The 72,089-nt window shown below is 39.8% G+C and overlaps 2 protein-coding genes, 1 long non-coding RNA gene and 3 pseudogenes across 4 annotated transcripts in view; 4 read left to right on the top strand and 2 right to left on the bottom strand.

The window, feature by feature from the left end:
• Positions 1 to 972: 972 nt before the first annotated feature.
• Positions 973 to 4,532, top strand: LOC149023294 (disease resistance protein L6-like). Its single transcript, XM_089142726.1, has 4 exons — positions 973 to 1,454; positions 2,263 to 3,361; positions 3,503 to 3,790; positions 3,888 to 4,532. The coding sequence occupies exons 1-4, from the start codon at positions 973 to 975 to the stop codon at positions 4,530 to 4,532; spliced, it is 2,514 nt and encodes an 837-aa protein (XP_088998852.1).
• Positions 4,533 to 8,741: 4,209 nt separating this feature from the next.
• Positions 8,742 to 9,241, bottom strand: LOC149023293 (4-hydroxy-tetrahydrodipicolinate synthase, chloroplastic pseudogene; annotated as a pseudogene).
• A 3,895-nt stretch (positions 9,242 to 13,136) lies between these two features.
• On the top strand, positions 13,137 to 13,622 carry LOC149023292 (toll/interleukin-1 receptor-like protein pseudogene; annotated as a pseudogene).
• A 13,425-nt stretch (positions 13,623 to 27,047) lies between these two features.
• On the top strand, positions 27,048 to 28,787 carry LOC149023291 (uncharacterized). Its single transcript, XR_016171515.1, has 4 exons — positions 27,048 to 27,158; positions 27,238 to 27,523; positions 28,166 to 28,341; positions 28,472 to 28,787. It is a non-coding gene; the product is annotated as an uncharacterized LOC149023291 (long non-coding RNA).
• Positions 28,788 to 29,298: 511 nt separating this feature from the next.
• LOC149023290 (4-hydroxy-tetrahydrodipicolinate synthase 2, chloroplastic-like) lies at positions 29,299 to 57,944 on the bottom strand (annotated as a pseudogene). The gene is made up of 5 exons (XR_016171514.1): positions 57,787 to 57,944; positions 57,328 to 57,391; positions 56,442 to 56,527; positions 56,148 to 56,231; positions 29,299 to 30,002 (listed from the first exon to the last, which is right to left on the bottom strand). The product of XR_016171514.1 is annotated as a 4-hydroxy-tetrahydrodipicolinate synthase 2, chloroplastic-like (transcript).
• Positions 57,945 to 70,341: 12,397 nt separating this feature from the next.
• LOC149023289 (large ribosomal subunit protein uL4) overlaps positions 70,342 to 72,089 on the top strand; it is a 2,916-nt gene continuing 1,168 nt past the window's right edge. Inside the window, exon 1 of the mRNA XM_089143849.1 lies at positions 70,342 to 71,517. Coding sequence (XP_088999975.1) covers positions 70,414 to 71,517 — 1,104 coding nt within the window. The 5' untranslated portion in view covers positions 70,342 to 70,413. The remainder of the gene's footprint in view (positions 71,518 to 72,089) is intronic.

Genomic DNA, 72,089 nt, shown 5'->3' with positions numbered 1-72,089 from the left:
TTGTTCATTAAGCCAAAAAGTCTAAAAGTTAGTATTCTTCTATAAAGGCTTTAACATGTTGGAAATGGAAGGTTTTATTGGAATCATCTATTACTATTTGAAAAAACCACCCACCATCACCTTCTCTTATAGTTCAAACTGGAATTTTAGGATTTGATAGTTTTGAAGTCTTAGAATTATCAATTTTATAATCCTTCTCCTCAATATACAAATGGAATAAAGTCACCGGAAGAAAAATATGTTTTGATTTATAAGGAAGAAAATTTAGATTTATGGGTATAAGGTGAAATCCAGAGATTTCATCTTTACTATAAAAGTGTTAAATATTTGAACCGTAACTTCATAAATATTTTTTAAGGATGTATCTATAAATTTTATTCCAAAGATTCAGGCTAACCAAACAGTTAAATTTATAAATCATGACTCCATAGATTTGAAATCTCTAGATTTTTGAAATCTTCAGACTCAAGTAACCAAACAGGCCCTAAAAGAAAATTCCATATCAATGACACCCCTTGTCATTTCATTAAAGTGTAAAACGACCGGACAGGTTTACCTAAAAAAAAAAAAAACGACCCGACCTATAGGCTATAGCAGTGCTTTTATTTGTCCATTTCTTTTTTAAGTAGTCAAGATTCTCATCTCATAGAAAATAATTAATTTAATAAAAAGACAAAAGATTCATTTGATCAAAGAGAGAGCATTGGGGAATGCTCAACAAGAAATATAAAGTAAGCATGGGTGCATTATTATGCTCCAGGATTTACGAGCACTAGCTGTTCATCCACTTTTTCCGTTTCAGTGCTTCAGATCAGATCTGAAGTTCAGTGAGTTGTTGTTAGCTTTCCCATTTTCAATTTTGGAGTCTGCATTCACAACTCACTCAACACAACACAAAGACCGTTTAAGCTTGGCTCGTTTCCTTCCAGTTTAACAACATTTGCAAGGAAATCAAGCAATCAATTTCATAGAATGGCTTCGGCTTCTCCACATTACTCTTCTTCTGCTTCGAATTATGAAGTGTTCTTGAGCTTTCATGGCAAAGACGTTCGTACTGGTTTTGCGGATCACCTCTACCACGCTTTAGTTGGGGCTGAAATTCGAACTTTTAGAGATGATGAAGAATTGAAGAAGGGAGAAGAGATTGCTCCTAATCTTCTTGCTGCTATCCGGCAATCAAGAATCTCCATTCCCATTCTTTCGATGAATTACGCATCCAGCAAGTGGTGCCTCAATGAGCTTAAGGAGATATCTGAATGCCAAAAAACAAGGAACCAGACCGTATTGCCCGTTTTCTACAAAATTGAACCCACAAATGTGCGAAACCAGACTGGGGAATATGAGAAAGCTTTTGGTGAGCACTCAAAGCACTTTGACCAGGAAACTGTGGAGAAGTGGCAAGATGCTTTGAAAGAGATAGGAAAACTGGATGGATGGCATCTCAAGGAGGACATGTAAGTGCAACACATACTTTCCGTTTCAAATCATATATATATATATAAATACATATAGGAGAGGCAGGCAGGGGTGCATCAATGAAGAATAATTTAGGATTAGAGGTACCCAAGAAATATTTGTGACTTATAACTAAGGCTCTTTTTGGTATCAATTATCATTGTCAATTATGAAAAATTTTCATTATTTTAAATTGTTTGGCATCTATTCTGAATTTTATTTTTATTTAAAATAATAGAAAAACCTCCAAAATTCATAATGAACTTTTTGTCCATTATGGATTGTGATGAGAATTTCATTATCTTCATTTGTGTAAGTTTACTTAAAGTTCTATAAGTAAAATGAGGGTAAAATAGTCAATACACATTCTTTTATATCAACCATACTTTTTCCTTCTTTTCTCACTTGTTTACTATCATTTTTAACAATTTTTTATCTTGACACCAAACTTATTTTCCATTTCATAATTTATTTTCGATAAAATTCACCAAACTATTTTTCATTCTTGACCAATAATGAATTCTTGTACTTATTTATTTTAAATAGGCATAATAGAGAATGAGAATTGATACCAAAAAGAGCCTAAAACTATCCGAGATATTGTTTTTCATTTTTTTTCACCGTATATGCTCTTTGTGAAAGATTTTGATGAAGAAATAAGATAAGGAAAGGTTCACATGGTAAAACTTGAATAATATGATAATTCACTTGTAGGCTTCTTTTATGTTGAAGATTTCTTTCTATTCCTTTCTTTGGGTACGTTATTCAACACCATATGTATAATTTTTTTTTTTTGGAATCATATAGGCACGAAGGGAAGATGGTAAAAGAAATTATGAAATTAGTTTCGAGTACACTGAACAAGAGTCTCGTGCATTTCCCTAGCAACCTAGTTGGAATGGAATCTCATACGGAAAACATGTTGGAACTACTAGATATTAAATCTAAGGTTACGAAAATTGTGGGGATCCATGGCTTCGGAGGCATCGGAAAGACAACAATTGCTAGGGTTGTTTGCAATACAATCCTTAATGAATTTGATGAATATGCATATGCATTCATTGAAAATGTTCGACAGGATGCTGGGAAACATGGGATTCCCTATTTACAAAACAAACTTCTTAAAGGTATTCTAAAAGATGGAATTCCACATATTATTGATATGGGCACTGGAATCGAAGTGATCAAGCAAAGGTTAAGTGGAAAGAAAGTTCTCGTTGTTCTTGATGATGTCAATGAAGATATTCAAGTAGAGTCTTTAATTGGAGATGGAAGTTGGTTTGGTATTGGAAGCAAGATCATTATCACGGGCAGGGATAAGGATATTTCCATTTCTCTTAAATCCACGATCTATGAACCTTCTCTAATGAATTCAAATCACTCTCTTGAGCTTTTTAGCCGGCATGCATTTAAGATGGATCAACCTCAAGAAGATTATTTGGATCTCTCACAAGAGGTGGTAGAAGTTCTTGGAGGACTTCCGCTGGCTCTTGAAGTTATAGGTTCATTACTATCAAAAAAAAAGAAAAAATCAATATGGGTAAGCATGTTGAAGATGTTGCAAACATTTCCCAACAATGAAGTCATGGAAAGATTGAAAATAAGTTACGATGATTTAAAAGATACAGAGCAACAAATGTTCCTTGATACAGCTTGTTTTTTTATTGGAATGAAAAAAGATCTTGTTTGTTGTATCTGGGAAGGTTGTGGCTTTTTCCCTGAGATAAGACTTGATATTCTTTGTGCAAGATGTTTGATAACAATTAATGAAGATGATGAGCTAGGAATGCACGATGTTCTTCGAGATCTTGGGAGGGATATTGTTCGTCAAGAGAGTAAAATACTAGGGGAACGTAGTCGAATATGGTATGAAGATGAAGTCTTGGATGTCCTTGTCAAAAAGAAGGTACATACCCACTACCTCTATTGTAATTTTTCATGACAAGTTTTGTCAATTAGTTATATGATGCCCCCTTTTTTTGTGTCGTGCTTGTTAGAACAGTTTGGTTTTCGTATAACATTTAATTGAAAGTCATTTCTTTTGTAGGGTACAAATAAGTGTGTAGGACTCACCATTGACTTGAAAGAAAAAGCAAAGAGCAGATGTTTGATGGGTGAGGGACTTGATGCAATGACTGAACTAAGATTACTCCAACTTGACCATGCACAACTTGAAGGGAACTGTAATAATTCTTTTTCAGAATTGAGATGGCTTTGTTGGAAAGGATGCCTTGAACCATATGTGCTAACCAACTTATGTCCAGAAAAACTGGTCGTTCTTGATCTATCATATAGTGAGTTCACTGAAAACTGGACGGGTTGGAACCATATCAAGGTCTCTCTCTCTCTCCTCCTCTGTGTGTGTTCAATTTGTGATTTTTCAAGCATTTTAAAACATGAATAGATAATTTTCTTTTTAAATTGTTTTGCAGATGGCATCAAATCTTAAATTTCTAAATCTCGCGTATTGTCATCAAATAGGTAGTACCCCCGACCTTTCAGGAAATCGAGTTTTGGAGGTATTGATTCTGAGGGGATGTGATAAGTTGACTAGAATCGACACATCTATTGGTTTTCTTAAGGAATTGGTCGAATTGGATTTGGGGGGCTGCAAGAGTCTAGAGGATCTCCCACTTGAAATTTATGAGTTGGGGGCATCCCTTAAGACACTCAAGCTATCTGAATGTACGTCTCTAAAAACGTTGTCAGAGCATATCTCAGGTTTGACTAACCTGAGGGATTTAGAAATTAAATTCTTGTCGATTGAAAGCATTCCTAATCTCTCAAACTTGAAACAGTTGAGGAAATTGAAAATTCAGAGCCATAAAAACTTATCCAAAATTGGAGGCCTTCACGGATTGGAGGCCTTGCAAGAGTTAGTTATACAACGATGTAAGAATATAGCCGAGATTCATCTAGTGGATGGATCCAAGGAGGCATTGCGGTCTTTGGACAGATTACCACCGAATATTTCAAACTTGAAAAAGTTAAGGAATTTACGTATCACCTTTTGCAACAATTTGTCCAAAATTCTAGGACTTGACACATTAGAGTCCTTGCAATCGTTTTGGTCATAAGTGGTTGCTACATTCTAGCTGAGATTCAATGTCTCGACAGATTGAAAAGCCTAAAGGGTTTGAGAATTAGTTAATTGCAAATCCTTGGAAAAACTACCAGATCTATCAAACTTAAAGGAGTTGTCGAGTATATTTATCGTAGCATGTGACAAATTATCTGAAATTCCTGGCCTCAACGGATTGGAGTCCTTGCAAGAGTTGTCAATATTTGCTTGCGACCATCTAACCAAGATTCACGGTGTTGAAAGATTGAAAAGCCTGAAGACTTTGCGGATTGAGGTATGCTGCTCTTTGGAATCACTAGATCTCTCCAACTTCAAAAACTTGGAGAAGTTGTGTATTAAAGAATGCAAGAATATACCCGATCATGAACGTCCGGAAGGATGGACAGTCTTTCCGGAAAGAAGGATAATTCACTGACCTCTCTTTTAGTGAAAGTGCCCTTCTTCCCCAAAGACACTGTTTGCAGATTAGTTGAAGGTAAACTAATGGACTTTGGTTCATACAGGTTACTTGGATTCAATTCTCTATCTAAGTCCAGTCTTGACAATGTTGTTTGCCTGATATTGTTTTGTTCTTTGGCTAATTATTATGTGTTTGTCAATATCCCCATTTATAGAATTGATTGATGGCAGTAAAAAGGGTGAATAACAATTTTACATTCTTCAGTCATCACCACAAAAAGCAGTCAATATATTGAAATTCATTGCTGAATTATAATAACACTACCTGTACCCAGTCTAATTCTTAGATTGTAATGTCCTATTATTAGATATTAAGTGCCCTAATCATATTTTACTAGTCAGTCTTTTTTTTTTTTTTTTTCGTGTTCTAAAGTTTCCTATCTCTTCATGCTTTTACAGAGTTTCTTTGTGATAATAACTTAGTTCGTTTAATTCAAACTGCCTTGAGGGTGGTGAAGCTGCAAATGATCATCACTCTTTGGTTTGCATGAATACAATGGACATGCTCAAAGCTTTCCTATCAAGGTTATTTTTCATTTTCCTGGTTCCGATTTACAAAATTGGAGATGATTCCATGAAATTTCATGACATATGAATTGTACAGGGAAGAAACGAAGGGACATAATTTGCATAGCTCTTGGTGTTGATTGTTGCAAGGAACAAATAAAATTAGTAATGAAAAGGTTGGGGCAGCTGATATACAATTTGTTTTATTAGTGTAGTTTTTTTTTTTTTTTGTGCCAATGCAAATTACCAGTGGTTCTTCTTGACTAAGCAGAATGTTTCCTCATTATATCAACTTGTTGAGACAGAAACTGGTGAATACGGTGTTGTGCGAAATACAGAAATCTTCTATGAGAGGGAACCTACCAACCGGAGAACGAAGAGTTATTAAATGAGGTTGGTACTTCTCCAAATTTGAGTTGGTTGTTAATTTTCTTTTGGGAGTCTATATAATATGGTCACATAATTTTATTTTATTTTTTTCAATCAAGCTTATTCAACATGTATGCATTTGTTTGAACGTAATTGAAGTGAATATTTTTACAGTGATTCATCAAATCTTCCAGCAAAATTAACTATTGGTTTCAAGTTTCTTGTGTTTCTATCTAGAAAATCTGTGTGTCTGTGATACAGCATTTTGAATTTTGAATCATATTTTCAAAACCAGACCATTCATGAGGCCGATTTAGTTGAAGAAGAGAAATCAAGCCAAAAAGTCGTGGTGTTTTCTGTTGAATAAACGTCTGTTTACTAGACTTCATCAACATTGTCCTTTGAACTAATTCTCAGAATTTTCCAAACAGAGTAGGTGAGTGGTGCTTAGTTTCAAGCAAAATTGCTGGGATTCTAAAAGGAAAAATGGAAGAGATTCCAAGTGACCCTATCTAAGTATGAACCTTGTTTTAGTATAATCCATTACGCTATGGATGATGATTTATACTCAAATGGATTTCATTAAATAAGCTGAGTGATATCACTTGCCTCTGTTTTGCTCATTATTATGTACTATAACCAGCTGTTTTAATTAACTGGATGATCTAGTGAAGCAGTTGTTGGCTCTGTACATCAGCAGAATAATTGGGAATGAAGGATGATTCAATATTGTGGTCTGCCCATAGGCATGGAGAGGAACTCCAACTAAAATCACCTATACTCAATTGTTCAGAATTGATGTCCCAAGATTGATCCCCTTAGGTTTGTGGAGTTCGATCTGTTGGTTCACAGAGGTAATCTTGTTGGCGCCATACGTTTTCCTAAATTAACAAGCTTTCAATTTATTTTCACTCTCTCTAGAAGATCCTCTTCTCTTTGTGCCTTCAATTTTCCTCAATTTCTCTTTATTTGCAGTTGCATATACAGGCCTTCAGAGCACAGTTAGCTGGAAGGGAAGGAACAACTCAGAGTTGACTACAAATAATCCTAGTTCCTCAAGAAATGATTTCAATGTTCTTACTGTTTGCAATGGGTCACAAGTGCACAAGGAGATGACAAGGGCTGACAGGTTGCTTTGGCCATCACCTTTTGTTAGCACGAACTGAATAAGTAAGAAACCATCTTCGAGTTTCCGATCTATTTGATGAAATTTTCAGTTGGATGATGAAAGGATCACTTTCTTTTATCATACAGTTTTGGCTCTGACCGGAATCTGCTCAATTATGTGAGATCTTGTGAATGAGCTTTGCCCACATTTATTTCTTTCTTTCTAAATGTGTACATAGAGAATTCAAAGTCAATCTGTGCCATAACCTTGGGATAAATTTTGTGGAGTTCTGATGTCCATTTCCTCTCCACAAACTTTGTACATTGATGAGTGAGGGACTTGATGCAATGACTGAACTAATATTACTCCAACTTGGTTATGCACAAATCTTGGGGGCAACCTTTGAGACACTTCGGTTATACGAATGTTGTTCTCTGACGACTCATTCTTGAGATTCTCCTGCATCTGGGGTCTTTCATTGTGAAAAGCATTGTTTCTTCTTATTGTTCCAATTCTTTTCTTATTAATGATCTGGTTTTAAAATCAAAACCAGGTATAAGGAAATTGGGCAAACGTTCCGAGTGATCTCATTTCAGAATTGGGCAGCTTTCGTTTTCACTTTTCGTTGAATTAATGAATCTCAGGTGTTTCCAACTTGAAGATGTGAATGTGCTTCTAGCATGTACATTAATGGTGGCAACCTTACAGGTAAGGATGGTAGTAATTTTAAGAATCCAGGTAGTAACTTTAAGAAAGTTTTGGATTCGAGCTTTTGGTCCCTCCAAAAGCATGCAATATCCCATCAATTTCGTTGCACTGAGAAGTGGTGACGATGAAAAAATCTAAAGAGAAGTGGAAACTAGAAAGTAAAGATGAGGTGGTCTTGTAATTCCTACGCAATGAAGGACGCGTGGGATTTGGAGTCGTCTGTGTCACATTTTGCTAGTGGCACATGTCATAACAGAAGACTTTGAAAGTCGGCGGCGGAGATATATTTCAGCACCAATGGTTGAATCCACAACATAATTTACTGAAGGAAGCAACAAAAATTGAGATAACCAAAACCAGACAGCATAACTCTCATTTGAAGTCCTCATAGTTCTGTACAAAAACATTATGAGGCAAGGGTACAAAAATATTGGAGATGACGATTCTTCTTCCTGTTCTTCATCTTCTACTTTTGTTCGATGGTTGATTCTTGTGGTACTTTGAGGCAAAGTGTTTGGCAAAGGAAGGGAATCACTCAGTGGTGTTCTTGAGTGATTCGGTGATGGCTTGGAGTCGTTCTTGATGTTCTGATCTCACTCTGTGTTTGGTTCTTTGAGGCGATACCAGAGGGCTTTTATTCCTCATATGAAGAGGAAGATTCGATGTTGATTTGAGCACCAACTACTGCCGTATACGGTCATTTCTATATCCTTATTTTTCCTTGTTTATCTGTAATGTCTTGGACAAATAGTGGATTGGGTTCAGTCTTGAATCCCGAAGATGTAGGTATCTAATGCTGAACTCCGTCATCAAACCTCTCTCTCTCTCGTGTATGAATTTCTTGTTTAAGTCGGTTACATACAAACTAGGGCACGGTTCTGCGATCACAGGTACTGTATTCACAAATTCCACCCTTCTTGCTCTAGGAAGAGGTAAATAAGGCAGGCGAAACACAGGCCTGGCCACATGCACCAAGTTGGGCCAGAGCAGTGTTCAGGCCAATGGGGTTAGGCTCACAAAACAACCACCTAATCAGAGGCATGAGCTTTGAATTCAACAAAGGGTAGGTCCCATGGGAAGAACGGCCTCAAAATGAGCAACCATACCTTCCATGGATGTCTTGCCATAATAAGGATTGATGTGAAGGGCAGCATAGCATGCATTCCAACTGCAAAACCTTGTTCAGTGGCATATATGGATTGCTTCTCTTGTTGAGTTGCTTCCAGTGTTTCCAGTCACCTTGATCAATCCACCAAAACAATTAACTGTGTGACAATTAGCATGATGTGTTCAATATCCCAACTCATGAATTGCCCTTTACCTGTTGTGCCTCCCACTATATATGACACCATCAGCACCACCTAAAATCTGCATATGCATCAAGGCATCATAAGCTTCAAGTTCAAATCTGCCATCAGGAAGATAAGGAGTCTTAATGGCAGTGATTAATCTAAGTGACTTTAATTATCTCCTCTGCTGATGTCCTGCCTGCAATTAAAAGAAATAATATCTTGAAACAAAAACAGGAGTTGAGCATGCATCAACAAACTCATTGCAACAATAAAAGAAGTAGTGGGTTCCAGGACTGTTAAGGTTCTTAAGCTCCAACATGTAATGAATTTTTACCCTATTCACTTATTTATACTTTTTCTCCATAATGACTTCATCATACCTCTAGCATTCATTTTCTTGTTCATTTTAAATGGATTTGGTTCTTCTATATAGAATATTTATGTATAATAATGCTTTTGAGATGCCAACAAACTGAACAACCAACTAGTCTACTCTTCATATTTACTTTTGAGGGCTTTTAAAAATATATATGAAGACCAAGGAGCAAATATCAGAAAATGTTATGGTCCAGCTGTTATAGGTCTTAGAAAATATAGGCAAGTCTCGAGTATTGCAACTTCTACTTTATTACTGTTATGGGAGGAAATTCCTATGAGGACACAGAACCCTTCAACCCTCTCTAAAAAAGGAGTTATCTGTAAGCATTACCATTATTTTGTGGGAGAAGTAATTGTAGTGAGATACGTTCATGGCTAGATGCCAAGGAACATGTAATAATAATTTATCTTTAAATTTCATTTGTACTTTCTGAAGTTTAGTTTATGTCGTTTTTAGTCCAAGAAAACTAAGACTTTGCATTTGCCTCTCCTGTACTATAAAAAAAATGAATTTAAGGATAAATTATCACTTTTATGACCAATTTACCGTTATTCTTGAAGTGATATATAATAGACTTAAAAGACTTTGCATTTATTAAAAATAAAGGCAAATTGGTCATAGAAACGATAATTTGTCCTTAAATTGACTTTTTCTATAGCACAGGGGAGGCATATGCAAAGTCTCAATTTTTTTGGCCTAAAAGTGACATAGACCAAACCTCAGGGGGTCTATATAAAAATTACCCTTGATTTTATCATGAAAGGGAATATGGGTAATTTTCATTTCAACCCCTGAACTTTGGTCTATGTCATTTTTAGTCCAAAAAAATTGAGACTTTGCATCTACCTCCCATGTGTTATAGAAAGTCAATTTAAGGACAAATTAGCACTTTACTGACCAATTTGCCCTTATTCTTTTTTTAGTTTAATTTTTTTTACACACACACCCACTTACCATGAAACTTGTGATTCCTCTTTTAGTCCAAAAATTACAGAAAAGTCCTAGAATTCAAATAAAATTTTAAAGATGACCAAAATGCCCTTATATGTTAAAATGACTCAAGTACCTCTTAACTTAAACCCTATTTGCAAAGTAGAATCTTAGCGAGATGGATGAAGAGAATCTCCCTTCACCCATCTTCTTCATTAATTGAGTTTAGCAAATGGCAAGTAGTCATGCTGCAAAGTAAGGACAAAGCAATCAAAAAATTCCTTCCTTTTCTTTATGCTATCCATCCACAGTATGTTTCTTGTAAGTTTTTAAAAGAGCTAAAATGGATTTGAAAGAAAGAGGGAAGATGAATCGGGTTTGGGTTTTATTTCGATATTACGACTCACTTGGGATAAAAATGAGAAATTTTATCTTGGTCTTTGGATTAGATTCTCAAACCTAGCTCATTTGACACTCTTTGTGAGAGATTTATTCCAAGGAGAGGAGCCGAGCCCACAAAAGCAAAGAGTTTAAATGATTGTAACGGAAATGCAAGTATATTGATTACAACTTAGTTATATTTCTGCTCATGCTCTTTTTCCCCTTTTTTTGGATGAAAGGAATTCTCCAATGCTCTTTGATCAAACGAATTTTCTGTTTTCTATTGAATTAATTATTTTTATTATTATATTTTAAACATTTAAAATAAGGACAAATTACAATTATAGTATGTGATAATTGTAATTGATTTTTCTTTAGGGATAGTAAATATAATTGATACCAAAATCAAGGATCTATACGTAATTTTTTTTATTTTTTTTTTTGGTAAAGATACGTAATTGGCCTTTAGAATAAATTTATGAGACGAGAATCTTAACTAGTTGCATGCTTCCTACCATTAAAAGACAGAAAAGAATAGACAAATAAAAATATTATTATTTGTTGGTACTTTTTTTTTTTTTTTTTTTTAATGGATATGAGGTTCATCCGGGCCAGCTTGGGCGCACCTTGATTTACATCCTCGAGGGAGCTTTTTTATGTTAATGCCGCTGAGTGGATGTGAACCCAAGTCCTCCCCTAGGGAAGTTCGATCTTTAACCACTTTAACATACCACCTTTGGCAATTTTGTTGGTACTTTTAATAATAGAGAAAGATGTGACTGATGTGGAATTTTATCCAAGATTAGAGTAGTATAGAGGTAAAAATTATTGTAACCTTTATTTCATCATTGGTTTACCCTAAAAAAAATTCATCATTAAATTAGGGCTCTTAATTTTCCTATGAGGGTTGGTTCACCATCCTAAAACTAAATTTTCTTTCTTATAAATCGAAACATAATGATTCAAGAATTTCGTCTAAACATGAAAGAAGAAGATAAAGACAACAGGGGAAAAAAAAGTTGTGAGGGGAATGCAAGCCATTGAGTGAAATTGATTGTTTGGTGTCTATTCAATATATATACTAATTAAGAAGAGACCTGTTAAGCTAGATTGGTCTTGTTTTATTGGGAAGGTGTTGTCGGTGAATATTTTGATATTAAGTAATGAATATAAACCAACTGAAACTCATTAATTAAGATGAGAAGGGGTTTACTAAGTTGGAAGTGGTCTTGTTTTGTCTTAAAGATGTCGTCGAGCAAATGTTTATACATTAAAGAATGAATATAGAACAGCTGTAACTCATTAAGTCTTGGATTTGAATCAAAGAAATATTTAGACATTAAAGAATGAATATGGAACAGCTAGAACTCTTGAATTTGAACCAAATAAATATTTACACATTAAAGAATGAATATGGAGCAGCTGAAACTCTTGAATTTGAACCAAATAAATATTTTACACATTAACATTAAAGAATGAATATGGAACAGCTGGAACTCTAGAATTTGAATCAAATAAATATTTAACGCATTAAAGAATGAATATGAAGCAGCTGGAACTCTTGAATTTGAACCAAATAAATATTTTATACATTAAAGAATGAATATGGAACCGCTGGAACTCTTGGATTTGACTTTAATAAATATTTACACATTAAAATATAAATATAGAACAGCTAGAACTCACAAGGAAAGAAGAAGGTTGGATGGACAGCTCCAATCATAGAAACGCTATTCGAAGCTTTATTGGAATCATCTATTACTATTGAAAAAACCACCCACCATCACCTTCTCTTATAGTTCGAATTGGAATTTTAAGATTTGATAGTTTTGAAGTCCTTGAATTATCAACTTTATAATCCTTTCTCTTCAATATACAAACGGAATAAAATCACTAGAAGAAAATTATGTTTCGATTTTTAATAAGGAAGAAAAATTTAGATTTAGGGATGATAAAGGAATCTTCACAGGAAAATTAAGATTTCTAATAATAATTTTTGCCAAAATCTTTAAAAGAAAATTTCATATCAATGACACCCTTTCCATCAAAGTCTAAAACTACCCGACCTATAGTAATACTTTTACTTGTCCATTTCTTTTTTAACTTGTCCAGATTCTCATCTCATAGAAAATAATTAATTTAATAAAAAAACAAGAGATTCATGTAATGAAAGAGCATTGGAGAATGCTTTACTCACTTTGGGTAGTCAACAAGAAATATTAAGTACGCATGGGTGCTTTATTATGCTCCAGTATTTACGATCACTGGCTGTTCGCCTACTTTTTCCTTTTCAGTGCTTCAGATCAGATCTGAAGAAGTTCAGTGAGTTGTTCTTAGCGTTCCCATTTTAAGTTTTGGAGTCTTCATCTTCAGCTCTCTCAAGACAGCACAAAGACCATTTAAGCTTGGCTCGTCTCCTTCCAGTTAACAACATTTGCAAGGAAATCAAGCAATCAATTTCATAGAATGGCTTCAGCTTCTCAACATGCCTCTTCTTCAGATTCTTATGAAGTGTTCTTGAGCTTTCATGGCAAAGACGTTCGTAGTGGTTTTGCAGACCACCTCTACAACGCTTTAGTTGGGGCTGGAATTCGAACTTTTAGAGATGATGAAGAATTGAATAAGGGAGAAGAGATTGCTCCCAATCTATTTGCTGCTATCCAGCAATCAATTATCTCTATTCCCATTCTCTCGATGAATTACGCATCCAGCAAGTGGTGCCTCAATGAGCTTAAGGAGATATCTGAATGCAAAAAAACAGGGAACCATACTGTATTGCCCGTTTTCTATAAAATTGAACCCACAAATGTGCGAAACCAGACTGGGGAATATGCAAAAGCTTTTGATGAGGAGCACCCAAAGCACTTCGACCAGGAAACAGTGAACAAGTGGCGAGATGTTTTGAAAGAGATAGGAAAACTGGATGGATGGCATCTCAAGGAGGGCATGTAAGTGCAACACATTCTTTCCGCTTCAAATCACACACACACACACACACACACACACACACACACACATAAATACATATAAGAGAGGCAGGCAGGGGTTGCATCAATGAAGAATATTTTAGGATTAGAGGTACCCAAGAATTATTTGTGGCTTAGTAACTGATGCGTCCAAAATCTGCTCAGCCCTTAGATCACGTAAGAATGATCTGCAAAACAATCGTCAGATGTGGCCCGACCGTGGGGGTCGGGAGTCCACCTCCGATGGCTAAGTCAGTTGATGAACTGATTACAAAGGCTATGACTAGATGCGAGCAAAAAGTATGAATACGATAATTGAGAATACGATTCAGATACCTTCTTCGTACATTGGTGACGTCTTATATAGAGCTTATCTTTGAATCCCGTTCGTTGAACTCGTACGTGCCTTCTTCTGGTGACCGTCAAATCTAGACAGTTAGACCCGTTAGTGGGGTAATGGATAACTTCCTCCGATCGCACGATCTTGATGCTATGGTCGTGGCCGTTATCCAAGCTGGCACGATCGTCCATCCTGCGAGTATCGATAACCTTCACTTTGACCGGTTATTTGTCCCGAGAATCTCGGACTCGTGCGTGAGAGCTAATAGTGTTAAGTTTCTTCCTGAACATGCCATCTCTAGACCCGATTCGCTCGAGCCCGGAATCGTCAGTTCGTCCCTGACCGGGGTCAAGGGTTGAACCAAGGCCGGACCCGGTTCAATGATATTTTTCCCGTATCACGAGCCCCCCAGACCAAGCGTTTGGGAACGCCGAGGGTGGAAACCAAACAAGGAATCTGAACCAAGGTTTAAAGTATCGGTATCGAGTATCGTATCGGTAAGGTATTTTAAGAAACGTATCGTCCTATATCTAGTATTGTATCGTTCCGGCTAATGTATTTTAGTGTAATTCAATGAAGAGATGTATCGTATCGGTTGGGTCAAATATGGATACGTATCGACTAGTATCGTATGGTATCGTTGGATACTTTAAACCTTGATTTGAACGATCGCTTGCTATAATAAATGTTAAGTAGCATTTAATGCTAGTGCGTCATCACTCTCCTCGAGTTACGCGTATGTTTTCAGCTTTCATGCGGCAGTTGCCACGTGTCTGTCATAGCCGAAACCATCATTGCCTTTAACTCAAAACGACGGTTCCTCAAAACGTCAACTTCAATTTGATTCATTTACGCCTTTTCGAACTGCCGCCGGATCGCGATCGTCAGACTGAATTGATCTTGATCACACACGTGTCCATAGGCTGGCTTATTTAAAAACCGCCTGTTGCTTTTTCAAATTTCACTCTTATCTGCAACTCGAAAACTCGTCGTCGTCTTCTCTGTGCCCTAGCTGTCTTTCTGCTTCCAAGTTACTTACTCCGGTGAACAAGTAAGTGTAGTAACTTTCTTGCCATCTTTGCTTGCTTTAGCTACTCTTTTCACTTTTGCATTTGTTTCTTTTCTGATTTAAAAGTCACAATCGGACTCTGTGTGTGATGGGAAGTGGTAGAACTTCTGACAAAGGCTCCCCTGAGCGTAATGCCGATTTCTGGTGGCGAGACTACTGTCTCCGCTGCCGCTGAACAATCATACAATGAGGAACAGAAACTAACCGAGGCTTGGCGTGACTTTGACGAAGTGAGCCAAAGGAAAGAGATTGAAGTTCCGACTCTTCCTCTCTATTCCAAACCCTCTAAACCTTTGAAGGCTCCCGCCAAGGCCCCTCGGCAATCCAAAAGATCCGAAGAAAACCTGAGTTTTCATATTTCCAAATATACTGACGTTAAGTTGACTTCGGCATTCCAACACTTTGAATTTCCCTCTGATTACCTTCTTTGACTTCCCAACTCTGATGAGAGGGCCGACTCGAACCTTTCTGGCGAATTCTCGTTGTATCTGGACACTCTAGAGAGTGGAGTATGGTTTCCTTTTTTCTTTTTCTTTTTTTGTAAGGATTGGCCCCCTATGGCCATTTCATAAATATATGAATTGACCATAATTGCTTGTCGTAAAAATTTCGTACTTACTACCACAATTGACTTGTGAGATTTCCCTTTCGGGAATATCTAGATAATAATACCCTGACTCCTCCTGGTCTAACTTGCGTCTCCCTTGGGAGCTTAGTTAAACTTGAGGACTCTCCACGTTCGGGATAAGCCTTGGCCTCGTCGTTCAGGAGTCTCATTCGGTGTAGAACCGATGCTCAGCCTTCAGAAGTCTTATTTGGTTTAGAACTGATGCTTCATTCAGGGACTCATTCGGTTTCCCGATGCCCTGCTTCGAGAAACTTTAGTTTCCATACTATCACGATCAACTCCGTCCTTCGTCATTTGCGAATGCTGCATTGGGCACGATCTTTCTGGAAAAAACCAAACATTTTTTCTCGTAATTATTTCTGGGTTTCCCTTCCCAAGAAATATTTTCCGTTTCATTGCATTTATTGCAAATGGGCGATGGTTCGCTTCTCGAGCTGTGCTACTTCGTAACTGGTGTTTATCTTGCCATGTGGAAACTTGCAGCAAATCAACTTCATTTATTTTGAATTTGAAAAGTCATTAGTTTATAGCCGTTGATCCGAGATCCTGCGATCGGTACTCGAACCGTCACTCTTTTTTGGCCTTTGATTTGCTTGAGTTACATCTCTTTTTATCACTTCAATGGGCTATTTAAACCCCTTCGACGTGCTTTGACATCTTACGAACGTTGTAACGCTAGAACCCTGCAAAAACCTTTCTAACGCTCATAACCCTCGCTCCTCTTGTCTGAAGGTTCGTAGTTTGAAGATTTGCAGCTAGGCTTTTAACGAGTAAGTTCTTCCTTTGCTCGTTCTTTTCTTTCTTTTTGTTCTTCTCTCCTAGATGAACTCCAAAGTAAAAAAATCTGGATTTTTACTTCATAGCCAGCTTTTTGGCATTGGAAACTTCATTTTCGGATGTCATAAAGTATTTCTGATCGTCTTAGGGAGAAGACCAATCACTTTGGTTTGAGTTTATTTCTTGATCACCTTGGATACTTCTAGGGTTTTAGGCTCTGGCATTCGACAAGTGTTCTTGTCCATTCTTTGTAGTGCCTCTAAAGTTTAACCCGAATGCCGTCCGTGCAAGGGCCGCCAAGAAGACTACCTCTGCAAAGAAGAATGCTGTCGAGTCTGAAAAGGTAGACGTTGCTCCTTCTTCTGAAGTTTGGACTCCAATGGCACTAGCCGTAGTCCCGTTAGCATCTCCCTCAGAGAAAATGGTAATTCGACTTGAGGAGGAAAGAGTGACTCCCTCCTCTGGCATCCCAATCCCGGAGGTCACAGCTGTTGCCTTGTTGGCATCTTCCTCCAAGGCTCCCTCGGTCATGGAGGCCCCAACCCCGATGGTGGAGGATCGGGTCGTTTTTTAGGAAGCCGAGGGCGTTGCTTCTAAGAAAAAACGTCCTCGCTTCGATGATGAAATATATAGGCCTGCCTGATCGTTGAAGAGGTCTGACTTTGTGACGGGCAACTTTGACAAGGCGTTGGAATGGTGCACCTTCGCCCAGATACCCGCCAAGAGCAAAGCCTTCAATGTCATTCCCGACGAGGCCTTCGTGAACTCATTAGTAATGTAAGCATTATTTCTCCCCCTGCCTTCCTTTTGGAATGTCTTCATTCTCTGAATAACTCTAATAACGTCGCAGGAGTACTGCTGATAACTTCCACAAACAACTGTAGTCAGCTTTTCGGATCGGGCGATTGCAGTTCGATCTTTTTAAGCTTCGTGAGGAAGTCAAAGTCAAAGATGTTGAGATCAAACGCCTTCAGGACGGGCTCTGGGAAGTAGCCCGAGTGAAGAACACGGAGATCTTGCAGTGTTCCTCTTCATTGAACGTTGCTAACGAGAGTAATCGCAAATTAGAACGTGAAGTTGAAAGGCTCTAGGGAGCACTAAAGGAATCCGAGGTGAGAACCACCAAACCCCAAAGGCAGGCAGCTCTTTCTTTACCCGAACATATCCTTGTTGAGGTCCAGAGGGCTTGCATCTTCAAATACTTGCACAGTAAGCCTTTTGATGATTTGTTGGATATCTTTCATCTACAGGCTTACCAGGAAGGGCAGAATGATGTTTGGAAGTCAATCTTAAAGAGAGATCCAAGCTTTGATATGGCACCTCATCAACAACACTGCCATCCCGAAGTATTTGGAGAATTGAGACTTCCCCCTCCTAATTGGACCGAAGACTTGGAAGATATGCCGACTGAGGATCCGGATATATTGCTATATCTTAATGATTCTCCTCCTTTGACCCCTTTCAGGGACTTGGTCTACGGAGAGGCTGCCCCAAATGTCAACCAAGCTGCAGATCAAGCTTCGGCATTGGTCGAAAAGTGTAAAGAGGGTGAAGCCTAGAGATCGGCATTCCTCATGTTCTTCTTTATACTTGATTTTACTTGGGGGAAGCTAACGGAACTCTTCGCAATCTACCCTGGAAAAGCTAGATGAAGGATATGGGATTGTGGAGTCTTCCTCAAGCTTTTGTAGGTGGGAGCTTTCGGAATTCTTCGCAATTGTCCCCATAAAAGTGTATGGAATTGTGGAATTTCTCCCGACTCTCCTTCGACAAATGCTGCTTTGGTTTTTCTTCTTGACTCTGTGTTGCTTCTGAGAAAGCTACTTTGGTTTTTCTTCCCGACTCTCCTTCGAAAAATGGAAGCTTACGGAACTCTTCGCAATCACCGATGATGATACTTAGAATTCACTGTTTCTCGACCGAATGAAGATTTGACCTCCAACACTTGTTGTCTCATATGTATTTTTTCTGAGAGCTTTTTAGTGTTGTAAAGGTTGGCCCCCTTCTGATCGTTAAAGAAATAAAGAATTGACTTTATCCTTAAATTATGTCGATCATTGAAGATATTTGGGTCTTTCACCAAAGTCTTCTTCTAAGCAATTCCTTAGAATTATTTCTCTTAGTCGGTTAGAACAGAAGCCTTTGCTTCGGAAGGTCTTAGTCGGTCGGAACCAAAGCCTTTTGATTTGGAAGGTCTTAGTCGGTCGGAACCGAAGCCTTTACTTAGAGATTCCTGAGAATTCTTCTAAGCTTTCGGAGGTCCCACTAGGGTTTCAAACCGATGCCTCTTGAAGGTCCCACTCGGGTTTTAAACCGATGCCTTTACTTAGAGAATCCTGAAAATTCTACTACGCTTTCGAAGGTCCCATTTGGGTTTTAAACCGATGCCTCGTTGAAGGTCCCACTTGGGTTTTAAACCGATGCCTCGTTGAAGGTCCCACTCGGGTTTTAAACAGATGCCTTTACTTAGAGAATCCTGAAAATTCTACTAAGCTTTCGGAGGTCCCACTCAAGTTTTAAACCGATGCCTCGTTGTCCCACTCGGGTTTTAAACCGATGCCTTTTGAAGGTCTCACTCGGGTTTTAAACCGAAGCCTTTTGATTCTTCATTCAAGTACTAATATGTAGTAGCTCCCAATCAAAAGATTTGTTGTTTGAAACTTGAAATTGCATTGAATGTGGAAAATACTACATCAGAAACGAAAATGGTAAATCTTTAAGGATAGTACTTCTTCAAGTGCCTTGCATTCCATGATCGGTCAAGTTCCTGCCCGGTGGTCATATTCTTTAGCTTGTATGCTCCCGAACCGAGCAGCTTGACTATCATGTACGGTCCTTCCCAAGAGGGATCCAGCTTCTTTTGATTATGAGGATCTAAAGCCAACGTGTTCTTTAGAACCAAATCTCCCGATCGGTATTGGCGACGTCGAACTCGAGAGTTATAGTGTGATGCTATTCTCCACTGGTACTGCTGAGTTCGGGCAACTGCTTTTGTTCGAACTTCATCCAACGGGTTGAAAAGTTTCTTCTTCTTTGGATCACCGACTTGACCTTTGGGTCTATCCAAAGCTTGTGTTCCGCCACTTGCCAATCTATCCCAGGCATGTCCTCAGCAGACCATGCGAATAAATCTTTATTTTCCCAAAGAAAAATCTTCAATTCTGAATTGAAATCCTCCAGCTGCTCAGATCCAATATGAGTCGTTTTCTTTTCATCCTCAGGATCCAGCTGGATTCATTCCAATTTCTCTACTAGCTCAGGCCTTTGTATCTCTTCTTCATCCCGATCATCACGTATCTCGATTGGTAATGCAATAGCCTTCTTCGGGCCCTCCTTGTCCTTCAAGTAAGCTATGTAACACTGCCGGGAGATTCTTTGATTAGAAGACACCTGACCAAATCCCTTTTCAGTGGGGAACTTGATCTTCATATGCTTTGTCGAAAACACCGCTCCTAGCTTTGTCAAGGATGGTCTGCCGAGCATAACATTATACGCCGGAAGCTCTCAAACCGCCAGGAAATTCACCCGAATAGTAGTTTCCTTAGGGAAATTTCCTACTTAAAGATCCAATTGAATCGATCCTTCCGCCACCGCAGATGATCCAGCAAATCCATACAAATGTGTGGACGATGGCTCCATCAAGTCTTCTTTGATCTTCAATTTCTGATAAGCTTCGTAAGACAGAAGATCTGCGGAAGAGCCGGTATCAACGAGTACTCTGTGCACTTCTCGACGTCCAATCTCCACCTTGATGACTATGGCATCGTTGTGAGGTGTGCAAATACCTCTTTCGTCCTCCTCATCGAAGGTGATCGAACTTTCACCATTCGACCTTTTACGCTTCTGCACCTCTCCAGTTCCAACGAACTTAGATTTGGACTCCAACTTGAGGAGTGACTCCGGTTTGGGTCCCCTAAAAATGATTAGGATAGGAGATCGGCTAGCTCCGACCACTTCCTTTCCCTTCTTTGACTTGGGAGGCACGACCTGGCGCTCTCGGCTTCCCGAACGATCTCTCTTCTCAACCGCGTTTTTTGGCTCTGGCGGTTGTCCTTTAATGAAACTCTAGAGATGTCCTTGAGAGATCAATCTCTCAATGTCGGCCTTCAGGTGTCTACAATCATTAGTATAATGACCATAATCTTTATAAAAACGGTAATACCTTTCCATGTTGCACTCTCCAGGCTTGGACACACCCTTGGGAGGCCACTTCAGTATATCTTGTCTTTTGATAATATTCAGGATCTCCAACCGAGGAGTATTCAATGATGTGTACACCCCCTGGTCGAGAGAACATTGCCTCCACGCCGGACGTGGCCTTCGAGCCCGATCATTGTTGGGCTGCTTAGGCTTCTGTCTCGTTTCAGGAGCCTTCTGTTCTTTGGTGGAAGCCTTTGTATCTCCCTGACGTGAATCCAGAATCTCCGTCACCTCCGCTTGCTTTTGACACCTTTGCACCAATTCAACATAAGTGGTTGGCATGTCTTGAACTAATAACTCTAAGAGTCTTCGATTGGTGAGTCCAGTGAATAGAGCAACTTCAGCTACCTGTTCATCCAGATTCTCAATCTCCATAGTAACTTCGTTGAATCTTTTTAGGTATTCCCGAATTGATTCATTCTTCCCTTGCTTGATAGTAAACAGATTTTCCTCCATCATTTTGATCTGGATTCCACTCTGAAAACGACCAATGAATTTTCACGCCAACTCCTCAAAATCAGCAATTTTTCCCGAAGGATGATTTGAAAACCACTTCTGCGCCGCACCGGTCAAAGATGAACCGAACACCTTGCAAAAGATTTCGTCTGAATTACCGGCCACCATAATGTTTGCTTGATAATAGCTGATATGGGCATAGGATCTACTGAACCATCGAATGAAGAGAAAGTTGGAAGCCGAAAATTGTGAGGAAACACAAATCCACCAATTGCCTCGACAAAAGGGGTCTTCCTGATGACCGAATAAATGTCATCAGCCATCCGCCCTCGGGAGAGCAATCCCAACCTTTGATTAATATCTGCCAGCTCCTGTCCAATGTTGACCGAATGTCCGCCACCAGCCCGATAACTTTCTCTACCCGAACGCTTTGAGGTTGGCGAGTGAGTACGTACTTCCCTACCCAACCTCTTTACTGATCCAGTTCGGCTTGACTGCGGTCGAACGTACCAATCATTTCTTTCGGGTAGCTCTCCCGTCCATTGCTCTCTACCGTGCTCTCGGGAATTCCCCCGCAGGTTCGGGCCATAATTTTGGCCGCCTGCCGGTTGCCTATCTCCATGCGGGGAATGCCCTCGTAGCGCCAGTATAATCGTTTCCGCTTCTCCTGCACGCCTCCTGGCCTCCTGATGATTAGGAGCTTGTGAAGCCACCACTTGCCTGGCCAACGTGCGAAGCGTCTGGTTCATCTCCAAGGATTGAAGCTGCATTTGATCCAATTGCTGTTGGAGAGGATTCCGGGGATGTAATTGATCATTACCCCCTTGTCCTCCATCTTCTCGTACTTCACGAGCTCGACTTCCTTCAGGGATATCTTCTGGATTGTTCCCGCCAGGAAGTTGAATGTTAGCATCTCGCTGAGCCGCCGCAGCCGCTGTTGCTGACCTAGTAACCATGACTTTCTGAAGCGTTTCCCACAGACGGCGCCAACTGATGAGTCCAAAATATGCTCAGCCCTTAGATCACGTAAGAATGACCTGGCAAAACAATCGTCGATGTGGCCCGACCGTGGGGGTTGGGAGTCCACCTCTGATGGCTAAGTCAGTTGATGAACTGATCACAAAGGCTATGACTAGATGCACAGCAAAAGTATGAATACGATAATTGGGAATATGATTCAGATACCTTTTTCGTACGTTGGTGATTTCTTATATAGAGTTTACCTTTGAATCCCGTTAGTTGAACTCGTACGTGCCTTCTTCTGGTGACCGTCAGATCTAGACGGTTAGACCCGTTAGTGGGGTAATGGATAACTTCCTCCGATTGCACGATCTTGATGCTATGGTCGTGGCCGCTATCCAAGCTGGCACGATCGTCCATCCTACGAGTGTTGATAACAGTCACTTTGATTGGTTATTCGTCCCGAGAATCTCGGACTCATGCATGAGAGTTGATAGTGTTAAGTTTCTTCCTAAACACGCCATCTCTGGACCCGGTTCGCTCGAGCCTGAATCGGTCGATTCGTCCCTGACCGGGGTCAAGGGTTGAACCAAGGGCGGACCCGGTTCAACAATATTTTTTCCGTATCAATAACTAAAACTAACCGAGATATTGTTTATCATTTTTCTTTTTTACACTATACTCTCTTTGTGAAAGATTTTGATGAAAAATAATACAAGGAAAGGTTCACATAGTAAAATTTGAATAATATATACATCAGTCATCAGTTGAGATAATTCACTTGTGGATTTTTTCGATGTTGAAGATTGCTTTCTATTCCTTTCCTTATGTACATTATTCGTCACCTTATGGGTTAATCAATTTTTTTTATTTGAATATACAGGTATGAAACGGAGTCAATAAAAGAAATTGTAAAAACAGTTTCGAGTAAATTGAACAAGAGACTCGTGCATGTTCCCGACAACATAGTTGGAATGGAATCTCATATAGAAAAAATGTTGGAACTACTAGATATTAAATCTAAGGTTACGAAAATTGTGGGGATCCATGGCTGCGGAGGCATCGGAAAGACAACAATTGCTAAGGTTGTTTGCAATACAATTCTTAATGAATTTGAAGAATATGCATTCATTGAAAATGTTCGCGAGGATGCTAGGAAACATGGGATTCACTATCTACAAAACAAACTTATTACAGGTATCCTAAAAGATGGATGTCCAGCTATTATTGATGTGGATAGTGGAATTAAAGTGATCCAGAAGAGGTTAAGCCAAAAAAAAATTCTTGTTGTTCTTGATGATGTCGGTAAAGATGATCAAGCAAAGTCTTTAATTGGAGATGGGGAATGGTTTGGTATTGGAAGCAAGATCATTATCACAAGCAGGAATAAGGGTATTTTAATTTTTCAAAAAGCCATGATCTATGAGCCTCGTGTAATGAATTTAGATGACTCTCTTAAGCTTTTTTGCCATTATGCATTTGAGATGCATCAGCCTCATGTAGATTATTTAGATCTCTCAAAAGCAATGGTAGAAGTGACTGGAAGACTTCCATTGGCTCTCAAAGTTATAGGTTCATCGCTATTGTCAAAGGCAAGACCAATATGGGAAAACAAGTTGATGATGTTGCAAAAGGAGCCCGATATTGATGTTATAAAATGTTTGAAAATAAGTTACGATGAACTAGTAGATACAGAGCAACAAATGTTACTTGATACAGCTTGTTTTTTTATAGGAATGAAAAAAAAAAATGTTTGTTTTATCTGGGAAAGCTGTAATTTTTACCCCCAGGTGGGACTTGATGTTCTTTGTGCAAAATCTTGGATAACAATTGATGAAGATGATAAGATAGCAATGCACGATGTTCTTCGGGACTTCGGGAGGGATATTGTTTGTCGAGAGAATATAGAACGAGGGAAACGTAGTCGAATATGGTCTGAAGGCGACGTGTTGGATGTCCTCGGCAAAAAGGAGGTAAATATTCACTACCTCTATTGAAAGTTTTCATGACATGGTTGTCAATTAGTTATCTGATGACTTTTTTTCGTGCTTGTTGGAACAATTTGGTTTTTGTGTAACATTTAATTGAAAGTCATTTCTTTTGCAGGGTACAAATAAGTGTGTAGGACTCACCATTGACTTGAAGGAAAAAACAAAGAGCAGATGTTTGATGGGTGAGGGACTTTATGCAATGACTAAACTAAGGTTACTCCAACTTGACCATGCACAAATTGAAGGGAACTGCAATAATTCTTTTTCGGAATTGAGATGGCTTAGTTGGAAAGGATGTTCAGAATTGAGTTGGCTTAGTTGGATAGGATGTTCAAAATTGAGATGGCTTAGTTGGAAAGTACGTTCAAAATTGAGATGGCTTGGTTGGAAAGGATGCTTTGAACAATATGTGCTAACCAACTTTCATCCAGAAAAATTGGTCGTTCTTGATCTATCATATAGTGAGTTCACTGAATGCTGGTTGGGTTGGGACGATATCAAGGTCTCTCTCTCCTCCTCCTCTTCTTCTTGTATGTCTGTGTTCAATTTGTGATTTTTCAAGCATTTTAAAACATGAAAAGATAATTTTCTTTTTAAATTGTTTTGCAGATGGCATCAAATCTTAAAGTTCTAAATCTCGAGTATTGTCGTCAACTAGGTAGGACACCTGACCTTTCAGGAAATCGAGTTTTGGAGGTATTGATTCTGAGGGGATGTGATAAGTTGACTAGAATCGACACATCTATTGGCTTTCTTAAGGAATTGGTCGAATTGGATTTGGAGGGCTGCGAGAGTCTAGAGGATCTCCCAATTAAAATTTGTGAGTTGGGGGCATCCCTTAAGACACTCAAGCTATCTGGATGTAGGTCTCTGAAAAAGGTATCAGATAAAGTGGAACAGATGACATCCCTGACGACGCTTTCTTTGAGTTGCGATGACGATGTGGTTTGTCTTCCCTCAACTTTGAGTAGCTTAAAGCTTAGTTGGTGCAATTCACTTGAAGAAATCCATAATCTTTCCCCAAGTTTGACTAATTTGTCGGTTGAATCTTGCAATTCACTTAGAAAGATCCAAAATCGTTCCCAAAGTTTGACTAGCCTATTGGTTAAAAAATGCAAGTCGATTCAATACATTTCTGGTCTTCCACCAAGCTTAAATGTGGATTATTCTCTTAAACATTTTGGGGGGGTGGACATATCAGGAAGCTTGAATACAGCATGTGGGGAGAGCCTGAAGGAAAATGCAGGTTTTGACGAAAACTTGGATTCCACAGAGTCTTGTTTCATTGCATTATCGAGTCGCTGGGAAGATCGATCATGGATTGGCTTCTCCATTTTTGTAGGCAAAGGGATGGATTCTCTTGAGTGGTTGCAGATATGGGAGTGCAATTCATATAAGAAAATACCAAAGCTAAGGGATTCGATAAGGCTGAGGAAAGTTCGCATTAATAACTGCCACGATTTAACAGAGATCGAGCACCTTGGAGGCTATGAATCCTTAGAACAATTACACATCACCAGATCATTAGAAACGTTTCCAGAGGATATCTCAGGTTTGATGAACTTGAGGGATTTAAGAATTGAATGCTTGTCAATTGAAAGCTTACCTAATCTCTCAAACTTGAAACAGTTGAGGAAATTGAAAATTTGGAACTGTGAAAACTTATCCGAAATTGGAGGCCTTCACGGATTGGAGGCCTTGCAAGAGTTAGATATATATGCATGCGAGAATATAGCCGAGATTCATCTAGTGGATGGATCCAAGGAGGCGTTGTGGTCTTTGGACATATTACCAAGGAATATTTCAAACTTGAAAAAGTTAAAGAAGTTACATATCTCTTGCACGAAGTTGTCCAAAATTTTAGGACTTGCCGCTTCAGAGTCCTTGCAAGATTTGAAGATAGAATTTTGCGACAATCTAGTCAAGATTCATGGTCTCGATAGATTGAAAAGCCTGAAGAGTTTGAGCCTAGCTGGTTACTCCTTGGAAAAACTACCGGATCTATCAAAGTTGAAGGAGTTGTCGAGTTTAGATATTGCATGTGGCAAATTTTCCAAAATTCCTGGCCTCGAAGGATTGGAGTCCTTGCAACGGTTAGTTATATTTAGATGCCACAATGTAGCCAAGATTTATGGACTCGACAAATTGAAAAGCCTGAAGAGTTTGGTACTCCATGGTTGCCACTCCTTGGAGAAACTGCCAGATCTATCAAACTTAAAGGAGTTGTCGTGTATAGAGATTAATTCATGTCACATATTATCCGAAATTCCTAGCCTCGATGGATTGGAGTCATTGCAAGAGTTTTTTTTAATCAATTGCGACAATCTAACCGAGATTCACGGTGTTGAAAGATTGAAAAGCCTGAATGCTTTGCGGATTCAGAATTGCTGCTCTTTGGAAACATCATCTCTCTCCAACTTGAAAAACTTGGAGGATTTGCGTATTAAAGGATGCAAGAATATACCCGATCATGAACGTCCGCAAAGATGGACAATTCGCTGACCTCTCTTTTAGTGAAAGTGCCCTTCTTCCCCAAAGACTCCCTTTGCAGATTACAGATTAGTTGAAGGTAAACTAATTGACTTTGGTTCATACAAGTTACCTAGATTCAATTCTCTATCTAAATCCAGTCTCGACAATGTTTGCCTGATATTCTTTTGTTTTTTTATGTAACTACTGTGTGTTTTTCAATTTCCCCATTTATAGAATTGATTGATTGATGCCAGTAAAAAGGGTGAATAACAATTTTACTTTCTTCAGTCATCACCACAAAAGCAGCCAATTTTACTTGCTGAATTATTATTACTCTACCTGTACCGAGTCTAATTCTCTGCTTGTAATGTCCTCTAATTTTGCATATTTTACTAGTCAGTTTTTTTTTTTCCATGTTCTCAAGTTTCCTATCTCTTCGTGCTTTTACTGAGTTTCTTTGTGATAATACCTTGGTTCATTTAGTTCAAACGGAAAAATAAGAAGAATTTTTACTGCAGTATTTGAAATGCAACATCTCCAAACTGCTTTGAGGGTGGTGAAGCTGCAAATGATCATAACTCTCTGGTTTGCATGAATACAATGGACATGCTCCAAGCTTTCCTATCAAGGTTTTTTTCCTTTTCTTGGTTCTGATTTACAAAATTGGAGATGCTTCAATGAAAATTCCATGACATCTGAATTGTACAGGGAAGAAACAAAGTGACACAATTTGCATACTTCTTGGTGCTGATCGCTGCAAGGAACAAAAATCAGTAATGGAAAGGTTGGGGCAGCTGACATACAATTTGTTTTATTAGTGTAGTTTTATAGGTGCCAATGCAAATTACCAGTGGTTCTTCTTGACTAAGCAGCATGTTTCCTGATTTGATCAACTTATTGAGATAGAAACTGGTGAATACGGTGTTGTGCGAAATACAGAAATCTTCTATGAGAGGGAACCTACCAACCTGAGAACGAAGAGTTATTAAATGAGGTTGGTACTTCTCCAAATTTGAGTTGGTTGTTAATTTTCTTTTGGGAGTCTATGAAATATGGTCACATAATTTTATTTTTTTTAATCAAGCTTATTCTCAGTACGTGAGATTTCTTCAGCATGTATGCATTTGTTTGAACATAATTGAAATGAATACTGTTACAGTGATTCATCTAATCTTCCAGCAAAATTTACTATTAGTTTCAAGTTTTCTTGTCTTTCTGTCTAGTTTTTATTGTGTGATACAGTATTTTGAATTTTGAATCATATTTTCAAAACCAGACCATTCATGAGGCCGATTTAGTTGAAGAAGAGAAATCAAGCCAAAAAGTTGTGGTGTTTTCTGTTGAATAAACGTCTGTTTACTAGACTTCAACATTGTCCTTTGAACTAATTCTCAGAATTCTCCAAACAGAGTAGGTCAAAATTTCTGGGGTTCTACAAAGGAAAAATGGAAGAGATTTCAAAAGACCCTATCTAAGTATGAAACTTGTTTTAGTATAATCCATCACACTATGGATGATGATTTATACTCAAATGGATTTCATTAAATAAGCTGAGTGATCTCACTTGCCCCTGTTTTGCTCATTATTATGTATTATAACTAGCCGTTTTAATTAACTGGATGATCTAGTGAAGCAGATGTTGGCTCTGTACATCAGCAAAATAATTGGGGATGAAGGATGATTCAATATTTTGGTTTGCCCATAGCCATGGAGAGGACTCCAACTAAAATCAACTATGCTCAATTGTTCAGAATTGATGTTCCAAGATTGATCCCCTTAGATTTGTGGAGTTCTATCCGTTGGTTCACAGAGGTAATCTTGTTGGCTCCATACATTTTGCTAAGTTAACAAACTTTCAATTCATTTCACTCTCTAGAAAATCCTCTTCTCTTTATGCCTTCAATTTTCCTGAATTTCTCTTTATCTGCCTGTGCATACACAGGCCTTCAGGCACACATCACAGTTAGCTGGAAGGGAAGCAACAACTCGGAGTTGATTTCAAATATTGCTAGTTCCTCAAGAAATGATTTCAATGTTCTTACTGTTTGCAATGGGTCACTAGTGCTCAAGGAGATGACAAGGGCTCAGGTTGTTTTGGCCATCACCTTTTTCTAGCACGAACTGAATAAGAAAGAAACCATCTTCGAGTTTTCGATCTACTTGATGAAATTTTCAGTTGGATGATGAAAGGATCACTTTCTTTTATCATACAGTTTTGGCTCTGACCGGAGTCTGCTCAAATATGTGAGATCTTGTGAATGAGCTTTCCCCACATCTATATAGCTTGCTCTTCAGACGCATATACTTCTAGCCAGGATAGCTACTCTCTCTCTCTCTCTCATTGAAAGAACATAAGAAAGCAATGTAATATCCCATAAATTTCGTTGCACGAGAAGTGGTGACAATGAAAAAATCTAAAGAGACGTTGAAACTAGAAAGTAGAGATGAGGTGGTCTCGTAATTCCGATTTGGAGTCGTCTGTGTTACATTTTGCTAGTGGCACATGTCATAACATAAGACTTCGAAAGTCAGCGGAGATATACTTCAGCACTAATGGTTGAATCCACAACATAATTTACTTAAGGAAGCAACAAAAATTGAGATAACCAAAACCAGACAGCATAACTCTCATTTGAGATCCCCATAGTAGAAGAAACATTCTAATGAACCAGCACAAATTCCTCCCAGAACTGGAACCTACATTTCTGATCACACAATTAGTTCCCATGCTAAAAAAGGAGAATGATAGTGCAATGTCACTGTTGGAACTCACCGGAGGACATTCCAGGATTTAACAAATAGCCATGTAAACACTGGGAAGGTCATCTGACCAAGATTAACAGGACCACTTAATACCGATGGACCAGGACAAAATCATTGTCGTTGAGAACTTGTACATCTCTATCTCCAACAAAATTTTCACGACCAAGTTCCTTCACTATATTCACAAATTCCACCCTTTTTGCTCTGGGAAGAGGTAAATAAGGCAGGCGAAACACAGGCCTGGCCACACCAAGCTGGGCTAGAGCTGTGTTCAGGCCAATGGGGTTAGGCTCACAAAACAACCACTTAATCGAAGGCGTGAGCTTTGAATTCAACAAAGGGTTCTTGCCCATCAATTTTGGAACCAAATTGCTGACAACAGATATCACTCCAGTGGCCCCATGACCCCACCTTGCATCATGACACTCATCATCATTGCTTCTCTTGTTGAGTTGCTTCCGGTGTTTCCAATCACCTTGATCAATCCACCAAAACAATTAACTGTTGTGACCAATTAGCATGATGTGTTCAATATCCCAACTCATGAATTGCCCTTCACCTGTTGTGCCACTCACTATATATGACACCATCAGCACCACCTAAAATCTGCATATGCATCAAGGCATCATAAGCCTCAAGGTCAAATCTGCCATCAGGAGTCTTAATGGCAGTGATTAATCTAAGTGACTTTTATCTCCTCTGCTGATGTCCTGCAATTAAAAGAAATAATATCTTGAAACAAAAGCAGGAGTTGAGCATGCATCAACAAACTCATTGCAACAATAAAAGAAGTAGTGGGTTCCAGGACTGTTAAGGTTCTTAAGCTCCAACATGTAATGAATTTTTACCCTATTCAGTTATTTATACTTTTCTCCATAATGACTTTATCATACCTCTAGCATTCATTTTCTTGTTCATTTTAAATGGATTTGGTTCTTCTATATAGAATATTTATGTACAGTAATGCTTTTGAGATGCCAACAAACTGAACAACCAACCAGTCTACTCTTCACATTGCTGATCACACTAGATTTTTTTTATTCTACTTTCAAGGAGGAAATTCAAGCTATGGGACCATCTAAACAAACATTTCACACCAATTATTTCAAATCAGCATCAAGCAATATGACTTGGCAGACTCAACAACAGCAGAACAAATTGATTGCATCAACATCAAGAATCTTTAATATACATTTAAAATGTATATGAAGAATAAGGCGCAAACATCAGAACATGTTATGGTCCAGCTGTTATAGGTCTTAGAAAATATAGGCAAGCCTCAAGTATTACAACTTCTACTTTATTTTACCAAGTATACCCAGCACTTTTGACTCAGGCTGAAGCTATTGAGGGAGACATGATGCTAATCAAGGGAGTTTCCAGCACAAATATTCACACCACATCAGGCCCAAAGCATAGTCTAATGGGTTAATATGGAGTGTAAGGGCATGTGCTCGTAGCATTTTGTGTTTTCTATTGTAAGGGGCATATTTGGAAACCCATGTATGAGGTATAAATGATATAAGTGACCCTTAAGAATTTAACTAGTTAATTGTATCTTGTCATATGAGATGGCAGGGACGCCAATAGGTTGTTTTCATTGTTTGCTATGAAAGACCTTGAAAATTAATATTACGTGCCTTGATGTCAGACCTTTGAAACGTACATGCCATTAATTATAGGAGGGAATTCCTATGAGGACCCAGAACCCCTTCAACCCTCTCTATAAAAGGAGTTATCTGTAAGCACTACCATTATTTTGTGGGAGAAGGAATTGTAGTGAGATACGTTCATGGCAAGATGCCTAGGTGATTAGTGAGATACTAACCTAGGCTTGCAGTAAGATTATTCAAGTAATACCCTTTTCTTCTATCATAGTTTCACTACTTTTCACATGCAGGTTTGAGTATATTCAATTTGTTTCAATTTAGTTACTGATGTTCCTATGCATACTCTAAGGAAACCAATTGCTAATCATTTTAGTATAACAAAACCTGAATACCGATTCACTGCAGTCAAAGCAAACCCTCAATAAGCCTACAACAACCATGAGACAAGAGAAGTAACAACAATAAATTTATTGATATACAAAGATAACTAGGAGACCCAGTCAAGGTAGCATTCTAGGAACATCTCTTTTATGGGATCAGCTGCACAGATCCTAGCCTTTCAGACAGTTGTATCAACACAAATATGGGTGTGTAGTCCTAGCACATGCATATCCTTTCTTACAACTTCTTTAACAGCCAATTTAAGCCTACCCCTACCTCTTTTAGCTCTATCTACTCGCATCTGATCACTCTTCCTTTCAGGAACCTCTAACGGCCTCTTTTGGACATGCCCAGACCTGCTATACCCCTTATCCAGAATAAATTTATTTGTTTTGGCCTTCTCTAATCAGCAGCATCCAGCCTACTTTGAGTTCTGAATTTACTATTAGGTGTGATCCTGCTATCTTGGACTGTATATGAACTTATTAGGTTAGATCACACAACCTCAGATAATCAACTATGAAATGCACAAGAGAAATTCATCCTTTCAAACTAGGCCACATCCAATACCATGTGTTGGGATTTATTAGTTATTTTATTAATAAGTTATATGCCCAAGGGCAAATCTGAAAAATCACTTTTAGGCGGTTACAAAATATAGGGTTATATATTTGTAACCACCGTATCACTTGGGTGATTACATTATTCGTGCGTGAGTTTTTCCAGAAGAAAAAAGAGGCGGCTCCCATCTCTCTCTCTCTCCTTCTCTCCTAGAAACGCAGGAAAGGAGTTCTTTGCTTTAGATCTCCATAACATCCTTCCACGGCATTTGGGTTGTAGAATTTATTCTCTTTCCTAGTGATTGTGGAATCACCCCGGTGAAGCTTTGGTGGAGGAACAAGAACGTGGAATCCAAATTACTTCCGCTGCAGATATTCTATATTTAGGAAAGCGAATCCAGGTAAGGATCTTTCCCCATCAATTATGGAATTGAAAATTATATGGAATATTACCTACATTGGCATCAGAGCCATGGTTCCCACGATTCTTGGTTCCTCCCCATTGTTTATTTTCATTGTATGGATCCAATGGATCAAGGGTTTATAGTAACCTGTGGAAAATCCAAGGTTTAATAGGAAACCCATGGGAGAATTGATAGGGTTTTAAGAAACCCTTATTTTTTGTTCGGATCCGAGTGGGAGGATCCTTTGATTTCTCCCTTATTTGGTTAGTTGGGATGTGGTTAGCCAACCCAAGATGAAGGGTGGACTAGGATTTAGAAAGCTGGCTCTAGTAAATGATGCTTTCATGATGAAGGTGGCTTGGGGTTTTTTAAAACAAAACTCGCTTTGGGCATCTGTTCTTAAAGCTAAGTATGGATCCTCTAAAAGGAAGGGAGTTTTTACAGTTTCGGCCCTAGATTCCCCTTTGTGGAGAGCAGTTTGTAAAGTGGCCCCGTTGGTTGTTTCAAATTGCAGTTATACTTTGGGTGATGGCACCTCTATCTATTTGTGGCTTGATGATTGGTTGGGGATGGGATGCAATCTTGAGGAGGCTACAGTTCAACAGGTCCCTAATAATTTGAAATGGGAGGTAGTGGCGAAGTTTGTCAATTCGAAGGGTGAATGGAGGAGGGAGATTCTTGATAATTATCTTGATGCTCAATCAATGGAGAAGGTTTCTGCTACTCTTCCTCCTTCGGTGATTGGAGGTTGTGATGTGGTTGCTTGGAAGCCAACAGAGGATGGCATTTTTACTCTTCGGTCAGCTTATGATATCCTAGTGGGAGATGGCAAGTGGTGAGAAGTGTGGGAGATGATCGACTATGGGAAGTTGTATGGACGCTTCAAGTGCCTATGGGGATTTCCTATTTCCTCTGGTTAGTGATTCATAGTAGGCTCCTTACTAAAACTCGGTTAAAATACTTGCATCTTTCTTCACATGACAGGTGTAGTTTTTGCATGGTTGGTGTTGAAGATACTCTTCATGTTTTAAGGGATTGTGGTTTTGCCAAAGCTGTGTGGTGGGAGATGTTATCGGAGGCACAAAGGGGGGTTTTTTTCTGTGTTAATTTTGAGGAATGGATTACTATCAATCTTGTTGGTGCGTTGGCACGAGCTAAAGATGGTTGGGATCGTCTTTTTGCTTGCACAGTGTCCTTGCTCTGGTTTTGGAGGAACAAAGACTTGCATGAGCATGACTTTATTAGGCCGGTTAATGGGCGAAAGTTAGCTTTAGATTATGGGGCATCTATGATGGAGGCTTGAGACACATGCTCTCGGACTATAAGGATCAAAGGTGTTGTTGTGAAAGGGAGGTGGCGTCCACCACCAGCTGAGTGGATAAAATAAAATGTCGATGTTGCTGTGAGTAAGAGGGCATGCAACGGAATGGTGGGAGGTGTTTTCCGTAATTCACAAGGTCAATTCATGGGAGGGTTTGCTAGACAGGTACCCTCTGGGAGTGTTCTTGAGTTGGAGTTGAGAGCTATTTGGGTTGGCTTGTGTGTGGCTAAGGAAATGAGTTTCATGCCTCTTCATTTGGAGTCGGACTCTTTGAAGGCTGTGAATCTTTTGGACTTTGATGCGTAAATCGGGGAAGATTTGACAGGCTAATAGATGAGATTGGCTTGGTGCTTGATGGTGTGAATTGCATTAGGTGTTGTCACGTGGGACGTGACGCAAATAAGGCCGCCAATTGGATGTCTAAAATGACACTTAGTCCTGAGTGTTCTTCGATGTTCATTCAAAATGCTCCCTCAGCTTTAGAGGATATTCTTATGGCGGATCGTAATTTTTGTCGTTTTTAATGCTCTTCTTGGGTCATTGACCCCATTTAGTGTAACCAAAAATAAAAAAATTACATGCATTGATGATCCATGATGAATGTTTTTGTTCAATGTTTATTGGATTTTTTTCATGCATATTTTTGGATGAATTTTTGGGAGAAAATCGTTTTTTTCCGTTCTGTGGAACTGAAATTCGTTTAGAGGGAAAAAAACGTTTATTTGGTTATTGAGGACCAGACGACGAGCCTTCTCAGAATTGGTCTCAGACGGATTGTTAGACAGCGATCCGTCTTAGAGTCCGTCTGATCACAGTGGACCAGACGGAAAGTCCGTCTGGTGAGACGGCAGTTCGTCTGGGCTGACGGACTCCCAGACGATGATCCGTCTCAGACGAATTGTTAGACGGCGATCTGTCTCAGAATCCATCTGAGAGTTATGTCTAGTTCTGAATGTGTTTCTAACTTACTGGACACCAATGGTTTGACAATTTGTGTGATGTTTGGGCATTGAGCGCCTAATGGGGCCTAGTGGGAGCTAATGAGGTAAAAGTGTTCTGTATGAACCACCTCATAGCATTAACATGATTGCATGTTTTATTTTATTAAAACTGTTTTAATTATGGGTCTATTAATTATGTTTCTTGCACAGAATGAAACTAGTGTATAAATCTATGTGGGTTTGCATGAGAATTTGATTGAATGTTTTTTAGCATCTCTTTTGGTTTAAATGCTTATTCCATAGGTTGACTATGCTAGTGTGATTTGTTGTTGCTTCTGTTGTGTTTTATGCTAGAATAGTTGAACTCATCCTTGTATATATTGTCTCTAGTATAATGGCTGCTACAAAGAGCATAGTTGCTAACCTCATGAAAGGAGATAAACTGAACGAGAGAAATTATGACATCTGGCACCGAAAGGTGCAATATCTCCTGGAAGAGCAGGATATGCTGGAAACCATAAACCAAACCATGTCCCCACCTGAGGAATGTACCACTGCATAGCATCACAGGGACCTTGAGTTATACAATGCCTGGAAGAGGAAAGACCGGGTAGCTAGGATTACTATCCTAAGCTCCATGAGGGATGACCTGATGCTTCAGTTTGAAAAGCATAGGACTGCAAAGTCCTTGTGGGAGGCTGTGAAGTTCCAGTATGGAGGGACTTCCACCACAAGAGGCCGCCAGCTCGGACTCACTTTTGACAGTTATAAGATGTGCCAAGGTCACACCATAAGGCAGCATATAACCATCATGTCTAACATGATTAGTGAGTTGAGCGCATGTGTGTGCCAAAAGACTGATGAGGAGCAAGTCTCTGCAGTCATCAGGTCACTACCGAAGACTTGGGAGCATATGAAGATCTTCTTGACTCATGCTGATGATATCAAGACATTTGATCAAGCTGCCAAGCACCTTGAGCTGGAGGAGGATCGGATGTTGGCCGATGCCCCTCAAACTGAAGTACTTGCTGCTGAAGCTAGCACTAGTAGGGGTGCAGGCTCTAAGCGCAAGAGAGAGAAAGCTCAACCTCAGCGATCCAGGCAAAGTAATCAAAGTGGGAACAGAAACAAGAGTGGTTTATGAGACATGGTTTTAGTCTTTTAGAGTTATATTTGGAAACAATTCTTTGGTTTTGTATCCAGGTGATACAGTTTATGGTTATGGTTTTCTTCAGAATGGTTTCATTGTATTGGATACAATTGATTATTCATTTAATTCTAGGCATGCTTTTGTTTGCCAAAATACTCTGTGTATTCATTTTAATAAGTGGCATGCTAGACTATAACATATTGGCATAAATAGGATGAATAGGTTGGCAATAGAAGGTCTCTTAGGCCAAGGTTCACTATCCGATTTGCCAACCTGCGAGTCATGTTTAGCAAGAAAAGCAATTAGAAACCATTCAAAAAGGCTTTAAGAGCCTCTCTTCCTCTAGAAGTTATCCATTCAGATGTGTGTGGACCCATGAACGTGCATACTATAAAAGGACAGGCTTATTTCATCACATTCATAAATGACTATACACGGTATGGTCATATTTATCTAATTTCTCATAAGTCAGAAGCTCTAGAATGTATAAGAAATTCATGAGCTTAGTTGAAAATCAGTTAGATAAAATGATTAAAACTCTTAGAACGGATAGAAGTAGAGCGTATCTCTCTGATATGTTCAAAGAGTTGTGTGATGTAAAGGGGATATCTAGGCAACTTACTATTCCAGGGACTCCACAGCAAAATGGGGTTGCTGAGAGGAGGAATAGAACCTTGCTAGACATGGTGAGATCCATAATGGTGCAGGCAAACCTACACATCTCTTATTGGGGAAATGCTTTGCTGACTGCGGCCTATATCCTCAACCGAGTTCCAACCAAATCGGTTCCTTCCACACCATATGAGTTGTGAACCAGAAGGAAGCCAGATTTGAGTTACTTGCACGCATGGGGATGTGCAGCATATATTCACTCTACATCTCACCAATATGGGAAGCTTGGACCCAGAGGAAGAAAATGTATCTTTGTAAGATATTCTGAACTCTCAAGGGGACATGTCTTCATTGGTCTAGATAAGAATGAGAGGAGAACGAAACTTGAGTCTAAGGATGCAACATTCTTGGAGAATGATTTTCCATCTCTTTTAGGAGTTAACAAAGAATTATCAGAATTCTTTGAGATACAAGATAGTGATCTTGTCACTCTAGGGATTCAGACTCTGGATAATGAACTTGGGGTTCATCCAAAAGATCCTAGTGGGAGTGGGAGTGCAGATGTGATAGCTACCTTTGATAACTACCTCAGAGGGTGAGCAATTTAACATACACTTGTACCGTAGTGAGTGCGGGCTAGTTCCTCGTCAATTTTTTGACATAGAAGATAAAGCTACATGGTAACTCCTGAAGAGATCGACTATGAGATAACTCCAGTTAATGAGATGAATCGAAGAGCGTGCAGGAAGCTCTTGTGGGGACAAGCTCAAAGGAATGGTTGAAAGCGATAGAGGAAGAGTTGGAGTCAATAAAAATTAATCATGTCTGGGACTTGGTTGACTTACCACACCGGGCCGAAAGGCAATTGGGAACAAGTGGGTTCTCAAGATCAAGAGAAAGGCGGATGGATCTATTGAGAGATTCAAAGCTCGTTTAGTGGCTAAGGGCTACACCCAGCGAGAGGGCATTGATTATGAGGAAACTTTTTCCCTTGTGGTTAGGTTTGCCTCCATCCGCCTCATACTAACCATTGTTGCTCAGTTGGACTTGGAGCTTTATCAAATGGATGTAAAAACTGCTTTTCTCAATGGAGAACTTGAGGAAGAGATCTATATGGATCAACCTCAAGGCTTTGAAGCTAATGGACTTGAGCGCAAAGTGTGCAAGCTTAAGAAGTCTATATTTGGCTTAAAACAAGCATCTAGACTGTGGAATGTGCGCTTCAACCAAGCTATGATGGAAAATGGGTTTTCTATGCTTGAGGAAGACCACTGTGTTTACAACAAGAGATCTAATAGTAATTATGTCATTCTGACACTGTACGTAGATGACATACTCATGGCTAGCAATAGCAAGGAGCTATTGGAAACCATTAAGAAAATGGTTGTCCTCCGTATTTTATATGAAGGACATGGGTGAAGCAAGCTATGTGCTTGGTGTTAAGATTGTCATAAATAAGCAAAAGAGATTACTAGGTATATCTCCAGAGACCTATATTGACAATATCTTAACTAGATACCAGATGCATAACTGCAAACCAATTGATACTCCAGTGGAGAAGGGTTTGCATTTGAGCCTTGAAATGAGTCCTAAGACTCCAGAGGAGAAAACCAAGATGAAAATAGTTTCATATTCCAGTGCAGTGGGTAGCCTCATTTACGCTATGATGTGTACTAGGCCGGATATTTGTTATGCAGTGAGTTTGGTTAGTCGGTACCAATCAAACCCAGGCATAGAGCATTGGAAAGCAGTCAAGAGGATATTGAGATATCTCAGAGGAACGAGTAACTACATGCTGTGTTACCAAGGATCAGATTTACGATTAGTTGGCTATAGTGAGACTAGGCTGGAGATATTGATAAGCTCAAATCAACCTCTGGATATGCTTTCTTGTTGAATGGCGGGGCCATTTCATGGTGTAGCAAGAAGCAACTTGTATATCCCTCTTGACCATGGAAGCAGAGTACGTGGCATGCTCAGCTGCGGTTCAAGAGGCTACTTGGTTGAGGAGATTCCTACGACATAGTGGATTAGTGTTGACATCTAAAGAGGATGCCCTTGTCTATTGTGATAGTACGGTAGTCTTAGCTATGTCAAGGACCCCAAGTATCATGGGAAGATCAAACATATATAGTTGAGATATCATTTTGTTAGAGACATTATATCAAGGAAGAAAGTTGTACTTAAGCACATATCTACTAGTCAAATGGTAGCTGACCCTCTTACCAAACCAATAGCCAAGGATGTTTTTATTTCTCATGTAAAATCATTGGGCTTACATAGATTATGACTTACTTTTGTACTGAAACTTTCTTATTATGGAGTAATATGAGTTCATTCCAGCATTTATTTATTCACTTTCTGTGTGATTGTGTTCTTCTAGCATAAAACAAGATATGTCAATAGCCAAGAGAATGGCTCACTTACACGAGCATTCGCCTTTGGCACCTTGGAGGCGAGCAGAGATGAGACGGATTGTGAATGACTTTGTGTAGGTCAGTTCATAATCATGATGTCACCTTGATTTGGAATCAAGATGAGTTTCTCTATTGTGAAGAGAATTGACATGAATGTTCCCACTATACATGTTGCCTATAGGAGCTAGTGCGAGTACTTTATGTGGCGCTAGGGTGGCGACAATAAAGAAACTTGAGTTAGGTGCAAGAGGTTGCGACTAGACTAAGACCTATATGGTGTTGAGATGGACATACATTCTATTGTAAATAGAATGCTCCACCATAGCACATATATCATACTATATGTGCTTAGTAATAATTGGGAATGAGGGGATGGATCCCTGCTCCTTTCATTGTGTGAGTCCTAAACCTTATGGTCCATCAGTGTTCTTAGTGACTTTCGACGACATCATGAAATGAAAAGTTGATGTGGCTACTTTAGGGTGTTACCTATGGTCATAATTGATTCGACCTAAAGGGGCATTACCGGGAAAGGAGTCAATCCTAAGTGTAGTGATGGTCTGGGGCGAAAGGAAATGTTTAATTCAACTGCACCCTAAAAGTGTTTGCTAGCGCCAACTGTATATAATACAGTAGTGAACATTTTAATGACGAGAAGGTGATCTCTCAGAGGGATCGAGATACCTTTAGTCTTGTGAGTTTGAATAAACCTAGGACACTGTGGTATACTAATGCTTATTTGATGTGTTTCTTTGAGTGATGTGCCATTTTGGCCTTCTGGGAAGGTTTCTAGTTTGGGGCTCACGCGTGCAGGTATATCACCGGTCGCACAACCCATTTGCCTGATATGACTTGTGGATGTTAGTGTCTGGGACACAAGAGGTCTATGTATCTAGGATACATAGCAGAGAGATCGAATGTGTATATCTGAGATATACATGTGTGTCTAGGACACACTATGACAAAGAGATTAACACTTGCCCTTGTGCAAGTGGGAGATGTTGGGATTTATTAATAAATTATATGCCCAAGGACAGATCTGGAAAATCACTTTTATGCAGTTACAAAATCTAGGGTTATATATTTGTAACCACCGTATCACTTGGGTGATTACATTATTCGTGCGTGAGTTTTTCCAGAAGAAAAAAGAGGCGGTTGTCTCTCTCCTTCTCTCCTAGAAACGTAGGAAAGGAGTTCCTTGCTTTAGATCTCCATACCGTACTTCTACGGCATTTGGGTTGTGGAATTTATTCCCTTTCCTAGTGATTGTGGAATCACCCCGATGAAGTTTGGTGGAGGAACGAGAACGTGGAATCCAAATTACTTCCGTTGCAGATATTCTATATTTAGGAAAGCGAATCCAGGTAAGGATCTTTCCCCATCAATTATGGAATTGAAAGTTATATGGAATATTACCTACACCATGTTTCATTCAAGTGTAGAACACTCAAACATATGCATGTTATCGCAAATCCATCCTTTCAAACTTGACCACATCCAATACCATGTCACATTCAAGTGTAAAACACTCAAACATACGCCAATGTTATCATGAGTAACTGATGCGTCCAAAATCTGCTCAGCCCTTAGATCTCCTCGTGATGTCCTGCAAAATGAAAGCGTCAGATGTGTCCCGACCGCTGGGGTCGGGAGTCCACCTCCGAAGGCTAAGTCAGTTGATGAACTTAATCACAAACGGCTCTGCTAGAAGTGCAGAGCTAAGGAATGAAGAACTGGGAAAGGTGATTTAGATAGCAGATCGCTGATAGTTTAGGTCTATCTGTGTGTATCTGAACCTAAGTCTCAGATAGTATTCTTTTCCATCCCCCCACCTTGTATGGTAGTGAGGTTTATATAGAGTGTACCTTCGAATCTCCTTCGTTGGATGCACTTGAGCCTTCCTCGGGTAGTCGTTGGATCTTATCAGTTAGATCCGTTGAGCAATAGACTTCTACTAGTTTGGGCTAGTAGAGGACTCTTGAGATAACCTTTAGGTTATGCGATGATTATCCCTTCGATAATGATTATCCGCAGCCGTCAATTCGAGTCTGCCATCATTAGGATGATTACCCTAATCCATAAGTAGGATTAGGGCACGCTTGCGACCGAATAAGCTTTCTTCTTCAAAGAAGCCATCTTCCGGATCCGGTTCGCTCGGGAGCGAGTCGGATCTCTCCGTCTCGACCGGGGTCGAGGGTCGGACCAGGTATGAACCCGGTCTGATCATAATCTCTCCATATCACGAGCCCCCTGACCAAGCGTTCGGTCGATCCCGAGGGCTTGGTTTTTAACTGGGTTCGTCGTCAGGTGATAATCTCTGCGTGCTTCATTAAATGTCATATCACATTTAATGCGGTGGTCACTTTTCCTCGAGCGTTGTGAGTGTAAGGCCACATATCTCCTTGCAGTTGATCTGTTGTGGCTCACGTCATCCAAGCGACGGTTTCCGAACGCCTATTTCGGATTCGTGAGTTCAAACTTTCAAAACGTCTTTCAATCTTGATCGCTGATTTTGAATCAATCTCGATCGTTCAGATTCCCGAACACTCGTGCGGGAGTTTTAAAAGCGGTTCGTTGTCTTCGTAGGTTTCATTCTTCTTGTCTGGAATTTGAACCTTTGTTGTGCGCTTCGCGCCTTCCTCGCTCTCAAGCTTCCGCCTCACTTGAATCGGTAAGTTTCTTGGTCTTTTTCTTTTTGTAGTTTACTGAAACAAGTAATGGCGGACGATAGGGCTTCTCTAGTACCCAGTGTTGGTAATAAGAGTGATGCTTTTGCTTCTCCTGCTCCCGAACAGTCGGATAGTGACAACAAAACCCTAACTGTCCTCTGGCGTGAGTTCGCTGAAGTTTCTCAAAAAGGTTTTGAAAGAAAAACCGAAACTTCTCCTGTCCTTCTCAAGTCTGGATCTTCCAAGATTGTCGAGTCTTCTAGGCAGCCTCAAACTTCCGGGTCCAATGGTGGTCCTGGCTCTGTTCCCTCCATTTACGATGAGGAAACCCTTCTTTCAGCTGTCCAAGATTTTGATCTTCCTTCCTCATATCAGGTTAGGGCTCCCCACCCTGATGAGAGGGTTGATTCATCCCTTTCAGGTGAATTTTCTCTGTATATAGATGCACTAGAAAGCGGGGTTCGCTTTCCCTTTTTTAATCCTTTGTTCTCCGCAGTTCTGAATCATTAGAACATTTGTCCCGGAATGCTCCTCCCCAATAGCTGGCGTCTCATCGTCGGCTTCTTGGGTTAGTGTTTTGAGCTTTGCATTACGCCATCTCTTTCTCTCTTTGTACATTTTCATGTTCTTTCTATCTCCCATCCTCCCGGATGGGTTTTTCCATCCAAAAGCAATAAGGCTGAACTTGATTGGAGGGGCAGCATCCTTGTCAAAGGAACTTGCCCTTCTAACCACAAAAGATGGCGCGAACAATACTTTTTCTGTCGAGCGCCTCCATCAGATCTTAACTTCCCAACCACCTGGAGGAGGTGTACTTCTTCTTCCGAGAATAACCGAGGCCTTCCCTTATCCAGAGAAGACGAGGCGGCCATCAGGAAGATCAAGTCCATTCCGTGGTATCAAGAGATACATGGATTTGAAGTGGAGTATAACTCCATCCTTCAGTACTGGGGCTTGGCTCATTGTGAGCTTCTAACCACCATCCTTTAATTTGACTGAAGTGATATGTTTTGAATTCTGACTTTCTTGTCCTTCTTCTTTGCAGTGCCTCCAAGAATAAACCCTGAAAGCCTGCGGGTGAAGGCCGCCAGGGCCGTTGTGACAGCCGAGCAACGATCGCCCAGAGTCTTGACCGTAGATCAAGAGGCTTCTCTTCCCTCTCCTAGGGCTATCAGGAATATCAGGCCTGTAGCTGATGCTTCGGGTAAAGGGAAGAAACCGATGGTGGAGAGGTCTAATGTCTCTTCCTCCGCCCGAACCAAGAGGAGGCATGACACAATTGATGCTCCCTCCAATAAAAAATCCAAAGCTTCAACGGATGGTGAGGAGGTCTTCACCCCCAGGTGGACCCCCGAAGCTGACCGACAGGGTTACTCGGGATCCCGAGAAAGCTGCAGAATGGAGCTCCCTCAGTCTTGCTCCTTCTGATCGCCAGGAATTTGAAGCCCTGGATGACACCTCCCTTGTTAGTCAATCTACAAGGTATCGGTCTTCTTGCTTAGTTATTTTTTCATAATTCCTTATGACTTCTTCTGATATTTTCCGCCTTCTCAGGAATGCTGTGTTGAGCTTTTATCAACACATGGAAGCATTGAGCCGGGTTGGTCGCACCAGCTCCTTGCTGCAAACCTGTGAAGAGAATTTGGCGAAAGCCAATTCTGAAATAGACCAGCTGACTGCAGCTGCCGTGGAGTTGCAGAAAAAGCATGAGGAAGAAGTGATCTCCCTCAAGGAGGCCCTCGAAGCGTCGAAGATTCGTGCCTCTGCTGCCGAGCGCGAGGCCAGGAAGCAAAAAGCAGTTGCCACGTTGTTTGGTGACAAGCTTGAATTCAAATGTAGGGAGCTCGAAGAACATCTGAAGTTGGCGATCCCTAGCAAGCCCGAGCATATAAAGCCAGAGCTTCGGAAGGAGTGTGTTCAGAAATACCTGAACAGCGTACCTTTCTCCGAGCTGCTAGGTATCTACAACCTTCAAGCTTATCGCCTGGGGCAAAACGACGTTTGGGAGCGAATCCTCGGATCAATCCCTGCCTTCAACACTGCTCCTTTTCGTGAGGTGTGCCACAAAGAGGTCTTCGGGAAAGTTGGTATGGATCTCCCGGACTAGGCTCAGGAAGAAGATGATCCTTTTCCAGCTGACCCTCAATATGAGGCATACCTAGCTGACGAGCCGGCACTTCCAGAGGAGAAATCACAAGCCGAGTCTCAAGTTGCTGCTGTAGAGGACTCAGCCGATGCCATTCTTGAGGAAGGCTCTTCTCATAATCCTGAGAAAAGTCCTCCCGACCAGGGTCCCTCCGGCAACAATGAAGAAAAGGCTTAGGGAGTTATCTTTTTGTACAGATTTACCCTCTATTTAATGAATAGACATTTCTTTCTCATGTTGGCCTTTATATTTCCCCGTCTCCTGCCGAAATCTTGCCTTGAACATCAAAGTATTAATGATAAAACTCATCACTTAACTTTACATTCCTCGCCGAATAATAATCTTGTAGAAATATTGTGAAGATGCGTTTCGGGAAGATGCATTAGTCTTCCCCATTACTTCATTTATTGCAAAGTCCGCACGTTTCCCTTCTGCGAAGTCCAAACGTTTTCCTTCTTTTGTATACCATTCACTGTTTCCAATGAATCGAAAATACATCCGTTATTTTAATGGCGGTGCGACGATTAGAGGTATCTCTGCATCAGGTGCTCGCTTCCACATGTTTCCAAGTGGCATCCCTCCGGCCGTTGATCTTGCTTTCTGCGAATTTCAAAGCGTCATTTCGATCTAGGTCGTCGGTTGTCCTTAGCCTTCAACCGTCGTCTTAATACCTGAGGCTATTTAAAGCCTTCGTGGGTACTCTCCATCTATCCTGACTTCTGCAAGTTAGATTTGCTAAAGTGCTAAAGCGACCTTTCGTCCTTCGGCCTGCTTCCGTATTCCTCGTACTCCAACAACAGCTCTATCAACTTCTGAACAAGTGAGTTTTTTTATTACTCATCTCTTTCCCCACTTCCCCCCTGAGTAAACTGCACAGTAGTTATACTTGGGGTTTAGTTTTTTTGTTTTGTCAGAAGTGATAGAAAACTAGGGTTTCCCCTTTGTTGTTGTCGTTTGTTTCTATACTGATACGGCTTGTTTCTTTGCATAGTGGCTCCCAAGATCAACCCGAACTTTATCAGAGCAAAATCTTGCAAGAAAATCGTTCCGTTGGTGGTGGTTGGGGCCAGTGCGGTGGTTTCAGCTAGTGAATCCTCCAAGCGTAAGTCAATCGCTGCCGGTGAATCTTCAAGTCGATTCCCGCAGTTTCTATTGATGCCGTCCTTGCGCCTCCTTTGCCCGAAGTGATCGCTCGTCTTTCCCAGGAAGATCTTGATCACTCCGTTGCCGATGGTGCTGCCGGCGCCCTAGCCGGTGAGCTCTGTTGGTGCACCCCCGAAGGAGACTCTTCGGGCATCCGAGGCAACTATGTTGGCGTCCCGATGAAGGTGTGGTCCCAGCAGGTGCTGCTCCTATTTCCAACTCCAGTGCTTGTTTGGCATCCTCCTTCTCATCCTTCGCCTGAATTAGTGTCAAACGAGTTTGACACAGCGTTGGAATGGTGTATTGCTGCTCGAATGACTTCGAGAGCGCAGTTCTTTCCAAACTTCCGATGAAGTCTTTACGAAGTCACTTGGTGATGTAAGTCTTTCTTCATTATCCTCCGATTCCGAAAAATTATTTTTCTGCTCCTCGTTAACTCGGAAGTTGTTTGCAGGAGTCTTGCTGGTAACTTCCACAACCAAGTGGAAGCAGTTTCTAGGCTCAGTAGGTTGAGCAATGAAGTTTCCAGGCTTCGGGAAATCTCCGAAGCTAAAGATGTTGAGATTGCTTGCCTTCGAAATCTAGCTTGGGAGGTAGCGGGAGAAAAAAAATTCGATGATTGGTCGTCTTCAGCCGGACTTGGATGATGCCAGGGGAGAAGATCCGGCCGACTGGAGCGAACAGTTGGAAAGTCGGAGCGAAAGGATCCGAAACGTTACCCGAAAGGCAAGCTGTCGTTCCTTTGCCCGAATCCCTTCCAACCGATGTTCGCAGAGCCTGCGTCTTCAAGTATTTACACAATAAGCCCTTTGTTGATATGTTGAATGCTTATAACTTGCAGGGCGTACCGGGATGGTGAGAACGAAGTATGGGAATCAATATTAAGGAAGGATCCTCATTTTGATACGACTCCCTACAAGTCTTGTTTGCCATCCTGAAGTATTTACCGACCTGGGTATTCCTCCTCCCGACTGGACCAAGGATAAGATTGATCCTCCACCTTCCGATCCAGATATTATGCAATATCTGGAAGATTCTCCTGTTTATTCTCCCCTGGAAGAAGTCAATTATGACGAGCTTGTACTGAATGCGAGTTTGGTCGAGGACCATACTTCTCCTGGACAAGCTAGACAAAGAGTATGAAATTGCGGAGGATTTTATGCATACCAAAATATTTTTGTAATCCTCATTTCTTCTCTTCTTTTCCTTGAATCCCCACCAATGGTTGACTCATATGTTTGTTCTAGCAAAGTCGCGTCGATCTTGTATAACTTCTTAACAGTCACCTATGATGACTTTCTTTTTTGACCGAAGATTGCATCCAGCTCTTGTAATTGTTTTGATACTGGCCTCTTTGGATCTTTTGAAGAAATAAGAAATTAACTTTTTCTTGAACTTTGCTAGCCACTTGAATCGCTGTTGCATTAGGTCTTAGTTGTTTGAAATAATGCCTTTACTTAAGGATTTCCGGAGAAATACAATAAGTCTGAGAAGGAACTCACTCGGGTTTTAAACCGATGCCTTTACTTAAGGATAATTCAAAAATTCAATAAGTCTCGAAGGAACTCACTCGGGTTTTAAACCGATGCCTTTACTTAAGGATTTCCGGAGAAATACAATAAGTCTGAGAAGGAACTCACTCGGATTTTAAACCGATGCCTTTACTTAAGGATAATTCAAAAATTCAATAAGTCTCGAAGGAACTCACTCGGGTTTCAAACCGACGCCTTGCAAAAGGAACTCACTCGAATTTTCATCCGATGCCTTATTGTTGGATCTTGTTCTTGAATGTGGTGTATGATGCCCCCCAATCAAAAGATAGTTTGTTGAAAGCCAAAAATTGCATTGATTGAGTTGAAAATGATTACATCGCGAACAAAATTGAAATCATCCTCAAGGATAAAACTTTTTGAGATGCCTAGCATTCCACGAACGATCCAGCTCTTTCTGGGTATTGATGTTCTTCACTGTAAGCTCTGAACCGACCGGTTTCACAACCATATAAGGTCCTTCCCGGAAAGGGTCCAATTTTCTTTGGTGACGCGGGTCGGAAGCTAGGGTGTTTCTCAACACCAAATCTCCGGCTAAGTACCGACGATTCTTCACTCGAGTATTATAATGAGACGCTATCCTTCTTTGATAATGTTGAGTTCGTGCTATTGCCTTTGCCAGAACTTCGTCCAACAAATCAAGACTATCAAGCAGTCCTTGTTCATTTGCTTTTTCCTCGAATTCACGATCCCGTAATGTCCCCGCCATTATCTCCACAGGTGCCAATGCTTCGGATCCATATGCCAACCTGAATGGAGTTTCTCCTGTGGGTGTTCGAACCGTAGTTCTATAAGCCCACAGTACATTATGAAGTTCTTCGACCCAAGAAGCTTTGTTAGCTTCGAGTCTTCTCTTTATTCCTTCCAGTAGCGTTCGGTTAGTAACCTCTACCTGTCCATTGCTTTAGGGGTATGCCACTGAGGACATACGATGCTCGATCATATATGTTCCACAGAATTGCTCAAATTGTGGACAATCGAACTGAGTACCATGGTCAGTGACAATAATCTTTGGAATCCCAAAGCGATATATGATTGATTCAAGCACAAATTTCTCCACTTTTTTCTCGCAAATTGCCGCCGATTGCACCGGCTTCTACCCATTTTGTGAAGTAATCAATTGCTACTATCGGATATTCCCGTCCGCTTTGATGCCTTGGTGAATTTGCCCATGATATCAATTCCCCACATTGCAAAGGGAATGGGATTTAGAATTGAAGTCATAGTTTCCGCCGGGCGCTTCGATACTGTAGCATGAATTTGACAGTTACCACATCGGCGAACGTATTCCATAGCAGCCTCTTGGACCTTAGGCCAATATAACCCAAGTCTCAGAAATTTGTGAGCCAGGGCTCGGCCACCCATGTGAGCTCCACAAATTCCTTCATGAACCTCAGCCAAAGCTGATTTTGCTCCTTCGGGGCCGATACATCTCATAAGGGGTCCAGCATAAGATCTTTTGTATAGTCTCCCATTCTGAATGACAAATCTAGCTGATCGAATCTTGATCAACCTTGCCTCTACTGGATCCTCAGGTAATTTGTCATCCCTTAGATACTCGATTATTGGATCCATCCAAAGAACGTTCGCTTCAATATAAGAAATTTCTTTCTCATAATAACTTGGAAAAGTTATCTCTTCAATGTAGACCGAAGGGTCTAGATTCTTTTCCTTGGCATTGGCTAGTCGAGATAGCTCATCTGCCACTGAATTTTCATTCCTCGAAATCTGAGATATCTTCAAATTCCGAAATTGGTTTTGAAATGCCTGCACTATCTCTTGATATTTCTGCAAGCGTGGTTCTTTAATACCATACTCCCCCTGGACTTGGTTGACTATAAGTTGAGAGTCACTATAAATAGTAACATCTGCAATAGATAATGCTTTTGACAACCGAAGTCCTGCTATCAGATCCTCATATTCTGCTTCGTTATTACTTGCGTCAAATGCGAATCTCAAAGCATATCGAATAATAAATCTTGCTGGACTTTTTAATAGAATTCCAGCTCCTGCTCCATCTTTATTACTCGAACCATCCACATATATCTCCCAAGTGGTTGGTATAATGGGATCCTCAATGGTGGGTTCCACTGGTGCAGTAGTTTCTACTACAAAGTCGGCTAATGCCTGAGCCTTGATTGCAGTTCTGGGCTTAAAGCTCACTTGGAACTCGCTAAGTTCAACCGACCAGGACACCATCCTTCCAGACAAATCAGGTTTGTTAAGAACTTTACTAAGAGGAAAAGTTGTAAATACCTCAATTGGATGAGCCTGAAAATATGGCCTTAGCTTCCTGGCGGCCATCATGAGAGCCAGAGCCTGCTTCTCAATCTGTGAATATCTTGTCTCCGCATCTAGCAACACGTGGCTTACATAGTAAATCGGCCACTATTTTTTATCTTTTTCCCGAACAAGTACTGCACTGACCGCCGAAAGGGACGTCGCTAGATATAGCTGTAATATTTCCCCCTTCTCTGGTCTGGACAGGATCGGTGGTTGTCCAAGTGCTTCTTTTAATTCCTCGAAAGCTTTCTGGCACTCTTCATCCACTTTGCTTCCTTACCGCCCTTCAGGTCTTTAAGTGCCTTGAAGAAAGGCAAACATTTTCTCCGGACTTGGAGATGAATCGATTTAAAGCAAGAACTCTCCCCGTTAAACACTCGTACATCCCGAACGGTTTTGGGAGCCTCCATATCAATCGAGCTTGTATTTTGGCGGGATTAGCCTCAATTCCCCTCTCGTGATACCATGAAGCCCAAAAATTTGCCCGAGGAGACTCCAAAGGCACATTTTTCTCGGGTTTAGCTTCATTTGATGTTTCCGAAATCTGAGAAAACCTCGGTCAAATCTGCAATATGATTTGCTTTTGTAAAGCTTTTCACTAGCATGTCGTCAACATAAGCTTCAACATTCTTTCCTATCAGCTCTTTGAAAATCTTGTTGACGGCCCTCTGATATGTTACTCCTGCATTCTTCAGGCCAAAAGGCATGACCTTGTAATAATAGCTCTCATGATCAGTCATGAAAGCCGTATACTTCTCATCCTCCTTATTCATAAGGATCTGATTATATCTTGAGTAGGCATCCCCGAAACTTAAAGTTTCATATCCTGCGATCGCATCTATCAAGAGGTCAATCCGAGGCAACGGGTAGCAATCTTTTGGGCAAGCTTTGTTAAGATCTGTGTAGTCTGTACACATCCTCCCCTTCCCATTCGCCTTTTTTACCATTACCACGTTGGCCAACCAAGTTGGGCACTCAATTGGTTCTATGAAACCAGAATTCTTAAGTTTTTCAACTTCGCTTCGAACGGCTTCATACTTTTCAATGGAGAAATTTCTTCTTTTCCGTATCACCGGTTTCGCCTTAGGGTCTATCCGGAGTTTGTGCTCTGCAATGGCCCGATCGATTCCGGGCATGTCCTCAGCAGACCATGCGAATACATCTTTATTCCGTTGAAGAAATAACTTCAACTCATCTTTAAACTCTTCCACTGTTCGGACCCGATATAAGTAATCTTTTTCTCATCCTCGGTACACGGCTGGATTTGCTCCAGCTTCTCCACTGGTTCGGGTCTTTGCATCTCTGTCTCTTCCCGATCATCTCGAACTTCTATAGGCGGGCGATTACCTTCCTCGGGCCCTCCTTGTCTTTTAAATAGGCAACATAACACTGCCAGAGAGATCTTCCGGTCGGAGGAGACTTGACCAATTCCCATATCGGTCGGGAATTTTATCTTCAGTGCTTTGTCGAAACAATAGCACCTATCTTGGATAAAGATGGTCGCCCGAGGATCATATTATAAGTGGGCAATTCCCGAACCACCAAAAAATTGATTCGGACAGTTTGTTTCCTTAGGATAACTTCCAATGGATAAATCCAACTGGACCGATCCTTCCGCCACTGCAGATGACCCCGCAAAGCCATATAGATGTGTGGATGAAGGTTTCATCAAGTCCCGATCCACCTTCAATTTTTGATACACTTCGTAGGAAATTAGGTCAGCTGAGCACTCCGTATCAATCAAAACTCTATGCACTTCCCGTCGTGCAATCTCTACCTTGATGACTATAGCATCATCATGAGGTAAACAAACATCTCTTTCGTCTTCCTCGCTAAAGGTGATAGAATCTTCACCATTCAGCTTCTTCCGCTTCGCGTCTCTCCGGTTCCAACAAATTTGGATTTTGCTTTCAGACTCCGGAGTGATTCGGGCTCTGGTCCCCCGAAGATGGTAAGGATCGGTGACTGAGTAGCTTCAATCACCTCCTTGCCTTTCTTAGACTTCGGGGCCTCCCTTGATCGTTCCGAACTAACCGAACGATCCCTTTTCGGAGCAGCCGCACGTGGCTCACGTGGCTCCTCCCTTATTCTGCTAACGAAACTGGACAGATGTCCCCGAGATATCAATCTCTCAATATCCCGCCTTCGATGACGACGGTCATTAGTATAATGACCATAGTCCTTGTGGAATCGGCAATACTTTTCCCGATCCTGCTGCTCTCCGGGTTTCAAAAGAATTTTAGGCGGCCACTTTAAAATATTTTTTCTTTTGAGGATATTCAAAATATCAGCCCAAGGAGCATTCAATGGAGTGTATTCACTTTTACCGGGGGACCTTTGGCGTCAATGCTGAGATTTTCCAACCCGATCACGAACATTTTTCTTTGGCTTCTGCTTCTGCTCAGGAGCCTTTTGTTCCTTATTGGAGACTTTATTATCCCCCTGGCACGCATCTAGAATCTCCATGACTTCAGCCTGCTTCGGCATCTCTGTACCAACTCAGCATAAGTCACAGGCATATCCTGTAGTAATAACTCCAGGAGTTTCCGATTAGTGAGTCCCGTGAATAGAGCAGTTCTGGCTACTTGTTCATCCAAATTTTCTATCTCCATCGTCACTTTGTTGAATCTTTTCAGAAACTCTCTGATTGATTCGCTCTTTCCTTGTTTGATAGTAAACAAGGTTTCTTCCGTTTTCTTGACCTATATTCCACTCTGGAATCGCCCTATGAATTGGCGCGCCAATTCGTCAAATTTTACGATCCTTCCAGAGGGGAGGTTCGAAAACCACTTTTGTGCTTGCTCCGCTTAGAGATGAACCAAAGACCTGCATAAAATTTCATCGAATTACACGAAACCGCCATGGTCATTTGGTAATAACCGATGTGAGCTGTTGGATCTCCGGAGCCATCGAATGTTGAGAAGGTAGGCAAACGGAAGTTATGGGGAAACCGATATCCCGCAATTGGCTTGGCAAAGGGAGTCTTCCTAATGACTGAGTAAATATCCTCGCTTATTCTTCCCTTAGCCAACGCCCTAATTTCTCATTAATGTTGGCCAATTCCCCGACCAACTGGGTCGGGTGATCTTCAGCAATATGATCACGACCTCGATTAACACGATCATCCCGTGCTACTCGATCATCACGAACAGCCCGTCCTTCCCGAGCATTCCTCTCATCGCGAACTACTCGATCATCACGAACGGTTCTTCTGACAGTGGGTGAGTGAGTTCTTACCCCTGTATCCAACCTTGTGTTTGAATCAGTTGTACTCTCTTGCGGTTTGTCGAACCGATCGTCTCTCGCCTGGTTGATCATCGATCCTCCTAAGTCCTCGGTCTCCTTCACGGAAATTCTGATCGATATTCCGGTCTTCAACCAATCTCTCGGTCACGTGGCAATGCACGTCTCCCCGAATCGCGCCGATCGGGCTCTTGTGGTGAAACCACTCGTCCGGTGAGCATGCGGAGTGCTTGGCTCACCTCCAAGAGTTGAATCTTTACCCGATCCAATTGATCTTGGATTGTATCGGGGAGGAGGATTACGTCCTCCCCGGCCACCATCTACCTCAATAGGATTTTGGCTTTCCGGGGAATATCCGGATTATTCACTCCGGGGATCCGAACACCGGAATTGCGTTGTGCAGGCGGCTGCTGCTGCCGCTGGCCGATCTAGTCACCATGGCTTTTCAAGTTGTTTCCCACGACGGCGCCAACCGATGCGTCCAAAATCTGCTTAGCCCTTAGATCTCCTCGTGATGTCCTGCAAAACGAAAGCGTCAGATGTGGCCCGACCGCTGAGGTCGGGAGTCCACCTCCGAAGGCTAAGTCAGTTGATGAACTTAATCACAAATGGCTCTGCTAGAAGCGCAGAGCTAAGGAATGAAGAACGGGAAAGGTGATCTAGATAGCGGATCGCCGATAGTTTAGGTCTATCGGTGTGTATCCGAACCGAGAGTCTCGGATAGTATTCTTTTCCATCCCCCCACCTTGTATGGTAGTGAGGTTTATATAGAGTGTACCTTCGAATCTCCTTCGTTGGATGCACTTGAGCCTTCCTCGGGTAGTCGTTGGATCTTATCAGTTAGATCCGTTGAGCAATAGACTTCTACTAGTTTGGGCTAGTAGAGGACTCCTGAGATAACCTTTAGGTTATGCGATGATTATCCCTTCGATAATGATTATCCGCAGCCGTCAATTCGAGTCTGCCATCATTAGGATGATTACCCTAATCCATAAGTAGGATTAGGGCACGCTTGCAGCCGAATAAGCTTTCTTCTTCAGCAAGCCATCTTCCGGATCCGGTTCGCTCGGGAGCGAGTCGGATTTCTCCGTCTCGACCGGGGTCGAGGGTCGGACCAGGTATGAACCCGGTCTGATCATAATCTCTCCATATCAGTAACAATCGGAACAAGTAAACAGTTCACAGACGTCTGAGTAATTAAAGTTTGTTGAGTTCAATATACAAGTACTGGTATCCAAGTATAATATAATGGCCCTGTCCATATTCCGACGTTATCATGAGTAACACTCAGAACAAGTAAACAGTTCACAGAAGTATCAAACTCTAAGTAATTGAAGTTTGCTGAGTTTAATGTCCAACTACCAGTATCCATGTATAATATGATGGCCCTGTCTATATATGTGGAGTGAGTACAATAGAGAGACAAACATGAGAGAGGGATATTGACTTTGGTTTCTCTTTAGCAATCGGTGGCAGTAAGACCTACGTAAGAGCAATTTCCTTTTTCAAAGCTTTAAACTTCGGTGCTACATGAAATCTCCATACAACAATATGGCCCAAAGCATGATTGGGATCTTTAAGATTAAAGAAGTTTGATGTTCCAGAGGGCTTTTGAGGGGGGGGAGAGAGAAGAAAAAGTAAGTCTCATTCAGATTGATGTGAAGCAACCCCCAAAAGAAAGAATCCAAATTCTTAAACCCCCGCTGGTTCTCAATAAGGGAAGCATCTTCAAGGCACTCAACAAGGGACTGAACACTGTCAACTCAATATTCCAAAAGCAATCTCTCCAAGTTCAAGCTTATTCGGGTATCTGACAAATAATAACACACCTCAATAGGCTTCTTATTGGAGAACAAAATGTAAGAAACCTATCATGAGGGTAGTCTCACGACCCTCACCCATCAAATGTCCTCCCAAAACCAGGTCCTATAGCCCTTCCATAAATCACACCTGGTAAACTGAAGAAGGGAAGAAGGAAGCAACTAATGGATATTTTTTCAAGGCGCCTTAGAGATCTTCCTAGAGGGGTGTTGGAATCCACCAGCCAAAGTCATGCCAATTTTATCACAATAAACCAAAGGACTTCATCTTTTGAAAGCAAATATAATATTACATTTTCTTAGACTACATGCCCTGCATAGCAATCAGAACGAAATCATCTCTAACTCAACACTTTCACTAGTCCCACTACGGCAAACTGCAATAACAAGCAATACCCATGGTTTCAAGGATTTTGAGTAATTCGCCAGATCAAAAAATGTTAGCAGTCACCAATTGATGCAGGTGAGAAGACAAAGACTTATTCCAACCAAGAAAACGGGCATTAGGTACCCCTTTGAAGGCCCAGATAGGAGTCCAGCCCAGTCTGAAGGCTTATTAGTTTGTAATTACTTGAGTTTTTAAATTATTATTATTATTTTTTTTTTTTTATTTCCTAGTTAAACTACTTTAAAAGAAATAATTAGAGGGTTTAGTTGGTCTATACAGAATAGAAGTAGATTGTCTTCTTCCCTATGTCAATGTCTTCTTTCCTATATCAACTTTGTAAGAGCCAAGGTCCTAGCGACTTGTTGAATTGAAGAATGAAGTTTTGCTCTGCAATACTTGAGAGAATCATCAAGGCATGAAACTATTCAGGTGGAAGCAATCTGATCCGATTGGGGGAGAGACCAGAGTTCTCTATAAATGTTCTCATACTCTGTTTTATTTACTCCAGGTACTGATTTCTTCTTCCTATCAATTACAAATCTCACCTTGGAATCAATTCAAATTTTCTCTTATGCACTATCAGCATCCTCTTGCTTTTATTTGACCCCTCTCATTAGAATCCTCTCAATGGGAATCTTATCCTGTTATTTTTAAAACTCTTCACCTCTTCTTTGTTAACTGGTGGCACCCCTGTTATTGGTTGATATTTCAGTCTAAACTCTTTGGAACACAGGCTGTCCTGTATATCAAAATAAGACCAACTTTTGGGGTTTTCAAGGGTTTCCTAGGAGTAGAACTCACTCCAAGTTTTAACTAATTCTGAGGTACTCTTCTGCCAGTTTAAAATCTTATATTTCTGCAACTTCTTCATTTCAGATTTGAAAAATTTTAGATTATTCTGAATCCAGCCATTTGTTGATCCATATTTTTTTCTTTTTTTTTTGGGACGGGGAGCGGGGTACAACTTAGACTGCTGAACTGAGATCCGATCCAAGTTTCAATTTGTTCTATTGGTTTTATCATATTTAATTTGAGTTCCATTGAGTTCTGGTTTTCTAAAATCTTCTAATTATATCAAATCAACCTGTGAATCCAATCCCACCTTTTGACGGCCCCTGTACTCTTGTATCTGTGATTGACTCATAGAATTTGAGCCTCATCTAATAGGGTTGAATTTCTGTTGATTTATCGAGTTGAGTTAGCTTAGGTCTTAACTGGTTAGTTATATCAACACCAGACTAGAAGAAATTAGCCAATACTAATTGATATCAGTAAGATATCAAAAAAATTGTCCAAACGATATCAGGATTTGCAGCCGCAAACCCAGCCTTCGATTGAAAAGGATGTACCTAATGCACGAGGCTCCTGATTTTGCAGTTCTAAGGACAAGTCATTACATAGCATGCATGCAGCCTTACCCTTACTTTCATAAAGAGGCCCTGATCACTTAGTCACAATGGAGCAACCTTTAAAGTTGCAACAAGACCCAACCTCTGATAGCCGTTAAATAGTTGGATACTCCTCAATACTTAAAACAGTCCACTAGATCAAATGTTTTCTAATGAATTAGAGTCCAAGAGAAGAAGAAAAAATGAGAGCAAAATAATTGAAGCATATTGAAAAAGGCATATCTTAGTAAGCACCATGGAAAAAGTACATATATATACAATTGTCCCGCTGACGAATATACCTTACTCCCAACTACAGAAAACAAAGTTTGGAAGCGCAAGCTGATTTAGTTCACACAATCAAAGCGAGGAAGAAGCCATCAACATAAACCTGTTGAGAATGTAAGTAATTAACTTTTTTCAATGAATTGATATGAAAAAATGGGCAAGCCCATTGTGCTTAATGGTTAAGTTTCGCCAATTACAACTGTCGGTTGCGCCTTTAAAATTTGGGAACAGCCTCCCCTACAAAGAAGGAGTATGGCAAACCCAACAGTAGCAGAAGTCTCATGCACCAGAATGTTCTTTAATGAATTGAGATTGAGATATAAAGCATACTGCAAAATATTGGTCAACTAAAGGCTCAAAGCAGTACAATTTATAGGAGATGTGGGCTGAGAAGAGTTAAACAGTAGAAAAAGGAAATAAAATCAAGAAACATAAAAAATAATGAGAACTAAAAGCCCGATACTGAAAGTGAGTGGTGAGACTTGGTGACCAAGTGTAAAACAAACTAGGAGATGTCTCTGTAAAATTCAAAATAACATACCATTTTTTGACCTCAAGACTGCAAATTGGGAGGTGGAAATCATGGAGCATGGCTGCTTTTGGAGAATACCATCTAACATTCCTCCTGTTTCTAGAATATAAAAAGAAAATTAACGCACTAAATGCCCATAAAAAAATTTAAAAAATAATTTGAAAACTTTGTATCTTTTTTATTGGACTAACCAGATTATAATCTTAAACTGCCAGGAGAGAAATTAGTAACTACATTCTTTAAGTTATAATTTTCTAAACATAAATAAAACAAATAAGTCTTCAGTAAATGAAAGAGAAAGACCTCATACAGTTATTGGTGCCTGGAAAATTTGAAAGCTGTAAGGTTGCATCCCTTAAGCAAGCACTATAGCTCTTCAGAGAACACATCTGTGAGACCAGTCAAGAGCGGTGTTAAATGAGATCCAACTACAGTATTCTGTGAAAACCAAACATAACAATAAGATGGTATTATAATAGAAATAACAATACAACTCTAGATACATAGAAAGAATAATAATAAGGAACTCAGTTGCTTTAAATCCCAAGGCTTTAGGGCTTTACATGTGCTTCCTACAATTGAATTTTCTGAGAAAATTTCCCTCTTAAGTGACTAGCAAGAACTAAGAAGAAAAAGAAGAATGACTTATAAAATAGATAATTGAATCTCCGTTAATTAAATTGAGAAAGATGAAACAAACAATCAAGCAAGCGGTGGTTGTGGAGTTCGAGCTAGTCTATGCATCATTGAGGTGGTGTGCCATAAAACAGAGAAGCCAGCCATGTCGATGTGAAAGAGCATTAAGTTTCCACGAGGATATCCAATTTGATTAGGTCAAACTATGGAAGGACAACTAAACTACAGAACTACCATTTAAGGATTGCAACTTAGAAGAAGAAGCCAGAGGATCTTCAGGATATTCATTTTATAGGTACAACATATATAAGCAGAGAAACTACACCGGATAATGACTTGCAAAGAGCACCAGTAACTCCAAACCAACAAAAGAGAAGCATTTGTAAAGCCATTTTTCCTTATGAAATGTGCCATCTTCAGATACTAAATAGCAGGGTGAGGAAATCTTATCATAAAACTTTAAATTCTTGCAGCATTGCAAGACCAAGTACCAAGTATGGAAAGACATTTCTGAATGGCTTGCAGCTAGAGGCAATAATAAGAGAAAAGATACCTGCAATCTGTTCCATTTTCGAGATCTCATTTACCATTTCAACGCATGAATTGTTCCATCCGACCTCAGCAGGTAAAACGAAAGAGGAAATAAGGAATTGTAACTAATATTCTGATACAAACTTGAAAATATAAGAAATTGCAGGTGGAAATCAGAAGTGGAATGGTTGAATGAAACAACCAAAAAACAATCAGACTGATTTCTTCTAGCTGTTAAAAATTAAAAAGAATGACACTAATATTATCCAACGTCAAGTATATAGATACTGGAATTTCCTGTGACAAACTGAATTCAAGCTTAAACCGATTACGGTAAGAAGAGGATCAGAGATTAGAAATTATATAAAATTTAAGATTGAAGCAAATGAAATTTTTTTTCCGAAGATAGAATCTGAAAAATGAGAATAACAACCACCAATTTCTTAAGACTTCAAGAGAAGAGTTGGAAGTTGGAACTTACCTTAAGGAGTTCAGCACTGAAGCCTCCTCGGCAGCGAAAACCCTTAAGATATTTGTGCTGTATTCGTTTCTTTGACCGTTGAGTGTCACAGTCAAATGATTTAAAAAAGTTTATCTAGTTCATTTCGCATCTATTTTATGATGTATCCCAACATCACATTACCAGTCACATCATCACATCATTTAAAATAATTGATTTGACTTATAAATAAATTTTAATCATTTGATATGATGTTGGAACACGTGTAACAGTTTTACAAAAAAAAATAAGGCATTTCGTTGACAAAAATAGATGAGATAATAGTCCAATGATTAAATAACGAAAGGGTTTTCATTTGAAAACTAAACAATACATCTTTCTTGTGAAATTTGGTTTCTTAACGAGGTCACGCACTTTTAACCACGTGGCGGATTTGGATTAGCCGCTAAAATATGCACTTTAACCACGTAGCGGATTTGAATTAGCCACTATAAATTATAACTTTGTGAAATTGCGTATGAGCCATCAAAGCTCCCTCTGAGGATGTAACAGTAGTGCGCGCAAGCTGGCTTGGATGAACCTTAGACATACACACACACACACACACAAAAAAGTGTCTGAGTTGTACGTGTAACATATGTCTGCATTACAGAATATAACGAAAATTATCTTTCACTACAACCAAACCCAATATGTGGATGTGCTAAATGTGCTTTTAGCATAGCTGTAGCGGCCTCCTAGATAAAGGCATTAAATCCAAGGATGTGATGGATTTAAACCTCTTTCCTACCAAACTTTTTTCCTTCCCATGAATGATTGGTAGATGATAATCAAAATAAAAAGAGCAAATTGCACTAGCACCCCAAAATGGAGGTCTTAAAGTACTGACACCCCACTTTATATTTAAAAAACACAAAGACTTTAAAATTAAATTTTTATTAGATATATTTATCAAATTTATCACTAAAAACAGTTAAATTACTGTTTATTTTAAAAAATATCTCAATAATAAACAATGTTGGAAAGGTTTTCAGTGAAAAATTGGACAAATATATCCAATGAAAATCTAATTTTGGAGTTAATGTGCTTTTTAAATATAAAGTGGGGTGTCAATGCTTTAAGGCCTCTATTTTGGGGTGCTAGTGCAATTTGCTCAAATAAAAAATAACCCTACCCAATATTCACTCGAGCTTCTCTATTCATATTTTCACATTTAGTTCCAAAGATGAAATCTTTATCTCTTTCTCCCCCGTTATATTTTTAAATACCTAAATTACCCTCTATTTCAATTTTTTTAAAATTTTAATTAAGACTCTTAATTTGTACATTCTTTTTTTTCTTTTTTCTTTTTTTGTTGATATTTATTGTCCATTGTTGAGTGGGTTCACATTCTCTGCTGCCCAGCAGAGGGCGGCAATCGGGCGGCACTCAATTCGTGTTTTTTTCATCACCATGCCCATTTGACCTAAAGATTGGTAGCCTCCTGCTTCCCTGCCTTGTTTTTCTCTTGCAACTGTAAGCTTCAAATTCTCTGGAGTTTGGAACCTGAAATCAGATTTCAGCAGATGATTGGAGGGCTGAACTGTTTTAAGGAGCTTACAGTTGATCCATTCTTGGAGTCCATATTACTGCTGGATTGCTAGACACTCTCAGACCCACTATTTGGTGTCCACTTCATATTGCATCCATTAGCAATCAGGATTGGTTGCCTCCTGCTTGCTGGTTTGGTTTCCACGCACTAAATTCTACTTTCACCGTATTTTCTTATTGATGCAACCTAAATAGTAAAATAGGATTGAGTGCCAGTGGCTGGATCTCTAATCATCAGAACCAACTGAAATTGGGTAGAAACAGGGAATTCTTGAAATTTTGGTTAGGGCATTTAGGGCTGCAAAAACATGATCTTGAACAGGGGTCTGGAAGGTCTGTTGATATAGCTGATGGTCCCTACTTCCTTGAGGACGGTTAGTAGGTGTGGTGCATGCTCACCAAATTGTTGCTGCAGATGAGATTATCATTCAGGTACTGATGCAGCCGTGGTTTACAGGGCCAATAGGAAGATCTTTTCTAAGAAAACAGCAGGCTGTCTAGGGTTCAATTCCTTGCTGTTTGGGGTCAAATCTCAATGGATGACAGCAGTTTAGGGCTTGACATGTTGCTGTTCAAGTCCGGGATTCAAGGACAGCAGCTATATTGTACTTAAAACCATGGAAAGAAATTCGCCAGTTTCGCCCCCTGGCGAAAAGAAACCAGGGGGCGAAATGTAACCAGGGGCGCGAAACGATATTTACCAGATATCGCCGAGATCTGGCGATATATCGCTAAATATCGCTAGATATCATGATATTTGGCGATATTTCGGAAAAATCCATTTTTTTAATTTTTTTTTGTGTGATTTTTATACTATTTCTTGCACTTTTTAGGCGATGTCTCTCGGGATTCTATCACAATCTTACCAATTTTATCACAATGATTCAAGACTCAAAAGTTAGTGTGCTAAATGTAATTGGGAGGAGAATCTACATAGAATAACTTATAAATAGGAAAACTTTTTATAGCAAAATCTTCAAGATTAATGAGCAATCTAACCAACTATATTCTAGTGATCTAGTCCTCAAAAGTCAAAATGCCAAATGTGGTTAGGGAAGAGTATATACATGAAATAATTTATGGAAACAATTTAAATTATGAAGAGATTTTGTAATAGAATCGTCGGTTAATCATTCCAACTATGTCCGAATGATTTAGGCCTTAGAAGGTAACACGTTAAATGTGGTTAGACAGGAGATTTAAATGGAAATATTTATTAAGAAATAATTTAAATTATCAAAGTCAACATGCCAAATGTGATTAGGGAAGAGTGTATACATGAAATAATTTATGGAAACAATTTAAATTATTAATGAATCTTATAAAAGAATCTTCAGAGTGATTTGATAATCGTTCCAATTATGTCCTAATGATGTAGGCTTCATAAGGTAACATATTAAATTTGACTAGGTAAGAGAATTTAAATGGAATAATTTTTAGGAAATAATTCAACTTTACTACATATTTGCATCAGATTAGGATAGGTATCAAATTTACCAAAATTATTGAGTAAAAATACTCAAAAAAAATAGGGGGCGAAAATTTCTATATGGGGGGGGCGAAATTTCGCCAGTTCGCGAATTTACCGAAACTTCGTTCACTGCTTAAAACACATAAGGAACCCTGCGGCGGCAAGGTCTGATTAGAATTAAGTCTAAAATTAAGAGAAAATATTCTGTTTTCTGTGGAACTTTTACAAGCTAGGGTTTATAATTTTTTGGGGTTTTGAACTAGGTAAGGGTAGGGGTGGGGTTTGACGGTAGAGGGGGTATGGGAGGTGCTAGTCCTAAAAGGGTTTAGAATTGGGTTAAGGGTTAGAGATATAGGGGTTTTAGTGAAGTTGGGTTTAGGGTTTCTAAAGGAAGAAGATGAAATGCAGGAAAATTCTGCAACTACTGGGGAGGGAGTTGTGTTAGGTATTAGTAGGAGAAGAGAGAGGTGCAATCCTAGGGGAGGGTTAGAGGGGAAAGCGGTGGATTTATCTAGAGTTTTTTTTTTTTTTTTTTTTTAAGGGGGGGGGGGGGCTGCTGCTGCCTTAAGGAAGATGAAAGGCGGAGGCCTACAATTAGGGTAGCTAGGGGGAATTGACTTGGGAAAGAGGTAGGGGCTCCTTAGTGGATTTGGGGTGCTTCTTCACTTCTCCTGCTGCAACTATCTCTCATCTATTTTAAAGGTCAAGGCCCACCAGAGAGAGGCAGGTGCTTTGATGAATGAATGTGGTAAACAAAAAAAAATATTAGTTATATATCGGGGACAAAGAACCAGCCTAGTCAACTAGATTTCCCCTTATTTGTTGATTGCAGTCCCATGGTCTTCATAAGTGTCTAGCGAGCAATGGTCGGCTTATCCTTTCGAAGACATTGTGCGATTGATGGGTGAACCTTCTGCCGGTGTCGTGGAAGCTAGTCTCGATTCACCTCTGTCTTTCAGACCTCCTTTATACCTCCAGGTCTGAGTCCTTGGTTGTCTTTAGCTTGGGACAACTCTTAAGAAAAGTATTGGTTGCACTAAAGACCCTAAGCCCATAGGGGTGTCAGCAAGGTACGCTATGGCATTTGAGGAAGACCCGACCCCTAGGAATTGGTTTACTTGTGCGTAAGCCTTTTTTGAAGCATATACGCACATCCCATTCACTCGGTTATCTTCATACAGTCAAAACAAGGCATAAAGTGTTCAACATTGTATTTGCTAAGGAGTGGATTGGTTCGGTCTAGAGGCGCTATTGTAGGAGAGGTCACGAGACTCGAAGAAGAAGAAGAAGAAGGAAGTTCCATAAGCTTCAATCACCCAAATTGTTGAGTTCCTCCTTGGAACCCACAACTCCAAATATCCTTAGAATCACTCTTCAAATTTTATTAATTTAGTTTGCATTGTTTGCAAGGTGTGAGGGGCTTTTTTTATAGTAGGTTCAAGATCTCACTCTTGAGGGCAACCTTCCCCTTGAGAAAAAGCAAGATCTCACTTGAGATCTAGTATTTTTTTCTATGGCCAACTCGAATGAACTCGGAGGGCCCATCTCAGGGGATTTTAAGGGTTAGGTGGGCTCAAATTGGTATTTAGCCTATTTTAGGCCTTCTGAACACATTGGTTGCCTTATATTTGTAAGAATACAAACCTTAGTATGAATTCTAACTTAACCCTAAGTTTGAAACCCAAAAGTTGTAGGAGTGAACATACAAGTTTATAAAACATGAATATAGAAGCATTTTGACATATAAATGAAAAGCAAGTGAGAAGATATATCAAATAACCTAAATACCAACAGAACTCCATCCATATGAATTTTGTACAACATCACATTCTTGACTTTCGAAATACAATAATAGAACCATAATAAGTTCATAACAAAAATGTTTTGTAAGGCTCATGTTTCACATTCTGTTGCTGACAACCTTCCGCTTGACACACATGGGATCTTGCTCAAAATTTTTGGGCAGCAAACAAAGAGGTTACATGGAAGATGTTTGAGGAGGAGTTCGATCGAAAATACTTCCTCCATGTGTAAGAGACAAAAGACTGTGGAGTATATGAATTTAAAGCAAGGATCTATGTTTGCAGTTGAGCATGAGAGAAACTTCTTGAGGTATGCACGATACATGGTGAGTATAGAAGAGATGGAAGCTTAAGAGTTTAAGGAAGGCCTAGGAGAGGACATTCATAGATCTATTTCTGTACTTCAGATGAAGTCTTATATAGAAGTACTTGACTGCTCCCAAATTTTCCTATAGAGAGCTTATATCACTTTGGGCCTTAGGATTCCCTTTGCCCTTTGGGCTTGGGCCCATAAATAACTATTCTTGCTGAGGGAAGCTGTTGATGAGAGGAGGCGACAATTTGGCAAGAAATGAACTTGAAAAACTGTCTCGACTTGTCTCGCACGAAACATGGGTTTTAAAAGAATTGTTGGACCGAGATCTCGATTGAGATTTTGCATTTAGTGAGACTCGCCTAAGATCTCGTCTAGGGACCTCACAAAAGTGAGATCTGAGCAAGATCTCACAAGATCTTGAACCATATTTTAATCTTATTACATTGAAGGAATATACGACCATAATTTAATCTTATTACATTAAAGGACTATACGCAGGGCTCTCTATAAGAAACCAACCTGACTCAACTTAGGAAACCTATCACATCCACCCAACCGGTATTAAAGCTACCCGAATACCTAAGGGAGTGATCCACAGTCACAAGATCAGATTTATGTTTTATTATTTTCACACACCACACCACATAATAACATAATAATGAGCAAAAATCAATAAAAGAATCAAGTGTTCAAACTCTATTAAGAATCAAGAATGATCAAGGATCTCAAATGGATCTCAAAATAATGCGGAAACGAAGTCAAAACTGATATAACATCGGTCCAAAAATGAAAAGTAAAACTAAAAGGAAATCAAACTCCTAAGGTCTACATAAAGTATGTGTCTTTAATTAAATGGCATCTATGAAACTCAAAGGAATCAGTTTCTCAGATAGTCTCCGTCTTCCTAAGTGTAGGATTAATTTTTATGAACAATAAAGACATGCATACGTGTTACCGTGCACGTCGTCACTCCAGTAATCTGGTATGATGTACACATAGGTTGTTGGCGTCATGTAATCTTGAAGTGTCGAGGCATCTTGATCTGTAATGAAATTTAATACAACATATCACGAGGGATGAGTTCAAAAGAACTCAGCGAGTAATTCAAGTATATATATTCACCATTCAAACATGTGAAAACTTATGATAATATGATATGATATGCAATATAATGAGGTAATGCTCCTATAAGAACCAAGTCTCTATCTAGGTAGACACACATTAAGATACGACACCAACCTCCTTTGGGTAGTCTCACATAGACCCCAATGGCTTTGACCAAATTGGGCGTCCGGAAGTATTAGCTTGTGTCAGGGTAATACATAGCCCAATGCAAATCATCTAGTTAATCATGTCAGTTTAGGCTCAAATACCTCACCCTTGGCACCATACACTCGATTCAGTATCCTTCCTTATCTAATGTCAATGTATCCTGTAGCCCCAACCAACTTGGACTATGCTTCCTTTTAACCCTATTGGTATCCACATATGATGGGGGCGACAACTCTCATGTCCTCTCATAGGTTGGTTACAGGTCTTGAAGGCCCACCACCCCCACATTGTTGCCACGAATCGCTCTGCATTCGTACCCTCGCTGATAGGGTAATGACATGATGGGGTTACCTAACCATGTTCATCTAGACATCTTAGAGACATCCTAGAAGTGCATCCTAAGCTATACGTCCATACTAGGTTTCCTAGGGCAACAGTTGTACCACAAACCTTGGTTGAGTTCATTTTTATTTCAACTAAATCACACCAATTTACAAATCAGCAAAGCAATAGTCGAACATGATTCTAGCAATTTCAGAATATTAAACAAATGCAAAAGCTATAAAACAGCAATAGACAAATCAATATGCAAGTTTGACATCATTTTAGAATTTATATATAAACATATATAAATGAATGTCCTCTCCTTTTAAGTAGTCTATAACCTTTTCAAAGTGAAATGAAAGACGGCTTAACACGTCCCCAATAGTCCTGTTTACACACTGGTTCAATGTTAAAATAACCCTAGTAGTCAAACATCGAAAGTAGAATCGAAAACCAAAACAACAGGGGGATGGGTTGCTTGAAAGGGGGTTGCTTGAGTGACCCTTGCCAATTGACCCTAGGGTAGGGTCACTTAGGCAGTGCAAGGGTGGGTCGCTCGGGAGACCCATGTATGATTGGGAACAACAATCGATAAAGTACTGAGATAGGTTTGAATTTTCTGTTCCCAACAACTTCTAGAATGAAAAGGATTTTCTAAAAACTTCTAAAGACAAGATCTAATCACAACAAACATTCAAAAACTCAAATCTAAACAATAATCTATCGAACCACAATTTAGGTCTCTCCAAAATCTATCTGTGAAGAAATTGGTTAATTAGAGTGATTGTAGAATCACTTCGAGCCAAAAAAAAGGAAAAGAAGAAGAAAGGGTTTAGGATCCCATAATTATGGATCTTTCCACAAGGTTCTACTTTCGGCGAAGAATCAAACAAAGATGAGCTATACTAATGAAGGAGTTAACTAACCTTAGAATTTGCGGTTGGAATATGGATAATTCTCTAGACGATCTCTGCAATGTTCTCCTTCTTGACGTTATCTGACATTCTCTGACGGCTAAGCAGCATAATAATGTGTTTTAGGTCGAAAATCTCATTAAATAGAGGTCAGAAACACTGAATCCCAAAGTACCCTTTTTTTACTCGCAGGCACCTAGATGGGTTGCCCGAGTAGGGTCGCTTGATAGACTCATACCCAATAGACCCGTCTTCCTAAACAAAGATGACTTGCAAAATATGCAACCAACTTTTAGAAGAATCCTACTTGAAAATTTGGACAAGTACTCTTCAATAACTAGACCAAAACACAACCAAAGTTAAAAATAAAAATAGATGTAGACTACTAACAACATTCTAGCCCTATTGGGGCTCCAAAAGAGGGGCTAAATTGACCAAAATATCCCTAATCAGATTCTGCCAGCCCTTAATGCTGCATGTTCTGGGGGCTGTTTTGGGTTCAAAAGTTGAAGTTTTCTATGCTTGCTGACCCTGGTTACATCAAGTACACCACAAACTTGTCAAGGTAGGGATGGAAGATCTTGTTTATAAGAATGCAAAATGTGACAGATACATTGGTTAGGCCAAATGACATTACTTGGAACTCATAGGAATCATGTTGTGTAACTCATGTTGTCTTAGGATCATCTTCTTTTGGGATGTGCACACGGAATTCGATTGACCATAAGTCCAGCTTTTAGATGTACCTAGCTCCTCCAAGTCATTTCAAGCAATTGTCTATCAAAGGAATGGGGTACTTATTCTTGATTGTAACCTTGTTAAGCACTTGGTAGTCAATGCATTACCATAGTGGTTCGACGTGCTTCTTTTGGAACAAAACCAGGGTGTGATGCCATTTTGGAGGAATCGAGTGTTTTAAAGAGATTGTGTGTCAGAATTTGGGGCCAATTTAGTATTAGGAAATGGGTTTCTTGAGACCATACATGTGAGATCTTGCTCTCGAGCCAGATCTCAGCCAGCCAAAAAACTGAGATCTGGTACAAAATTCCTGCTCAACTTGAGTGAACTTGAGGGCCCATCTTGGTGGGTTTTAGGGCCCAGGTTTGATGTGAACCAAATTCTAGGGTTTAGTTGTTGGGATAGTACCTTAGAATTGGGCTCATTCCAATATCCTCTCTCTTTGAATCCAGCAGTCTTCTATAAGTGCCTTGTTTGAAGGGTTTTTGAAGAGTTTCAAGTTAGTGTTATGCCTAGAAGGTTTTGCCTAGGCTTAGGATTTCAAAACCCTAGAGTTTAGATTCAAAGCAGTGCTGCATTTCGAGTTTCAGATCTGGAATTTAGGTTTAGGGTTAGTATTATGGGTTTTAGGGTTGAGTTAAAGAGGTTTAGAGTTCGGCTGCTGCTGTTATGATATTTCAGAACTGAAATTGAAGTTGGGGTTTAGGGTTTCACTTAGGCTAGAGAAGGGGCTGTGGTTATTGTTTTTATAATTTCAGGGTGGTCCTAGGGGCTTCGGGATTGGTCCGAAGTATCCTACTTGGGTTAGGACTCTTAATGAAGTTGACTAGGGTTAGGGGAAGGTAGAATGGGGATGGGAGATGATAATCCTAAAAGGGTTTGAAGTTAGGTCGAGAAATTTGGGAGTTATAGGGCTCTAGAGTTTAAAGATGAGATGCAGAAAATTTTAAAACCTAACGGATGAAGGTCTTTTGATGAAACTAAAAGTAGGGCTAGTGGGTAGGGGTAGGTGCGATGCTATTGGGAAGGGGAGGGGTGGATTGGGGATGGGAAGTTAGGAGTTTAGAGGGTATAGGGTTTGCTATAGGCATAGTATGAAATTTCAGCAAAACTTGCGGAAATTTCTGTCTCTTGACATATGGCGAAACGAACCACAAGTAAAATCGAAATGTTGAAAGCTTCTCCGAAATTTTCCGAAATCTCACTAAAATTTCGTAGTAGTCTTTACCCTTGCTATATAAAGGTCGAATCTGAATAAAAGATTCTAACATTTCGGCAAAATTTCCGTGAAATATAGCTGAAATTTCAAGGTTTTGGTAGTTTTGCTGGGTATCGGAACCCCTAGTTTCGGAGAAATTTCGCACCTTGGCCCCAGATCCTCTACGTCATTTAGCTAACTCCAAGTTGTCAAGAATAGCATCCCCCACATGAGGAGTGGCAGCATGGTATCCAAGAGTCATTTAAAAAACAGATAATTTTCCATAAATGAAAATAGTTTTTTTAATATTTTAATTGAATTTATTAATTCTGAAATAAATAAATAAATAGCAACAATCATGAAAAAAAAATGCTGACTACATGAGGTTGTAGCCTCTTCCAATGGTAGTACAATCATTTTCAAAATAAAAATATTTTTTATTTTCTTTTAATTTTAATTTCTCACAAAATATATTTCTTTAATTTATAAAATTCAAAAATCAAATTAATACTAGAAAAATAATATTTTTCCATGAAATTGTAGATCAAGCAAAGACATTCAGCATACAGTTAATCCACACTCAAACATCGAGTCTAACATATTATCTGAAAACAAATGAAATTGGGGAAGAAAACTCATTTTCCTTGAAGAATGGCTTGAAAATCCTTTGAATATTGTTGACTAATTTTTGTAAATGAGCCAACTAGGATGTAGATGCAATATAGGTGAAGATCTGGCAGTTTTCTGGCCAAAAAGCAAGCAGCAGCAAGTAGGGGAAGAGTTGGGGTCGAGACAAACCGAGAGGAGTTGAATCGAGACTGCAATATCTTGTCTCGACTCGATGAGAGAGTGCATTTATAGAGGAATTCAAACCGAGATCTTGGCTGAGATTTTAAATTCTTCAGATTTCACAGCCTAGTTTGAATTAGTAAACTCTTAGTATGATAATTTTACTGCCCAGCTAGCCAACATTATCCCAATGAGAATCCCATCTTGTGCATTAAAATTTCAATCTCCATTTATAATTTTAGGTTCGGATGCCAAGTATTCTTCAATGTATCTGGTCTTGGTTATAACAATTGATTTCGAGATGCTTGAGGAGTTAATGCATGTATTGATGAAACGAAGTTATTACATGGCATATAGATATATCTGTTCCAGAACTTCGCCATATGTTGAATTGTAGATCCTAAGGTAGTCTTTGTTACATTGCTGATCCCAACATATAATTATCGTACATGTTGAACTCATCTTGGAAATAATTGCCTTGATCACAATTTTGTGGTTTGTCTTCATTTTGAACTGTTTTGCTAAATGTCTTGTTATTGCTTTTCTGTAGTGTTGCAATGACACTACACAACACACAGAGCACACATATTTGGTATTCAATATATTAAACATTTCACTCATACGTAATGGAATAATTGAGATGAAAAAACATGATGAACTGAATCTGAATCTGTAAGTTCTTTCATATATATTTCTTGCCAAATTTCATATTTTTGACCTCTGATTTGTCAAATTTGTACATTCAGGCACAACAAATGAATGCTTCTGGTTATGAGAAAGCCCCTGTACGCGTACATGAAGATAACATGGCAAAGCTAAACAAGTTGTTGCAAGAACTGGAGATAGTTGAAGAAGCAAGCCGAAATTTCGAACGTGGAATTGTGAGGGAGAATTGAAGATCTCAAGAGAATAATACAAGAGTTATCATAAAGTTTTACATTATTAGGGTCAATAGCAACATAAATCTCGTACATATGCAGGTGAATTTTTACTAGTACATATACATACATACATATATACGAAACCCTAAAGCACAAACTCAACTGGAACTTGAGATCTACAATCTGAAATTTTAAAATTTTATCAAAAGAAATGTTCTTCTTTCTCTCAATGTTAACTTCATGAATGATAAGCTGAATCGAACCTACCTACTTCAACAGTGTTAGTTACCTACAAGATTTAAAAATATAGACAACGCCCTATCGTTGTTTCTAAGGTACTTAGTTTTCTTCACTACAGGATCATGAATAATTCATGATTTTGCTTGCATTGTTCGCAGGAAAGATGACTTGTCAACATTCTGGATTTGCTTTGATGGATTAATTTGATTGTTTAATTACTATTATCCAGCCTGCAGATATGGATTGACATGAACTTTTCAGTGCCTCCATGAAGGTGCACTACTTTAAATCGTTGCATTTTTGCTACTTGATTTCGAAAGTATAAGTAGGCCAAACAAACGGCTTGTAGATTCTCAATATTAATGTTGGATTTGTTTATTTGGCAATGTACTCTGTTCTTCAATTGTTCTGTATTATTTACAAATATTTTGAAAAGAAGCCTGCCCATTTTGCGAAAAGCATGCGTTCATTCTGTTATTATTTCAACAGCAAAAAATGAGAATTAGGTCAATGCAAGGTTGGTAGAGTGGTAAGATTCATACTTCTCAGTGGAAAGGTCATGGTTCGATCCTTGTTGAGGATGTTATCAAGGTGCGCGTACGGATGAACCTCAGATAAAAAAAATGAGAATTAGGCACACGTACACTAAATTTTTTTTTTCTTTTTTTTCTGGTACTGGTGCTTTTTTTAATACTGAAAATTTAATGCCCTCAAGGGTCGAACCCATGACCTCTCCACTAAGAAGTATTCTCGTTCATTATGACAATAAACCTTAAAATTTGATTTCCTAACCAGGGTGATGTCACTAATATATTTCCCCCCTACGAGGGTTTTAGGTAACTTATGGGTGGGCTCCGAAAATTTTCCTAGTCAAAATTCGAAAATAAGATATAAAATAAGGGGTATATTAGCCATTACAGTATCTCAGGGACACATTGGTCATATTGATTTTTTTCTCTCTCTTCAATGCCAAATGATAAAATATAAACCTGAAAACCCTAGGAGGGTTTGTGCGTTCCATATATATATTTCATAATACACCTTAGATCACTCTTACCGTCTTCTGCCTTCTTCTTTCCATCCTCTGCATTCCTCAACCTCCGTTCACCACCAATGGCCGCCGCCGCTAGACCTCTCGTCAGCGTCCAGCCATTAGAAGGCGACATGGCCACCGACGGTGGCAACAACCTTCCTCTCCCTGATGTCATGAAAGCTTCAATCCGTCCTGACATCGTTAACTTCGTCCACGCCAATATCTCCAATAACAGCCGCCAACCTTACGCCGTCAGCAAGAAGGCCGGTCATCAAACCTCCGCCGAATCCTGGGGTACTGGACGTGCCGTTTCTCGTATTCCTCGTGTTCCCGGCGGTGGTACTCACCGTGCAGGTCAGGGTGCTTTCGGTAACATGTGTCGTGGTGGTCGCATGTTTGCTCCCACCAAGATCTGGCGCCGCTGGCACCGGAAAATCAATGTAAACCAGAAGCGTTTCGCAATCGCTTCTGCCCTAGCCGCTTCTGCTGTTCCTTCTATTGTTCTCGCCCGTGGTCACCGTATCGAAAATGTTCCCGAGATTCCTCTTGTCATTGGTGACTCTGCTGAGGCCGTGGAGAAGACATCGAATGCTATCAAGATCCTTGAGCAGGTGGGTGCTTTCCCTGATGCTCAGAAAGCTAAGGACAGCCATGCCATTCGTCCTGGAAAGGGTAAGATGAGGAACCGTAGGTACATTTCTCGGAAAGGTCCTCTGATTGTTTATGGGACTGAAGGTTCCAAGATTGTTAAGGCTTTCCGGAATATTCCTGGAGTTGAGGTTGCTAACGTTGAGAGGCTTAATCTGCTCAAGCTCGCTCCTGGTGGTCATCTTGGGCGATTCATTGTTTGGACGAAATCAGCTTTTGAGAAGTTGGATTCGATTTATGGAACTTTTGATAAGCCATCTGAGAAGAAGAAGGGTTACGTTCTGCCTCGATCTAAGATGGTGAATGCCGATCTTACTAGGATTATTAACTCTGATGAGATTCAGTCTGTGGTCAGACCTATCAAGACGGATGTTAAGAGGGCTCAGCTCAAGAAGAACCCATTGAAGAATTTGAACACTCTTCTGAAGCTCAACCCGTATGCTAAGACTGCCAGGAGGATGGCGCTTTTGGCTGAGGCTCAACGCGTCAAGGCAAAGAAGGAAAAGCTTGACAAGAAGAGGAAGCCTGTTTCAAAGGTATATATTCTTCTTTGTATTGTTTATGATTATATATTTATTATTTTCATGTTATGGTTTTTTTCCCATGTAGAGCCCATTTTTATTAGTTTGTGACTATACAGTGAATTATGTTATATACTGTGAATGTACATCTATTCGTGTTGTTTGCTTCTTCTATGCTTGTTTAATTGTGTCTGTTGATCATACAAAGCACACAAGTAAGCCCTTGACAGCATATTAGTAATGCCCTCAGAATTGGGTTGATTTTCAAATAAGTTATAGATACTGGTGATAGAATATGTGCATTTACAGTTTGTTAACCTCATGAAACAATGATGCATTGCCATTTGTATCATCTGTGGTACCATCGATTGTGTTCTTCTCGCTGGTGTGTTTTATCCATCTTGTATCAGAGCATCATTGGATTGCTAATTTGTCTTAATTTACTCTGTCACTGGTTCCCCTGCAAGGCTAATTTCTGTGTCACTGTTATCCATTGTAACCTATATTATTTTCTACTTGTTCTTTTGTTAATCAGGAAACTGTAATGCAGTATACATCGCATTTCATTACTAAAATATTATTTCAAT

This window comes from Hakea prostrata, chromosome 2 (genome assembly GCF_041222555.1).
Source record: "Hakea prostrata isolate BN-2017 chromosome 2, UWA_Hpros_2, whole genome shotgun sequence".
In the NCBI taxonomy this organism is placed as follows: Eukaryota; Viridiplantae; Streptophyta; class Magnoliopsida; order Proteales; family Proteaceae; genus Hakea; species Hakea prostrata.
This window is presented reverse-complemented; position numbering and strand designations above follow the sequence as displayed.

Excerpts from the sequence above, each read along its gene's own strand:
- LOC149023294 (XM_089142726.1), top strand. The coding sequence starts at position 973 with ATGGCTTCGGCTTCTCCACATTACTCTTCTTCTGCTTCGAATTATGAA. Across the intron at positions 1,455-2,262 it reads TGGCATCTCAAGGAGGACAT|GCACGAAGGGAAGATGGTAA; the intron begins GTAAGTGCAACA and ends GGAATCATATAG. Across the intron at positions 3,362-3,502 it reads ATGTCCTTGTCAAAAAGAAG|GGTACAAATAAGTGTGTAGG; the intron begins GTACATACCCAC and ends TTTCTTTTGTAG.